The sequence below is a fragment of the Sarcophilus harrisii genome, chromosome 1, assembly GCF_902635505.1.
Source record: "Sarcophilus harrisii chromosome 1, mSarHar1.11, whole genome shotgun sequence".
In the NCBI taxonomy this organism is placed as follows: domain Eukaryota; kingdom Metazoa; phylum Chordata; class Mammalia; order Dasyuromorphia; family Dasyuridae; genus Sarcophilus; species Sarcophilus harrisii.
Window position 1 is genome coordinate 8,559,019 of NC_045426.1, and position 60,948 is coordinate 8,619,966.

General features: G+C 41.5%; 1 protein-coding gene across 1 annotated transcript; it reads right to left on the bottom strand.

Annotated features, from left to right (window-relative positions):
* Window positions 1–39,189: 39,189 nt before the first annotated feature.
* On the bottom strand, window positions 39,190–60,489 carry EPDR1 (ependymin related 1). The gene is made up of 3 exons (XM_031951966.1): window positions 59,840–60,489; window positions 47,954–48,162; window positions 39,190–47,101 (listed from the first exon to the last, which is right to left on the bottom strand). Exons 1-3 carry the CDS (start codon window positions 60,472–60,474, stop codon window positions 46,911–46,913), a joined length of 1,035 nt encoding a protein of 344 aa, XP_031807826.1. The 5' UTR covers window positions 60,475–60,489; the 3' UTR covers window positions 39,190–46,910.
* Between the last annotated feature and the right edge of the window lie 459 nt (window positions 60,490–60,948).

Genomic DNA, 60,948 nt, shown 5'->3' on the forward strand with positions numbered 1-60,948 from the left:
TCTGAGCTAGACAATGAGATTCATTTAGTCCAACCTTTTCCTTTGACAAAAGAGGGAGTTTTCCTTCCAGTGTCTGGCTGAGAAGTTTATTCAAGTATACTTCTTTCTGTAGGTTAGGCCAGATTTTACAAGTGGGAATTCCATGAAGTTGCACAGGGAGTGAACACACCCAAGAATTAAGGCTTTCCAGCATCCTCTTTCATTCCATCTTTCACCCCTCCCTACAGTACTTGCCAATGAAAGGAATATTTTATGGCCTGGACATCATCAGGTCCCCAGCTGTGGCTGAAGTAATAGACCAAAAAGATTCTCAAAGGGTAAGTAAGCCTACTCCCTTAGTTTACAAACCCAGAGGTGAAGTCGAGGCTGGAGGTGGGTTAGAGGAAAGCAGGTACATTAGCAATAATAACTCTAATTTCAGAATTTTAGAAATGTGGCCAGTTTTGATGAATATCAAATTTCCAAAATGCTGTAATGATTAGCTAAGTTCAATGAACAAGTTTTTCCTTAACTCAGTGTTGGACAAAAAGGTCATTAATGCATCAGAGGATGCTGTAATGGGACTAAGGGAGGTCACCATGCTCCCCTCAAAAGCTCCACAGCATCACCTCTTGATCCTGTGAGCCGCTGCCCACGGACTCCTAAGGTGGGGGAGTTAGAGACAGTGATTTACTTCTTTGCCTTTCATCCAGTTTGAAAGATCAAGGGGGTTGGATTCCTCAGCTGTCCTCAGATGACACATTTATCTTGGAAAACTGCTGCTTAACTTTGGTTGTGCAACACTAGCCATGGAGGTTCCTGGGAGCTTTCCTTCTAAGCTCGCCACTCCTACGAGGGCATCCTCAGCTCAGCTCCATCATCCATTTAAGGGAGATCCTCCTATTCTCACTGGAGACAAGGAAAATACAAGTATATCCTCATATCAAGCCCAGACTCCATGGTTTTTCAGGCCCTCATGAGCGCAGCAGCACAGACTAAAGGGGACAGCCTTCTGTTTGACAAGTAGCATCCAATAGCAGTCAAAGAAGTGACCTGGTAATTAGGAAATCCCTGGCTTAGAATCTTGTCTCTAGCTAGTGAGCCGCATTTTCCTGAAACTGGGCATCTTCTTGTTCAAAAAGTCAACTATAGCATCAACTATACATCATAAGAAAGGGGAAAAGTTGCTAGAAATATTGTAATAAATAATATATTAATAATAATAATAAACAAATCACATAGACATCAGCTATCACTAGATAAAATATCAGGAGGACACACAAACATGGTTTGAAGAGAGAGCTGGGCACACTGGCTTTTCTTCTCAGTACCTATGGCCTTGGACAGGTTGGAGCTTGTGCTCTGATCCCCCCCTTTCCTCGATAGTACATTGAGGATGTTTATCTGTGACCCATGGTTCAGTGGCTAGCTAGAAAATTAAGAGAGTTATAAATGTTTAGGACTGAGACATTACATTTCTGGGCTTTTGCATTTATTATTAATGATAATTATAGGTTAAATGTACTGTATAGTTATCATAATTGTCATTAAAAGTAGTAGCTATGGATGGGACAGAAGAACCAAAGATGATCCAGAAAGAGAGTTGACCATCTACCCAACCAGAGAGAGAGCTAGCAGTGGAGTCAGGAAGAGCTGAGTTCTAAACCCAGCTCTATCACAACCTTAAATATACAACCTTAGACAAATCACTGAATCCTTCCATTCTCAGACAAATTCAAGACTCTATATTAGCCCCTCTCCCCAAAAAAAAAGACTTTATCACCAAGCCAGTGCTGATGCACTGGTAGAACCAGCTTTTCACCCATAGTTCCCTGTAACAGTGAAGTCATAGGGCAGGTCCTAATAACAACAGCAAACAAAAATAAAGTAAAATAAAAATAATTTTAATATATATATTTAATGTTATTAATATAAATTTTTAATTAATTTATTAATATAAACATTTAATATTATTAATATAAATATTATTTTTAAAATATAATAAGAAAAAAGAAGCTTTTAAAGTACCTCATCGAGGTACTTTAAAAGTCATTGAGATTTTTAAAAATGCATTCTGTATAATGTTTTGTTTTATTGGGCCAAGGCTCTAAGAATCTCCCCAGCAAACGTTGTAGTCACCCTATTCAGCTTTATTTTCATGCTTTTTGTATGAAGGGGAGATTCAGGAAGATACAGAACCTTGCAAATTTATGTCTCTTGGTTCTCGTTCCTCAGGTGACTTTATTTTTAGAAGGATCATTTTTAATAATTTCAGGAAATTAGATCCCAGTGTCTCTCTAAAAGCCAGAGTCCAAGTAAGAAGTTCTACACCCATAGAAGGCTTTGCCTGCGTGCCCAAAGATTAGCAAAGTATAATCTGATCCTGTAAGCAGATCTGAACTCTTAGGCAAAAGGCTAAATGTTGCTAAGGTGAGACTCTCCCTTGTAAAATTCCATCCACCGACTAGAGTTCTTTAAAGATGAGCCAAGGATTAAGTAAAGATAGAGCAAAGTTGACACTTGAGACAAACAGTTCCAAATGTGCCCCATAAGCCAGTATGTTGATACTGAGCAAGAGTAAATGAGGTTCGTAAAATCAGGCTAAGAAATAGCTCATTAATGGGCTGGCAACTGGGGAAGAATTGGGCCACCAGGCAGCTTCCTATCTTGATTCCTTCTTCTGTTTAATCAATGTTCTTTATGTCTTTTCTTCTGCTGAAGGTCTGCCAGTGCTTTTGGAGCTCTCACTAAATTCAGGCATACTGAATCAAAGTCCCAGTCACCCCACCCTAGTTGAATTTCTGAGTGATGGCACTGTTCTCTCTCTTTTACCTTTCATCCACTCTGTATATATTGTATTTTTCTACTTATTTACATGTTGTCTCCCTCATTAGGATATGAAGAGGGCCATGTTATTGTTTGTATTATCTCCAACACTTAGCACAATACTTTGAGTAGGAAGCACTTAATGTTTGTTGATTGGCTGATTAGAAATACAAATGCAAAACCAGGGAAACTGAGGCTCAGAGAGTTTTTGTAACTTGTTTGAGATCACACCGGCAATAAGTGAAAGGTCAGGACTTGAATCCAAGCTTTGTGCCCCCAAGCCCAGTCTTCTTTTGGTTATATCACTGTAATCACTCTCATTGTGAAATCTGGAGTTAGGCTATAGATTTGCCTCTGAAAATTCTTACTGATCTCCAAGTACTGTTAGGGCTAAAAACTGGAGTAAAAAGTAGCTAATATAGACGTTCTTCCCTAAATCAAAACTTTGGGTGGGAAGCATCCTTGGGCTCAATTTTCTCCATTTCCTGGCCATTTTGGCCAGGTTTCCTTTTTCTATTTCACTAATGTCTATGTGTTGGGAAGAATCAAGGCCAGCAGTTCAGATCCCCTAATAAAGGAAAATCACATTCCCAAATTCTCCTCCATTGGGCTAAGTCTGGGCCCCTTTATTTTAAGGGGCACAAGGTACCAGAAAATTGAGGTGCCGTTCAGTATTTTGGCAGAGAGCAAAGAGCCTAGGATTGGAAGTCAAATCCTGGCTTTTCAACTTGTAGAAATGATGTTGGGAAAGTCATTTAACCTCTGCAGGCCTCATCTTTCCAAAGAGAGGTTGTTAGACCAGGGACCCATTAAGGGCCCTTCCAAAGCTCAGCATCAGACATTATCTCCTGTAGCTTTGTTCAGTATGATCGAGAGTAGAAGAAAAAGGAGAGCTTCTGAGACATAGGAAAGAAATGTTTAAAAGAGGAAAAGGGGGCTACTTGATAAGTCAGCTTTGGTTCTTCTGTCCCACCCACACCTTGAAGTTTCTTTCAATTCAACTTTAGAAAGGGAGGTAACTGAGAGATGTCATAGTTTGGAAAAAGAAACTCATCTAAAGACCCAGATTTAGCAAAAAGGACCCAAGGGAAAGCTTTCCTCCACATAGAAGGTTTTCTAAAGTTTCTAAAGATGGTTGTCAGGTGGACATACAAAGATTTCAGGGCTGGATGGGGCCTTGGCAGCCGCTAGAGCCCGAACCACACCCTAGGAAGGACTCTGCAAAGTAAATGGGAAGTCAGCCAGCCTTTGTTAGAGATCCCCTGGGAGGGGGAATCTCAGCATCTCTGAGCCATTTTTCACACGTGATGGTAGTTTCATATTCAGCTTTAATTGGCTTCTTTGCACCCTCTTCCCTCTGCCTCAATTCTACCTTCTGGGTCATTAGACATTTTTTCAAATAATGAACACAATGATTAACTTCCCCTCACCCCCTTTTTACCTCTCCCTTTCCCTCATCCCTTCTCTCACTCTCTTCCTTTCTCTCTTTTCCCTCCCTTCCTCCTCTTCTATCTTTCCCTCCTTCCCTTGTCTCTCTGCCCTCCACCATACCTCCTAATCTCCTCTAGAACACTCTAAGCTGCAGCCTCTCTTGTTCTAGATACAAGGCCTCTTTGTGTCCACTTCACAGAAGAGAGCTTGTTTCCCCTCAAATTCTTCAGTCACCCCACTTTCAATAGAGCTGTGAGCATGTCCTCAAGCTTCTCATAATCCCACTGAGGGCTGTGGACAAAGGGTGGGCTCAGCCAATCCAGAGCCACTTTGAAGAGGCTGCCCTTTCTCAAGAGAAAGAAAAGGGACTGAAAATAGCTACTAAGGGCCTCTGGCTGACTTAGAAAAATGTACTTGAATTTTCAAGTGGCCCTTGCTGTCTGGACACCAAGGTTTTTCCCTAGAGAACATGGAGTTAGAGTTTTTTTTTTAAATAGTTCAATATTGTGTATTATGTGTATTAAAATAGTTTGATCATTTTGTATATTTGAAAACTTTCTTCTATAATGGCAGCCATACAGAATTCACCAGATTGCCCAAGATCCAAGATATAAAAAAGTTGTAAACTCCAGTAGGAATATTTCAAAGGCACTACATGTATTTTTCATACATATATATATGTGCATATATATGTATATATATATATATACATATACATATATCTAAACCTAACTCTCACTCATTCTCTCTGTCTCTCTCTGTCTCTGTCTCTAAATCTCTGTTTTTCTGTTTCTGTGTGTTTCTGTCACTCTGTTCCTCTCTGTCTCTTTCCCTGTGTGTGTGTATCTCTATGTCTCTCTGTCTCTCTTTCTGACTCCTCCTCTATACGTAGATAGATAATAGACATATATATATATATATATATATATATATATATATATATCTCCTAACCTCTCTATAGATATAAGGATGGATAGTTTTATCTCTCTTTATCTCTATATCTATCATTCTACTTAGTCTAATTCCAAATCATATGTCATGATGCAAGGAAGAGAGGGCTGGCTTTGGAAGAACATGGCTTGGTTTCAAACCCTGGCTCTGCTATTCATGACCTGTGGAACCCTGGGCCAGTTACCAACTAGCTGAGCCCTAGTTTCCTCTCTTCACTTTTGAAATATATAGATCTGGGTGTATAAATATAGGTGGAAAGGGATTGCATATTGTGTGTGTGTGTGTGTGTGTGTGTGTGTGTGTGTGTAAGGGATGTGTTGCATAAAAAGGGGGATCAAGCCCCTCTTGTCATTTCTAGGACATCTCTAGGAAGAACAGTAGACCTTCATTAGAATGCTTGTTGCTGAGCTTGCCACTCTCTCCTGTTTCACAATCCAACCTTTCCCTTCCTCCCCCTGAGATAAAACTGCTAACTTGGCTCCTAGTCCTGCTTCTTGGCCTGGAAACCCGAACCCAAGAGTCACTGGCTTTCCAGCTGGGCCCACACACTCCCACCCCATGCAAAGTTACAGCCTGGGCTGAGCTCAGAGAGACTTGATATTTTCACAGCCATGGAGTGGAATTCCCGTCTCATTCTAAGGGTTGGATTTATGAGTCGATTAAAAGGCTCAAAAGCAAAGCTAGCCCTAGTACCCTAATGGCCATCCTGACAGAACCTCACCCTTAAAATCCATGGCACCCACCATACGTCAATACCTATGATTACAAGGCCAGGGGATCACTTTTCTAGAGTAAGAAGGAACAACAGAGGACTTATTCTTCTTGTCATCGATGGGGAGACTGAAACAGAGAGGAAGGTCACACAGCTAGGCAGTAGCAGAACTGGCTAGAGTAGGAAGCCTAGAAGACTTGTGTGAGAAATTGGGTTCTAGTAAACACAATTCCTCTGTACCTCAATATTCTTATTTGTAAAATAATCCCTATACTACAAGGTTGTGTGGCCCTAGGCAAGTCACTTACTGCTTAGTCTCTGTTTCCTCATTTGCAAAAGGAGTGTTGAACTCCATTGCCCCTTTGGTGTACTTCCACGTCTGAATCTGTGTCTGATCCTAAGTACCTGCATCAGCAAATCTGGCCACTTAAGTGCCCAATGTACTTAGCATCTCTGAGACTCAGTTTTTTTATCTTGTGATAATACCAGCCTTCCCTACCACCCAAGATTGTTGGAGGGGGGAATCTGCAATTCCATAAGTACTATACAAGCCATCAGTCTGATATTATTATCCCTAAACTGTGAAGAAATATAATATCTGGATACTATTCAGTTGTAGTAGCTAGATATAGCCACAAAGAATACAGATATTATTAAGCAATAATTGGGGAGAACTATTAGATATATTGAAGACATAACTCTTGTCATTGGGAGGGTGATAATCAAGCAGGTAAAATGTACAATGAGGTCATTTGGAGAAAAAAAAAACATTTAAGATGCTGGCACTCAAAAGGAAATGTCCATCAGGGTGTCTCAGGACTATCACTGAGCGCTGACTCACACAACTTCTGCCTCCTGGACTGTCTTGGGATTTGTTTGGATTCTAGGTGACCAAGAAGGAGAGGCTTTGGATGTGACGTTTCCATTTCCCACCATGATATTCATTGCCCCGATAATTAGAGCTGATTGTACCCCAGCCCAGATCAAAATCTTTCATAGAATGATCTCCTAAGGGAGAAGAAACCTAGTCTTGACAGCTCTTTACAATACACCCATCAGCCTTTACCTGAAGTCTCTCAATGAGGCAACCTCACTGGCTCCAAGGATACCCATTTCCCTTGGAATCATTTCATTTCCTAGGAATCTTTTTCTAACATCAAACCTTAAATCTGCCTCATTAGAACTTTCACCCATGAACTGAGTGTGGTTCACAACATAGTATTCTCACTTTTTTGTTGTTACTTCCTTGTATTTATTTTCTTCATCATTTTCTTTTCTGGTTTGATTTGATTTTTCTTGTACAGCAAGATAATTGTATAAGTATGTATGCATACATTGGCTTTAACATATATTTCTCCCATGTGCAACATATATTACACTACTTGCCATGTAGGGGAGGAGGGTGGAAGAAAGGGAGGTGGGAAATTGGAACACAAGGTTTTGCAAGGACTAATGTTGCAGAATTATCCATGCATATGTTTTATAAAAAATAATAAACTTCAATTAAAAAAAGAACTTTCACCCACTGTTCCTGGTTCTGCCTACAAAAGTCAAATTGAAGTATGATCCCTCTTCCACATAACAGCCTCCAAATACTTGAAGTCAGTTATCACACATCTGCCCTTTCCTTCCAAAATCTTTTTTCAGCCTAAAAATACATATAGTCTCCAGAGTCCTCACCACTTGGCTCCCTCTAATCTGGATGTTTCCAATCCATCACCTCCCTGATGACACGGTCCTCTTTGAAAACAAAAGACAAATATCAATGATGTCCTTCCAACAAAGCAGCATGGTGGGGACTACAGATGTGGTGGGACTAGGACTGCCCACACTGCAATTGATCATGTCCACATCTTTCTGCCAATAGTTTCTTTCCCTTCTAACCCACCCACCAAGTTTAATCTTGTATACATTAGAATGCATATACAAAAAAAAGAATATATATACATATATTCTAATTATATTAGGATTATATTATTAGAACATTATATGTTCTAATCATTCTAATTACATATTAGAATAGAATAGAATAAATGTAATTATATATTAGAACATTAGAATGTATATACATACAATAGAATATATATATATATCCATCAACAGCCAGCAAATTTATTGAGAGCCCAATTTATAACAGATATTATGCTCATTAGTGTACAGAAAAAGACAGAAATGAAACCGTCTCTGCCTTCAAGGATCTTACACTCTCCTGGAGGAGGCAACTTGAACCCATCTCGTTACAGGCTATGGAGAGAAGGTGATTTTGAAGGGAAAGCATAAACCATTGTAAGCATCAGGAAAAATCTTCTTGGGTAAGGAAGATTTGGGGCTTGAAATGGATCTTGAAGGAGACCCAGTTGGGAAGGGCTTTAAGCGATAACAGAGAAGTTAAAAATTGATCTTAAAATTAATAAAAAGCCACCAGAATTTCTTTAGTAGAAAAGTGAAATGATGAGACGTATGCCTTAGGAAAAGCATTCTGGCAGCTTTGTGGAGAACGGAATGGTAGGGAAAGAGACTTGAGGGGAAAAGCTGTCAATTTGGTCCTTCTGAATAGGTTACTCTCCCCCATCCCCCAAGAAGCTTCTGTGGCTTCCCATTATCTTTAAGATAAAACTCAAAATCCTTTGTTATTCACAATCTATCTCCAGTCTATTTTTCCAAGTTGATTACTCATTATTCACCCATACTGTACTCCAAGGTCCAGCCAAACTGGTCTTCATGCCACCTGGAGGTATACATCTTGCATATAGATTAGAGGCATGGGAGTGGGTTGGGACCCCCAGAGCTACAGACCTATACCTCTTTTTTTATTCTGTAACCCAGATGTCTGGGGCTCGTTTCTAGTCTTTCAGGATAGATCCGAGGAGCGGGAAGAGTGACCTGATTTCTCAACATGGAACGAGGTTTTCTATTCTTAGAAAATTGGCTCATTATCCCGGTCACAGCATGCTGGGGAAAGTTACTAATTATGTAACAGTGAGAGTTAGGACTCAAAGGCTAAGGGGTTTCCCAATAAAGGGGAAGAGAAGAGATACCCAAAGTATAAACATGAATCAAATAGGAAATAGCTGATTTATGCCAACTCAGAAAAGGATATTCAAAGCCTTAAAAAAATCATGGTGTCCATTACAGAATGATTAGACCCGAATTTAGCAGCCCACTTATAACTACTGCTGTAACCTGCTAGAACCTTGTTAGATAAGTCTCTTCAAAGCATCACACAGTTTAGCAATTCTGCCAGTTAGTCACGTCACATCTTACCTTTGCACTGGACATTGTCTACGTGTGTTCTGTATTCTGGTGGCCTCTTTCCCAGTGGGGAAACTGTTCAAAACTGTTCAGTACAGGCACCCCCCACTGCCGTCGGTCAATGCTCCTCTATGGCACACCATAGTTGCCCCCTTGCCAGTGAGTGATAACAATGCTGCGATTTTTCTAGACTTTTGATTCAAAAGGTTGATGCTAAAGAAAGGAAATATGAGGGGCAAAGACAGTCAAAGACCTCAATACAAACCCAGATAGTGAACCTCTGGCTCTGTGTGGGGAGTGACTTTCCTTATATCGGGATAGAGAAAAGCCTTCCTTCCCCACTCCTTCATGAGAGCACATGTGGCTGCCTGGAAGGCTACATCTAAGAGGGAGCAGACATCTAGAATCTGCCTTTTCTTCCAATGGGTGTGGCACGCCACATCAACACACAATTAGGAAACTCAGCAAATGAGTTCCGGCAGTCAGTAAGCACTTATTAAAAATCGGATCATTTCCCTTTCCCAACTCCCACCAAAGAATGAGCAAATGGATACTCCAAGCAAATAGTATTTATTGCATTAGAGAGCAGGAAGCTTAGAATATAATGGTGCCTAATAAATGCTTTTCCATTCCATGCCATTGCAATTCCTGATGTCTGTTTTATATATGAAGTAGCTTTTGTAGTCTGAGGACTACCTTAACGTAAAAGAGCCAAGGCCTCCCCCTGCCACCGGGGCCATCTCCAGGCATCCTGATCTAGATCCTGCCATTGACCCAGATGGCTCTGGGGGAGAAAGTGAGGCCGGTGACTTTGCACAGCCTCCCTAACTTAAATCCAATTAATTCACAAGTCATGCCATTAACTGCTGATGCCATGGACTTCTTTGAGAATGAAGGGCAAGCAATAACAACAGCTTTTCTAGAAGGGACCTTCCCTTTCAGAGGAGGGCCTAGAAATTAGTCACTTAGCTCTGTTTAAGAGATTTTCTCAAAATAACAAATATGGCATAATAAAAAAAATAAATGGCATAATAAGCCATAGAGCCTGTGGTGGGGAGGGGTGGTACTTGGAGTCTAACCCCCTCTTTGGGGGATTTCTCCAATATTTAATACAGATCCACTTGAACCAAGGGCCAAAGTTCCTTTTCTATAAATTATGCATATAAGTCATCTGCCTCAGCTATGTCTTCAGCTCCTTAAAATACTTCTTTATCCTTGAATCCCCAATGACTAGCACAGTGCCTGGCATACTGTAGGCACTTATTAAATGCCTAATAAACTGAATTATAATTCAAGTGTGTTCTTTCGTGTAAAGTACTTAAAGATCTCATTTCTATCTTCCCAGGGCACTGAACTGGAGTCTTGGGTTCCAATGAGATTCCAGAATAATGTTAAAGGCCTGAACCTGGGGCTGAATATCCACACAAGGACAGCAGCTTTGGGCACAATCTTAAAATTCTGTGGTTTCCATTTAGCACTGATTAAGAGTGGTTGAGACCCTAGAAGAACCCATCCCGAGGGATCAGGCCAGCCAAGATTTTCCTTTACATCTGACTCTCCCACACTCACGGAGGCCCAGCCGCATTGACCTTCAAGCTCATCAGAGCTAAATTGCTTGCTTCTGGATTTCTGGACTGGGGGTGATGCTCCACGGCCACATGGACGAAAGCTGACAGTGACACTTACCCTGAGTCAGTTTCCCTCGTAGAAGCCTGACAGAAACCCCAGGGGAGCCAAAGCATGTCTCATATATTCTCAGATCCCTCAGCCACAATTTGAGGGCAGAATCAATCAGTCTCAAATGTCTCCAGCCCATCGGGTCACTGTGCTCAGAGTCACCCCCCTCTACCACCATTGTTTATACCTTCCCCCAACATGACTCACCCCCTGTGGCCACAGAGCCCCGCTTTTATGGAGGACAATTGCGTGTTAATAGACAAATTGAAATGGATTTGGTAACATCCTCTGGAAGAAAATTACCAAGGGGAGATTAAGCAAACAATTTAGAGATTCACATAATCAAAACCAGGAATGATTGATTATTCTAAGAAGATGGGAAAAAGTAAATTCTGCTTGTTCCACAGAATTAGGCAAAAAAATGCAGCATCTCTAGTTTTTGTTAACCATACAGAATGAACTAAAATAGTGATCATCAACTTAGAGTGAAAAGTGATTCTGGAAGTCCCTGGTTTTATAAATGAAGAAACTGAGGCACAGAGAGAGAAGGGAAGAAGAAAGGTGGGAAGGAAAGAAGGAAGGCAAATGAGATATGAAAGGAGAGACAGACAGACAGACAGACAGAGACAGACAGAGAGAGAGAGAGAGAGACAAAGAGACAGAAAGACAGAGAGACAGAGACAGAGAGCATTCATTAAGTTCTATGTGATAGACCATTGTGGTAAAAGCTGATGATATAAATAAAAATAACCATAAAGAAAGATAATCCTTACCCTTCAGGAGCTTACATTCTAATAGAGGGATACAGACATGAAAGGCAAAAGTAGGAGATGAAGAAGACAAAGTACCCATAGGAGCAAGGTTCAGTAGGAGTGCATATCTTAAGTTGCAGCAGATACTGAAGTTAAATGACTCATCTAGGACCACACAGCTAGTGTCCAAAAAGGATTTGAACTCAACTTCATTGCCAAATTTACCATACTGCTAAGCACCATTGTTTAACCTTGACATCTCCAAGATTCTCATCCAAATTCAATAAGAATGGATTGTGTGCTTTGTAGGACAGACCCTTGGGATACAAAGATGCATTGGGGGTCACACTATAACAATCAAGTCTTTGTTTTGGTTCTCCCCATAAAGCCAATTGCAAAAGAGAGAGAGGAAAGGAACAGGTGGAACATGGATGCTGAAACCAAAGAGTTCAAGGACAGAGAAGCTAAGAGAGCCTCATCAGAGCTAAAAGGGCTTCATTCCATGTCTCTCCTGCCCTCAACTATTACAAACTCTTCATTATTGATAATCAAGCAAAAAGAAGGGGAAGGTATAATCCCCCCATGTGGCCCCATATGGCCAAGAGAAGAAAGGACTGAACTGGGGGGAGGGAAGCACCAGCATTCAGAGCAGCTGGCTGACTCTACCCATTCTCCATTACCAATCAGGATTGGGAAACTCCCTTGACTAGGTGATGGGAGCTAAGGACAACTGAGAGAGTAAAGTTCTATGTCCTTTTAAGAACTTCTGACTTCTGAGTGTCTATAGACTGGTTGATGACTGCCTAATTCTGGGGAAGTTATGGGTCTGTACACTTCATTATACAAATGTATTTCTATTTTTCCTTGATTCTATGCATAAATTTTTAAAATAAGAACACTCTAGCAAGCACATTTGTCTGTTTCCTTGGGTAGTAGATACCATCTATGAGGTGATAACAGTCTATTTTTACATAGCACAACCAGCTTCTCAAAGCTTTCCATTTCACTGGATCCTCATAACAATCCTGTTGACTAGATGCTATTATTATCTGTATTTGGCAGGTGAGCAATTTGAGCCATGTGCCAAAGGTCATTCAATTTGCACATGCCCGGAGCAGAATTTAAACTCCTTGTTCTGTGTGCCAGCTTAGGCACTCTACCCACTTTGCTCCTAGCTGCCCAGCTGGTCATGTGAAATACTGCTGACTCAGGGAGGAAATGAGAACCTGCTAAGGGCAACAAGGCACAGAGTTATGTAAATTTTGATAAATATATCCTGCTAATGAACCATGTATAACCCTAAAATGAGAGATGAAGCAGGTTTCTAAGAACCACAACCCATTCCTTCCAAAACATATGTGTGTGTGCATGGTCACACACACACACACACACACACACACACACACACATCGACTGAGCAAATTGTGCCGTTATTCCCAGAATTGGTGTGTCCATCTATGACCTATGCTTATGGTTCCAAATCTCCATCCATGTAATTTTCTGGACCAAAGTGCAGCCCATCCCCACAACTACTTACTTGTTTCCCCCATTAGAATGGGTGTGCACCTGGGTGGCACAGTGGATAGAGCACTGGCACTGGAGTCACCAACACTTGGATTCAAATACAACTTCAGACATTTACTGGCTGTATGATCCTGGGCAGGTCATGTAGTCCTGATGGACTCAATATCCTCATCTATAAAATGAATTGGAGAAGGAAATGACAAACCCCTCCTGTATCTTTGGTAAGAAAACCCCCTATGAGGTCATGAAATGACTGAACAACATTAGAATCTAAAATCCTTGAGGGCAAGGTCTGTATTTACTTTTTGTATTTGTGTTAGCCTCCATACAGTTCAGTGTTTGACAGGCAACAAGCATTTATTAAACACTTTAATTCATTCAAGCCTCATTTTTCTCTTCTATAAAATGAGAATAAAAATACCAATTTCCTCACAGAGTCAGTCAGTAAACATTTATTAAACACTGTGCCAGGCTTTATACTGAACACCTGGGATACAAATACAAATAAACAGATGGTCCCCGCCCTCAAGAAGCTTACAGTCTATGAGGGAAAACAATGCACAAAAAGAAGTTGAAAGGGGAAATCTAGAAGGGTAATTAATCATAATAATAACTAGCATTTATGTACTGCTTTAAGGTTTGTAAAGCACTTTACATGTTTACTCATTTATTATGCTAGAAATGGCTTTTTATTTATTTATTATGAGATATAAATCTATGTCGAGTGCTCTACAAACCCTTTTCTTATTGCTCAGTTATTTCAGTAATGTATGACTCTTTATGATCCCTGAAAATCCTATAACATTTTTAAAATGTGAGCTCATTACTTCTATGTGTAGAATTAGCTTTTTAAATCTCCTAACTCCCAGAAACACTATATTATTGTTGTGCTTCTTGAAGTTTAACATTTATGCAGAGTTACAGGCAGCTTAGACATTGCTCTCCTAAAGGACTGTGGGAAAACTTGATGCTTTAGGCAAAACGATGGAAGGTTTATATAACCTGCTTATATAACTTGATATAATTGAGATTAATAATTTTTATTTAAAATAGCTCTTTAAATATTGACAAAATCACAGAATTTGAAAAGTGGAAGGAACTTTGTGACCAATTGGTCCAACCCATACACAAAAAGAATCCCCACAGTATATCATATCTGACAAGTGGTCACCCAACCTCTGATTGAAGACTCCATAAGGAGAGTCCCAATTCCTCTTTCACTTAATGACAGGGCAAATTGTTTTTCTTTTTAATTTTTTTATTAATTTATTAAATTATTTCTTTTTTTAATTTTACCTTTGATATCAATCCTTCATTGGCCTTTTTAGCAACATCCATCAATCCTGACTCACAACCCTCTCAGGACAAACTGAACAAGACTAATCATCTTCCAGTGACAGTCCTTCAAATATTTGAAGAGAACTCCCATGTCCCTTATTAGTCTTCTCTTCTCCATCTCCATTTCTTATAACTTATCTTCCTATGACCTGTTCAAAAGTTCCTTCACCATCTTTGTTTAACTCCTCAGGATCTGGTCCAGCTTATCAATGACCATCTTAAATGATGTTGCTCAGAAGTGAACAAAATTACCAGTGATCCCAGATGAGAACTAAGAGCAGCGGACTGCTCGCTCCTTATTCATGGAAGTAACATCTCTTTTAATGCAGCCCAAATGTACATTAGCCTTTTGGGTTACCCAGCACTACCGTACTAACTAACATTGAGCATATAACCCATTAAAACCTCATATTTTTTTCCACAAAATATTCTATCTAACCTTGCCTCTCCCATCTTATGCTGATGCAGTTGTGATTTCTTGTGCCCAAATGCAACACTTGACATTTATCCTTATTGAATTTCATCTTATTAGATTAAATCCTATGTGGGAGCCTGTTAAGATTTTTGAGTCCTGACTCTAATATGATGTGTTAGATAACTCTCCAAACTTTGGATCATCTCTAAATTTGTTCATTATGTATTGAGCCAAGTCATCAATAAATGGAAAACTAAGCACAGATCCCTTGGGTACTCCACTGGAGACCTCCTTCCACAATAACATTAAATCATTACCAGTTACACTTAGGATCTGGCCATCCAACTAGGTCTGAATCCATATGACTGCCTTATGCCAAATTCATCTCTCTTAATATAAATCTTGTCTATAAATATAGCATCGGATAAGTTTATTAAAACTTTGTTAAGCAATAAGATGATTCAAGGCAATTCCAATAGACTTTGGATGGACGGTGTTAATTACATGCAGAGAGAGAATTATGAGACTGAATGTAAATTAAAGCATAGTATTTTCCTCTTTTCTTGTTATTTTTTTTGCTTGGTTTTTTTTTCCTTTCTTATGGTTTTTTCTCTTTTGACCTGATTTTTCTTGCACAATATGACAAACATGGATATATGTTCAGAAGAACTGCACATATTTAACCTATATTGAATTGCTTGCTGTCTTGAGGAGAATTGTAAGAGGGAAAGAGGGAGGAAAATTTGGAACATAGTGTTTCACAGAATGGATGTTAAAAATTTGAAGATGAATGTTAAAAATTATATGTGCATGTTTTTGGAAAAATAATACTGTTTAAGAAAAACTAAGAACTAGGTAAATGGTATCTTGATTTAATAGTTTAATAATCCTTTCACAAGAGGAAATAAAGTTAGTTTGGCAGTCTGTTCTGCTTGGAGTCATATCAGTTCTTTACAATCGCTGCTCCCCTTTCTAGAAGTTTATTAATCATCTCTTTGGTAATTTGATCTAGAATTTGTCCAAGAATCAAGGTCACGGTTACAGATCTCTAGTTTGTGAATGCTGTTTTTTTTTTTCCTTTTAAAAATGGTCATTTGTCCTTGTCCAGTTTTGTACTCTTTCTTCTGTTTTCTGTGATTTTTCAAATTAGCAAATATATTTACCAATCCTCCTAAAACCTAAAGATGTAGTTCACCTGGGTCAGAGACCTTAAATTCATCTTGAGCAGATACATGGCTCACTCATTCTTATTTTCACTTAACAATCAGCCTATCCATCCTTTGATCCTCCTTTTTCTCCCAACATAGGTAAAAATCAAGCAACCTCCCTTCATTGTTCTTAGCTTCCTTCACCAGGTTCAACTTATTCTTAGTTTTTTACACTATTTTTGCAGGATCATGTCATGCTTTTATGTTTTATTATTAATTATTATATTTTAACCTTATTCTCATCTTCTATACATTTCCTCTTTAAATTTAGATTAGTTGGTGAGTTTCCTGTCCATTCACATTTCATCTCTTCAAACAAATCTAAACTTTATTATGACTGAATTTTTTCCCTTTTACATCTTCAGAATTAAACTTTCCAATCTCTTCCGACTTTGCTTTTCCTAAAGAATTCTGGTCCATTGATCCCATCTGTCTTTCCTCTGGAAGTTTTTAAATTTGCGTTCCCCAAATCTAGGGCATATAAAAGACTGTGCCTCATTTTTTCTCTACTATCACAAATAAAATTCATCATCTATAATCTTATCTCTATGCTGCTAATTCAAGCCTTGACTGATACCACTTCCCACAGCCTCCTCTCCTCACCTCTGATTAGAGGGCTGGAAGATGCAAACTTCTCTCAATGCCTTTCTTTCTAGGGACAGAAACTGGACTCACTCAGCTCAATCCACTCTACATCTCTTGGGGAGCTTACAATGTAACAAAAGAGAGAAAACATAAAAGGATGCAAGAAAGATGGGACTGTCTTCCTGCTTTTTATTAATTGTACCCCCAATGTTTAGCGCTATATCTGGCACATAGTAGGTACTTAATCAATGTTTATTGGATTGGACTGGAAGAATCATTTCCCACCCCCATCTTCAACAAAGGGGCATTCCCTTTGGATCTGACTTTCATTAATGGGCATTATATAAATGGTAGTTATAATTATATTCATAACAAATGTAATGATATATTTTACTCCTATTTTATAGAAGAGAAATTCATGTCGGTGAAAATCAGAACCATAAGAAAATGTCCTCTTCTTGGTTCTTTCAACTTTTGAAAGATGAAATTATCACTAAGAAAAATTAAGTAGTTACTAGATTCTTTGCTTTTAACAAAAAGATAGCTGGATGATGGCAAAATCCCTTCACTACTATATGATTCTTCTGTACCAATCATGTGATCTACTTTCCAAATTCATTATCAGTTTCCTTTTTCTTTCCAGGTGGTCTGTTTTAATACTCCAGTGCTTCAATTTCTCATTTCATTGGCCTTCATCCAAATATTTTCCAACATGCTTCTTCTCCATTGTGATATCTGATTGTTTTCATGAGTCCATCCTTTTAATATATAATACTATTCCACCACCTCCCATCTGTTTCCTGCTCTGATTATTTTATATAAAATATAACAATTCAGAACTCTGGTCCCAGTCACAGATTTCATCTCAATGATATCTGGAAGGTCAGATTTCCCTCTCTATGTTAGAACTTCTAATTTGTTGCCTAAACTTTGGGATTTGTGTACAGATATTTGAGGCCATGGGTTTTATTACTCATTCCTTCCTTGGGTTTTTTTTCTTCTGTAAACTTTCAAGTGACTCAGCTGCCACCTTTGTCCTTTATCATAGTTCCTCTTCACAACACTTCATTTGGGAAATATACGCGGGCCATCTTTTCCTTCTCCCAACCTTTTTTGTTTAAAGCCCTTTTGCTTGAATCCATAACACATCTAGAAAATGCATTCTCCCCATCCTTTCTTAAGTGTCCTCCATCTATGGCCAAGAATGTCCCATCCTTAGAAATTCTTCAGATCCCTCGTACATTGCCAGACTTCTCTGATCCTACTTTGAATACATTTATTTGTCTTACATACTTTGTAAAACTCCAATAATCTCCCAATTTACTATAATCTGTCCTCTTTGAACAGTCTTCTTTTGATTTCATTTTTTCAGAGATTATTAAAAGGTTTATCCTATTTTGAATACATTTATTCATCTTACATATTTTGTATAACTCCAATAATCTCCCAATTTACTGTAATCTGTCCTCTTTGTACAGTCTTCTTTTGATTTTGTTTTTTCAGAGATTATTAAAAGGTTTTGGACTATGCAGTTTATGCAAAGAAATTTACTCAGCAATTCTACTAAGTCTCTCTTATGGCCAGAAAACAATAAAAGAATGTTGGGATTGGGCAGCCAGGATATTGGCTTATTTCTTCAACAAGGCTCTTAAGTAAAATATGAAAAGATGTGAGCCAGCTAATAACATAATTAGAGATATTTAGAACTAGTTGAAGGACAATCTAAAGATGAGACATCAGCTTGGAAGCTTTCCAAGACACACAATGGTAGACTGACCCGATTCTGGTTATTATTTTATCATCAAAATGAATAAAGGCACCAATAGGATGCCTATATTGTCCTATAATAATTCAAAGATGACTAAACCTGGGAGGAATAGCTGACACATTGGATTACATAATTAGGATTCAAAAATACCTAAGCAAGATGAAATGATGAGAGGAATTTAATCAGATGAAATTTAATAGAGGTAAAATGCCTGGGTTAAAAAATAAACTCAAAATCCCCAAAACAGGATGAGAAGACTTGCAGCAGTTTAATCTGAAAAAATATAGAAGCCTTGGTATATAGAAAGATTAAAAGGTGTCAACAATATGATATGGCTGCCATGAGACTTCACATTAAGAGGGACACATTTGGATTTTTGCTATTGAACTTGCTGTTCAGTCATTTTTCAGTTGCATCCATCTCTTCATGATGGTAAGAAAACCATTTAGGGTTTTCTTAAGATACTGGAGTGATCTGTCATTTCCTTCACCAGCTCATTTTAAAATAAGGAAACAGATAAACAGGGCTAAGTGGCTTGCCTGGGGTCACACAGCTAGTAAGTATTTAGAACTATATTTGAACTCACAAAAATGAGTCTTTTTGACTTCAAGATCAGCTTTATTCATTGTGCCGCTCACATAATAAGGAGATATTAACATGTCTGTATTCTGTCCTGTGCAAACAACACTGGGATTATATTCAAGCTGTAGAACTATATCACAGGAAAGATATTGAACATAGTAGACACTTAATAAGTGTTTGTTCTCTAATAACCTAGAGAATTTCCAGAAGAGGGTAATTAGATAGTGAAGGGCCTCATGTTCATTCCATGTAAGGATTAGTTGAAGGAACTGAAGATGTAGAGAGCTGGGACTCTGGAGAAGTATTCTTGAAACAAGGTGTTAACTCAGTGAAAATGATGAGATGATGATTCTCTAGTTCTCATATATACTTAGGACTTAGCATGGTGATGGGATGGTTCTCTAGTTCCCATATATACTAGTACTCAGCATGGTGATATCATGGTTCTCCAGTTTTCACATATATTTAGGACTTAGCATGGTGATGGAATGGTTCTCCAGTCCCCATATATACTTAAGACTTAGCATGGTGATAGAATGGTTCTCTAGTTCCCATATATACTTAGTGCTTAGCATGGTGATGTCATGGTTCTCTAATTCCCATATATACTAGTACTTAGCATGGTAATGTCATGGTTCTCCAGTTTTCATATATATTTAGTACTTAGCATGGTGATGTCATGGTTCTCTAGTTCCCATATGTACTTAGTACTTAGCATGATGATGTCATGGTTCTCTAGTTCACACATAATCAGTGTGCTGTAGTAATGTAATTGTAATAAGGTATATAAGGGCTAAGAAGGACTGGAAGGCAGACATTCTATCTTTGACCAGCCTCATGGTGGCTGTCCTGCTTCCTTCACTAAAACCAAGGACTCGGACTGGTCCTGAGATCCTCCAGAAAGCTAGTCCGAACATTACATGAAGGCATCTAATTTGGAGAAGAGAAGACTTAGTAGGTACAGTAAGCGAGATCAGAATTGTTCTCCTTACCTGAAGAACCAGGAGGTCCTGGTAGAGAACAACTTCACTTTGCAAAAGAGGCAAATTTATGTTGACTCCAGGAAGAGCTGCCTAACAATGAAAGCTGTGTCAAAATGAGAGGGACCATCTTGGGAATTAGTGAGTTCTCTGTCTTAAGAAGTCTTCAGGAAAAATCTAGACATTTATCAGGTATGTTATGCAGCAGTTTCTCATTCATATTTCTTGTTCATTCTTGATGCTTGCATCCCCAGTGCCTAGTACATAGTAGACACAATAATTTGTTGGTTGATTCATGTATAGATTGCACAAGATTGTCACTGATATCCCTTCTAACTCTGAAATCTGTTGATGTTAAATGTCTTAATTAGAAATTGACATTGGCAAATATAAGACTCAGGAATTAAAACATAGGGATTACATAACCCAGCCACAGGGAGCCAGACACATTGAATGCTTCAGTCCCATCTTCTTCAACTGTCCTCCTAGAGACACAGAAAATGGATATTTGGATGGAATATCTCTCAATCATTGACCTTTAATTCATGAGGTTGAAAGCATGCATTTGTAATTTTCTCATTTCTAGGCTGAGTATTTCTAAACAAACGTGAAGCCCTAATCCTGACCCTGACCCTAACTCTAACCCTAACCCAAAACTCTAATATTGATCTTTGGGTTCATTATACTCTTCCACGCATATCTGGAAGGATCCAAACAATCCCAAATTTCATCCCAAGAGCCATCATCTTTGGGCTGATAATATGAGAGGGGGAAGGAAATGAAGAGAAACCGAGGTCTCTAAACACTCCACCTCTATGGCTTATTCAAAGAAACCTTCCATGGGAACAAAAACCCTCAGATGGAGCCGTAAGGAATGTTGGTTTCCAATGACCGGATATGGCCTTTGCTTTCCAGTAAGAGTTCTTTCCTTTCTTCACTTCTTTGTTTTTCTTTCTGGTTTCCCCACAGTTTCATCAAGGACCTGGATGTCCTGACTAATACCATCTTTCTTCCATTATTATCATCAAGTATCATTATTATTGGCATCCTGGAGTTAGGCTGATCCAAGGGATTTACAGTCATTATACTATTCAACCTCTAAAGCGGAAAGATTGGGCTCCGTGGTAATCCTTCATTAGATGCAGTTCTAAAGCCCAAATGGTCAATCATTAGTGTCATGTGTCCTCAGAACTTTGTCTGGCTCCTTCCTCCCATACTATTCCATAGCTGCTATTCAATTCAAGTCAATCCCTTAACACATTAATTTGTCATCGGAATTATAATAACTGGCTCTTCTACGGTTTTTTAAGGTTTTCAGTCTTTAGTCCATATCTTCTCACCTGATCTCTTGAGTGTTTGATTTAATTTAAGGCACTACACAAGACCCATAAGGGGAGCCAGAAGCATGATACTATGTCTGCCCTCAATTTGAGTTGAGGGGACAAATAATGCACTTCCTTGAAGTAAAAGATGAAAATTCTTAATCCTCTCTTTTTAAGCTTTGAGGTTGAAAAAAAATGATGATCCAATTCAATTGAATTTGACCAACATTCATTAAGTCTCTACTATCTGCCTATGTATTCTGTGCTAAATCCTGGGAATACAAAGATAAAAACAAAAACAAAATCCATCCTGACCTCAAGGATTTTATATTCTACAAAACATCCATGTCCTCAACCAGGAGGAGAATGGGATCCCAGTTTGATGGCTCTCCCCCTAAGAGTCCCCAGATAAAATTGTCTTCACTTATTTCATCCATTGATCTGTCACTAAATTGCAAAACTCTTATTAAAGGTAGCCCTTAATGAATGCTCAAGCAGGGTCTCCAAAATCATGAGGCATCACTCTGCATGGGATAAGGATGCTCATTGCTCTGGTTCTTATAGGATATCTACTATCAGATTGATAAGATCTAAAGCCAAGTAAAAACTCAAAAACTAAGAAATTTCCAAATTGGAAAAGAATTCTGAAGTCATCCCATTCAGTCCCTACTTAGCCCTTTTTCTTCCTACAACAACCCAGACAAATGGTTCCAACTTCCACCTGAAACTCTTCAGGGTTGATAAACTCATTGTCATCTAGGAGCACCCATCACACTAGCAATATTCATTAGGGAGATTGGTCTATAATTTTCTTTCTCTGTTTTCAACCTACCTGGTTTAGGTATCAGTACCATGTCTGTGGAGCCCGTCATACTGTAAGTGAAATGAATTAGATGTCCTAAAACAAAGAGAAATTGGACTTCGCTGAGCCCCATAGAATCTGGTAGGTAAGGATTCATGCCTAAAAGATGTCTCTGGAAGACCATACCTTTTGGGAAAGAATATAGATGGGGGGTGTATTGTTGGAATGGACCACAGATCACCTGGACTAAAGAAGAGAATGGACAAGGAATAGGAAGTATAACCCAAACCTGGCATGGAGAAACAGAGGACAAAATTCTGCCAAGATCAGAGTTCTGGTACCACCTCCTTCCTAAGGCTTTCTCTGCTATCCCTATTCCCACAACCATATATGCACATGTGTATACACACATATATGTGCATAAAAAAAGAAACATAAAAAATGAAACTATATACCCTATTCTTACAAACTTCCAGAAAATGCCCTGGATCCCTCCCTAACCTTGTATTTTACTGTAGTAATAGGAATAGATCAGGAGACCCTTGATCACATATTTTTCCCCAAACCAGGTAAACAAATTACAGGATATCAAGGAAGAGCAGAGAGTAGCTGCATTTCATCACCATTTGGTGTAATTCTTCAGTCAAGCCTGATGGAATTGGAGAGTTAGACATTGATTGGTAGGACCTCTCAAGCCCCTAAGTAGTGATTTTAAAAAAATTTTTAAAAGTTCAAAGGCTATTATCTCCAAATTCAAGGCTGGAACCACTTGGGATGCTATGGTCTCACCCCTAGTGGTGTATGTGGTCAACTAATCAAAGAGTGGGAAAATGGGTCATATTACCCACTGTCCCTTAGCCAAAAATGGCCTTATCTCCATACCATCTATGCCTCCCATGATCCTTGAACACTCCTTCACTACATCCTCTTCTTCTACTGCACGTTCCCAATTTTCGCTTTCTGTACTAGTTGCAGTTCCTCAGGGAGATTATAACCTACCCAGCACTTACAGCAGCAACTGCCCAGGATGCCACTGAGAAAAATTTCCCCCAACCCCATCCTCTAATCACCATTTAGCTATGTCAGGCATTTTCTGGTTTCAGAAAAATGACTAGTAAAAAGAGCTGCCTTCTCTATGGGTAGTACAAAGTAAGCCACTTGGGATGAGTAGGTATAGGTGGGTTCAATATACACTGAAGATCTTATGTTATCTCTAAATAATATATTATAGAAATCTTTTGTTATCTTTATATAAAATAATTTTGTTGTTGTTGAATCATTTCAGTAATGTCCAACTCTCCATGACTCCCAGTTGGGTATTTCTTGAAAAGAAACTAGCGTAGTTTGCCATTTCCTTCTCTAGCTCATTTTACAGCTGAGGAAACTGAGGGAAAGAATGTTAAGTGATTTGCTCAGGGCCACAGAATTACAAGATAATATAATAAATAAATATACCCTTCTTCCAAACTTCCTTATTTTTTATCAAGACCACTCCCATCCTCCTTCCTATCACTCAGGTTTACAACCTGAGTCATCAACTCCTCAATCTTCCTTATCCCACATATCTAATTCATAGCCAAATTGTATCATTTCTAATTCTACAACATGTTTTGTAACTGTTCCTTTCTCCGTACTTACAAGGCTACCAACTCTACTTATACCTTTGTCTAGTGATACCAACGACCCCTTTGCCTGAGTCAATGTGTTGATATCCAAATTAGTTTTTCCATTCCAATATCCTTTTTAAAGTTGTTAATGTTGTTTTCCTTAATCATCATTCTGATGATGTCATTTCTCTATTCAATCAATTCTAATTTATCCTCAATGAGTCTAAAAAGGATGAATCATTATCTCAACCTTCTAAGATTTCTACTTGTATAAGTTTTGTGGTGATTATAATTATCGTTATTATTTTATATATTTATATATTTTTTATTTTTTTATTTATTTAATATTTTATTTATTTCATTTATTTATTTGATTAATTTTATATATTTATGTTATGTATATATTATTATTTATATATTTTATATGTAATTATTGTTATTAATATAATATTATTATTAGAATTATCAGTACAGAGGAGTATATACATATGTAATTTGTAAATATCTACCATTTTTTAGAGGCACACACTCAAAAAAAAAATTTATTGATGGCATATGTGATCAAAAGTGTGGAGACGACTGATCCAGGGAATAATTGAGACAGGAAACTCCTCTGAAAAGTTTTAGCTCAGTGACTTTTAAAAAGTCAATTTGAGAAAGAAATAGAAGTAAATGGATCCTTACCACTTATTGTTGGGAAAAGAGGGAATTCTCTTTCCTCTCCTCCAACTCATGGCATCCAGTGATAGAACTATGACAGGAAGCATTGTACCCAGAAGGGAGCAGGCCCAGTTAAACAATACAGGACAAGGAAAACTTTGAGAGTGAAGCTCCCCCTGGTCATAGGGAATGGAAGCAATGAAAGGAATGGAGATCCTAGCTGAGTAATGTACTCCCCAACCAAAAGCTTTACCCTGAGGAGGAGCATGAGGACACCTTGAAAAGAGAAAGGTGGTATGAATGACTTGCCTAAGAATGCACTCCTTCAACATGAGCCTTCTGCCTAGTGAATTCTATGTGTGCATCCTCTCTTTCCACTCATGCTTAGTGTATTTGTGGGGAAAGATGCCTCAGGTCTGTGGTGGGCAGGGGGAGAGCTTAGCTTAGTTACTATTGTTTTTACTATGTCATTATAATAAATGTCTTAATTATGTCAACTGACAATGAAAAGATAAATGTGCAAGTCAGAGTTCACGGACCATAAACCTGGAAGAGCCATCTGTTTGGGGCTCAATTTATGAATTTGAGGTGAGAATATATGAAGATATATAGAGAAAACGTCAAAACTTACTCAATAGAATGTAATCTGGAGGTCAAGGACTTATCTTCTACTTTTTTATACTTTCTTGTGTAGATATTTCCTTTTTTTAAAATCCATCTTAATATTTAAGCTACTTGGGAGAATGTTTTGTATTCTTCTAATTTTAAAAAAAATCGTCTTTGTGTCTCTAGTACAGATTACAGTCTTTGGCACAGGAGTAGCATGTTAGAGTGAAAAGGTCCTGTTTTGAACTAAGTTCAAATCTGGCCAATGATTTTTATTATCTGTGTAAACTTGGAAAAATTAATTAAATTCGTTAAGCCTAAGTTTCCTCATCTTTAAATATAGGAGTTGGATTAAATAGTCTCTAAAGTCCTTTGCATTTCTAGAGCTATAAAACCATGGAAGCTCAGAAGATTTCTAATAAACCAAATATACTAAAACAAGAGGCATTTTCCCCAAGGTGCCATAATGACCTCAAAGGATTTGGATGAAGAAGATGCCTTTTTAAGGGCACCCCTCATGTTCTACCAGGAAAATCCATACTAGGTAAATTCTTCTATATAATTTTAAGTAAAATCCTTAAAAGGAAAAGTTCAGGTCAAGAAAAGTGTATAGTCAAAGTTACTTGTTCCAAGTTAGATGGAGTATACTTATAATCCTTGGAATTGGGGAAGCAAAGGTTGGTAGAGATCTCTTGAGTTCTAAAGTTCAGAGCTTCAGGAGTAGTTCTAAAGTGAATGTCCCCACTAATTCTGGCAACAAATTTAAATCCCCCCAAATAAAATAAGGGACAAAAGGCTGCCTAAGAAGAGGCAAATTAGCCCAGTTTGGAAGTGGAGCAGATCAAACTTAATCCAGAGAATGTTTGCTTGCCCTCCCACCGAAGAAGAGTCAGTTTAAAAAAAATAAATAAAAAGTTATTCATGTGAATATCTCCTATTACAATAATGGAATGAAGGAGATTTTAGGTAATAATGTAGACAATATTTTTTTTTCTCTCCAATTATCTGTTTTCTTCTAGTTTTAGGCTATCTCTCTTCCTAATCCCCCTTCAAATAACCTCTGCTTTTTATTTTTGCATTGAAGATATCTTGTCTTAATGCTATGTTTCCTTCATTTGTGGAAGATCAGGCTATTGAATAAAGATCCTAAAAATATAACTTTTTCCTTGAGAGCAGGGTCATCAGAATAGGTCTGAGGCCAAAGGCCTAGTGAAACATCACAACCAATTGGAGGTACCTGGGAGGACCAGTCCAGGATTGTTTTTGGATCTTGTCATGCGACCAAGAATCGAGTCTAATGAATCCAGGAAAAATGTACCAATAAATCTGGCTTTAGATATGTAAATATTTTGTGGAAACCAATTTTCCTCCCTCTGGTGTGAAGACTGGATTATCCCTGAGTCCCCTTTTAAAAAGCATTGCTCTGGATGGTAGGGAAAAGGGACAGGTGCCAATATTCCCATGAAACCGCCCAATTCATCTCTGTAAAACTTAAAAATCTTTGTGCAAATATGAGTTGTCCATGAGTAGAGGTGCCATTTTCTCTTCTAGGAATGATCAAACATAGGAAGGCTCTGATATCCCAAGATAGTGAGAGCTAGCTCTGCACGTTGAGCCCAGAGCTATGTGGCCAATCCAATCACTTCATATACTTACATTCACATCTCTTTCCTTCTTGCTGAGATTTACTCATCTTCTCTAAAAAGCCAATTCCCAAGTCTTGGCAGCCTCCCCTTTCCTGGGGCCCCGTGACAGAACCTGGTCAGCTTTGGCAGAAAAGCTACCCGAGGGAAGCATTTTGGATTGAAAAAACTGTCTACAATAAGAGCAGATAAAACTCCTCGACTCGTTTTTATGTGTAGATCATTTTCTTTATTGGAATTACAGAACACAACCAAGAATTTGACGACAGCAGTCATATAGCAAGAGTACATCCTTTGCCATCTAAAATTACCCTGGTGCAGAATAACAGGCTTTAGCTTTGCGGATTTGGACAGACACATATTAAGAGAAGTCGCGCCTATGCTATTAGCAACAATTGGCCAAGCTTTGTATGCACACAAAATGCTCAGGTTACTGCAGCCCTGTGGATGTTATATCCACCACAGAGTGTTCCCACATGACAGGGGCTTGAGTTCCCAACTTGCTTGCCAAGTTCCTTATAGTTTCCAGCTTTCCATTTAAGACAGATATGTAAAATATATGCTAATTGTCACCCTAATGGAAACAATATGCGATTCACAACTAGGATATCCCAAAAGCCCACATCCCCCCCACTGAGCAAAGGCATCCTGAATGAACATCTCTAATCTCTTTTTCCATGCCTACAATTCAGCTAACCTGGATGCTTCCGAACAAAGAACGATAGTTGGGACTACAGCTGACTGCCAGCTGTCTCACACTTTGTCACCAGGGTTCTAAAAAAGACAATAGTGTTTGCTGGAGAATACTTATGAAAAAGCAGGGTTTTTGGTCAAAGAAGGGATTTAATCAAATCTCCCACTGAGAATCACTTAGAAAATTCAATCCACATTTAGTAAGTGTCTACAATATGCCAGCACTGTGTGAGATGCTAGAAACACGATGTCCTTAGGAGGGCTAGGACATATACACAGAAAAGTAAATACTTGGTCATTTCAGAAGAGAGAGCTCGAACATCTAGTCCAGGGTCACAAATGGTGTCATATAGAACATCTCATATAGGACTTAGCTTGAGGCTGAGTCTGGGAAGAAGCTAAGGAGTATAAGAGGTGGCGGGGAGGAGAGAGTGGACTGGAGGCATGGGGGATGGTCTTCAAAAAGTCACAGAGGCAGGAGGGAGATGCCAATTTTGGAAAAGGGCAAGTAGGGCAGTTGAGCTGGAGATAAGATTGGGAAGAGATTTTAATACCAAGCTTCGGGATTTCTATTTTTGAGCAACAGAATGTCATGGTCTCTCCTATTCTTTACAAAGAATACTTAACCAATGTTGTAAAGTACTGGAGAAAGGAGAGAGCAGAAACTAGAAACCAAATGAGGAAACAAGAGTCCAGGCCACAGGTAATGAGAGCCTGGACCGGGGCAGTGGCTATGGGAGCAGAGAGAAGGGGACACACAGAGGTAGAATCCACAAGATTTGGCAACTGATTCAAAATGGGGTTGGGGATGGGAGAAGGGAGAAGTTGTACATGACCCTAAGCTTATGAACCTGGGGACTGGGAATAGAGTGACACCCTTTGCTGAAAGAGACTGTTTAGAAGAAGTCTGGAGTTGTTGAGCTTGCGATGCTGATGAGTCAGAAGTTCTGAAGTCTTCCACTGAAGACAAGTTCATTCTAGGATTTGGCCGGAGTCACAGACGCACCAGATTTCAGAGTTGGCATGGGCCTTGGTGGCCAGCTCAGCCAACCCTTACTTATACAGGAGACCCCTCTCTACTTCATCCCCAACAAGTGTTCCTCCAGCCTTCAAAACCTACAGGGAAGAAGAACTTACTGTTCCTCGAACCAGCCCATTTAGGCAATGGATTGCCTCAAGTCAAGCTCCAACCTGTAAGCATTTACCAAGTTCCTCCTGTGTGCCCATTATTGTGCTGAGGGCTCAGGAGGTTACAGAAGCAGCAGAAGCAATGGCAGTTGCTTTTGAGAAGCTAGCAGTCTACAAAGGCAAACAAGACACCCACAAATACAAAACATGAAACACTTAGGATACATTCTAGAAGCACGCGATCATGTGAGATATCCTGTCCATGCTGGAGATAACCCAAAGGCAGAAAAGTTCACTGAGAGGCAGATTCAGGGGAAAAAAGCTTCGCGGAAGCAACGTCTTGAGTTAGGCCTTGAGGGCAACACAGACCTTAGCTTGACAAAGAGACAAATAAAGGGCAGAAAATTCCTTGTTCTTAAAAAAGTGTTTCTGCTCAACTGATAGCTCAAGTTAAAGATGATTCTTCAGCTTTTTTCACTTTGAAGTGAATTTCTTTTCAGTCTTTTTAGCCTTCATCAGTGCCAGGAAGAGAGTGAAAATGACAAAATCTTGAAGAAGAGAATTGAGAGATCCCCAAAATCCAGACTCTTAAATCCTCCACACTTGAATCTGAACAGTCCAGACAATTACTGCAATTTAGGCATTTTGTTTCTGTATTTTTTTTTCTTCCATCAAAAGACTAGAATGTGACCGCAAACCTCTGAGTTGCTTTTAGTCCTTAAAACAGGTAGGATCAAGCATCTCCATTCCATTTCCAAGAGGTGCTGATTCAAGGGACTGGTAGGAGTCCAAATTGGCGCAACATGCCGAGAGCATGTTGTCAGCTGGCATTTCGATGACATTTGAGGGTTCCCAAAGTACTTGACCTCCGTCCTCATTGGACCCTCACAACAACCCTGTGAGGTAGGTAGTGCAAGTATGGAGGGTTGATCAAAGGCATTCCCTGGTCAAGGTCATGGGAAAAGGGATCTTCCTAGGAAAGGGAGTCATGGGTCCAGCATTCAGCCATGATCCATGCTCCTTAAACAGGAGATGTCCTCAATTTTCTCAAAGTGAAGCCAGTAGACAACCTGATCAAATCCACAAGGGAAGTCCCCTGATCAACCCACCATACCAGTGTGAATATCCCTGTCTGGCAGCACAAACGAACACTCTTAAAGGTTTGTCCAAGCTCACTCAGTCGGCAAGAGTCGGAGACCAAACTCAGGCCATCGAAAGCAAAGGAGCAAGGAGACCGACCATTAAGAAAATGAGCAACTGGAGATATTGCCAAACACCGTCAAGGGATGGTGCTGGTAGCCATACAAGTTTGGGAGAAGCGTGCCTTAAATGCAGGGGAAATGGGGAAGGAATGATCATTTACCAATCAATCTACCAATCAATCTATTTAGTAATCAGAATTCTTGGTCACAAAAAGTAATAAGAATTGGCATTTCCAGAGCACTTTAAAATGTACAAAGTGCTTCACAAACATTATCTCGTTTCAAGCTCACAACCACCCTGGGAGGTAGATACCCATGACTATCCATTTTTGCAAGGGAGGATACTGAGGTTCCGAGTAGGTAACTGACCTTCCCAGGGTCCCTCAACCAGATTATGTCAGAGGTGGGATTTGAGTTCTGGCTCCAATTCCAGCATTCTGGCCACTACATCCTTTTCCCTCTACAATGAAAACCCCAAAGACATGAAAGCCAAAGGCAGAGATTGTTACTAGTCCCAGAATCACCATCTCCAGTCTTCTGGTTTGCCCAACCTTATCATGTGGATATTGTTGAATGAATGGATGGATGGATGGATGGATGGATGGATGAATGATTGAATGAATGAATGAGTAGCTTTTTGACATATTCAGAGTTTTTAAAAATGACTGCCATTAACAAGGTATCTTTGTGCACATTTCAAGGCAATTCTCTGGCTTAGACTCATTCAGGAGGGAAAGGTTTCTCCTGAGAAGCTAAGGGGCGATGTCTTTTCTAGCTCTAGAGTTCTGTAAGTTTAGGAAGGAATAGAGAAAAGCCCACCAAGGAATTGTGTGCACATATGGTGAAGTCTCAGCTAATATATTCTTTAGACATAAAGCAGGTTGGGTAAAGTCAGCAGGAGACTGGAAATTGGAGGAGTGGAGGAGGTGAAGGAGGAGACAAAGGCCCCTGAGGGAGACAAGCTCAACTCCTGTACTTCTTGAGAGTTGGAGGCTCATAGATCAAAGGTCGGCAGGGACCTCAGAGGCCATCCAGGCTAACCTCATTCATTGGACGGATGAGGAAACTGAGACCACAAAAGGTTAAGTCACTGGCCCAAAGTCACACATGGGATCTTGTTAGAGCTGGCATTTAAAGCCACACGTGCTCACTCATAGACTCTAACAAGAGTGTCTAGAGGTGAGAAGTAAGGGCTGAGGAGTCCATGTATTTTCTATTTCTAGGGGAGAAGTTTCTGAGGATAAGGCATGATGCTCATGGAATGCAACTTTCTTGTAGCTTGAGGAAACCCTTTCACTGAGAGCTCTTTCACCCCCACCTCTCGTTCCAGTTGGCAGTACAGGAAGGAGAGGTGTTCAAAGGACATTTTGTTTGCCACACAGAGTTTATCCCTCCATGTCTCCCCCAAGATCTTTTCCTCTGCTCTAGGAACCAGCTCACCAGATGAATGATGGATGAGGTCAGAGAGCAAGTCTGGATACAGACCTAGAGGAGGAGGCAAGAATGCAGGTTTCTGGAGGGGACACCACTTCCGGCCACAAAACACTTGGTCTTTCGGTGGGGGCAAGTTTGAGGGAGGAAGGGAGGTTCCTGTGGCCAAGGAATTAGACGCGCTCTACCTGGCACGGAAGGCCAGAGTAGGATCAACAGTTGGAAACTCCAGCAAAGCAGATCTTGGCTCAGGATAAAGAAAAACCTCAGAACAAATAGAGCCCTTTGGAGGCACAATTGGCTCTCTCGAGATGTAGTGAGCTTCCCATCCCTGGGGGGGCTTTAAACAGAGAGTAGATGACCGACCACTTTTCAAGTGTTACAGCTCAGACTTGGACTAAACAGCTTCTGAGGTCTCTATGCCCAGACACATCTACATCACTTCCAGACTCTCCAGGACAGAACTTGGGGAGAGCTGAGACTGTGAGACTCCCTTCGCTCCTATAACCCAGTTTCCCAAGGAATGTTCAGCTTCCTATGTGCTCTCTGAAGGAGATGACACCGTCACACCAATCTTAGGCACAATTTGTCTGTTCTTTCCATTCTGAATCTGTCCTACTGCCTAAAACTCTCAAATGGTCCCTTCCTGGATCATATGAAATAATCCAGCATCCAAGAACTTGTCTACAGATGGAAAATACCTCTGAGACCAACTACCCAAACAGCCTTCTTTTTGTGCCATAAATGATGGGAGAGGAAGAGTCCCCCTCCCCTTGCCAAACTGCCAGCACTCTACCAAAGAATTAGACAAACCCAATCTCCTGGGGCTCCATAGGTTACAAGGATCAAACAGTCTTCAGAGAGACAACCCAAGATTACCAAGTTACCCCCACTTAGTCCTTCTTCCCTTCTGGTTGCCAGAAACCATCTCCCCTCCCCAACTCCTAGAGTCCTTCCAATTTCAACATCAGCTCCCACTTTCTTTCTCTGTTCTCTTCAAGTCTGGACTGTGATTCGCCAGGTGACCTGAACCCTCGCTTACTGCTCGACACGGTTGGCCCTAGAACTCCAAGCTGAAAAGTCCATCTCCAATCCCAGTCCCACCCCGGGGGGAAGCCCACCTAAATGAGAGGTTTGCCTTTGCAGAAGAAGGCTGGAGTTTAGGAAACAATGCAATGAGCAAAGTTCACTTCTCCCACCTCATAAAACTCAGGTCCCAGAAACTCCTTCAAGGCTTGTTGCCTATGAATCAATCAGTCAATCATCAAACATTTATGAAGTTTCCACTAATTGGAATACAGAAACAAACAAAAACATGAAACCATTCTCTAGTTGCAAGGGAGCTTGCAGTCTGAGGGAGACAACACACACACACATACACACACACACACATATGTACATATATATATAAGTATATACAGAATAAATATGAATAAATACAAAGTGTTACATATAAGATAATCTGGGTAGGAGGGTTCTAGAATGGGGGGAAGATCATGGGGTGGGGTGCCTATGTTGCTATGGAGACAAGAGACTTAAACAGATTGTTGTCCCAGAATTCAACTGAACTTGGGCTTCTGCCTTTGTTAGGGGGGTATTTTTGGAAGGAAAATCAGCAGGGAGGGTTGATCCCATTTGTCCATCCACTCGGGCATCAGCTCTTGGAATGAGCTTCTAGCCCTGAGTCCTATTGGCAAGAAGCCAACCTCAAAACTCCCTTGTGGTTGACTCAAAGCAGGCAGGGAGTTTTTGCACATGCTCAGCACAATCCACATTACACTTATGTATAAAAAGGGAAAAAAGGGAAAGGAAAAAGCTCATTATTTTCTATATCCTATATGACTGCCCCAGCCAAACAGCAGCCTCAGTAGTCTGAGTTGCTTTTATTTTTCTTATATTATCATTATATACAATGGACCAAAGAGTAATATCTATTTTAAAGCGGCCACGGTCTGATTATTAAAACTCACTACATCACCATCTTTTACAAGGAGGTAGGAGCTGCCAGGAAGGAGATAGTGACAATGTTTGTTTTCTTCCTCATTTAATATTAATATCTAAGTAGTCAGGTTTAGACACATGTTGGCCATTTACTTAAAAATAAATACAATTTACTCTTTGGGGGGGGGGGATTCCTCTTCCCTTATGTTGAAAGTATTTTTTTTCATTTTTTTAAAAAATGTATTGACTTTTTACAATGCAGGATGTTACAAGATATGGTGGTGAGGGTTCGAGAGCTAGAATCCAAGGCCCTGCCTCTAGTCCTGGCTCTGCCAGTCATCATCTGTCTGACTTCAAGGCAGGTCACTTAATTTCTCCAGGGGCCAATTTTTCTCATTGATCAAATGAGGGGAATGAATGAGATGAGCTCTAAGGTCCCTACCAGCTCTAAATCTTTGATTTTCTCCTGTAATAAAATGTGTAAACACCCATTAGCCATGTGACCAAGGGCAAGTGATCCTTGCCACTCAAAGCACATAAATTCCGGGTAAGCTGCTAATTAATTGCAAACAAAATAGTGCTTAGAGTTTCCATGCTTGGGATTTCTCTATCTGAACTCACAGGTTAGAATCAAATAAAAGAATAACAGATGGAGCCCAAAAGGATGAAATATAATCAATGTATCTATGCAGTTTCCTTTCCTATACGACTCTCTTCCTCTGTACAAAGCTCTTTTCTGTATGAGAAGATGGTCCAATGAAAGAGATTATGTCAAGGACAAAAACCATAGCATTTTAGAGCTAAATGAGACCCAACTCATGTCATCTTCTAGATGGAAAACAAATGAAACCCCAGAGGTTAAATGACCTGCCATCACACTACCTGCTACCTAAGAGCAGGACCAGGATGAGGACTGGAGCTCCTACCTCTCACTCCATTCGTGTTATGACTAACCCACCCTGACTACAGGAGGCTTATTTGTAATGGACATGCACAATGGAGAAGGAAAGAACTAGAGAAGATTACCTTTCCCATAATGCCCTGGTCCCAAGGCATAGGCACTGATTGGAGAAAAGCAGAGATTACTAGGGACAAGAAAGAGGAGAGGATGAGCAGATGGAGGAAGAGGAGAAGGAGAAAGAGAAAGAGGAATGGGAATAGTAAAAGGAGTTAAGAAGCATCCACGATTATGGCAGCAAGCAGAAGCAGTGGCAGAAGCAGCAGCAAAAGCAGCAGCAGAAGCAGAAGCAGAAGCAATAGCAGAAGCAGAGGCAGAAGCAGAGGCAGAAGCAGAGGCAGAAGCAGAAGCAGAAGCAGAGGCAGAAGCAGAGGCAGAAGCAGAGGCAGAAGCAGAGGCAGAAGCAGTGGCAGAAGCAGCAGCAGCAGAAGCAAGCAGGGTGCAAGTTCAGACAGATGTGGGCACACAGAAGTCAATGCAAGGGATGGGGACTACAAGGGAAGCGAGGGGAGAGACAGGACTCTGATGCTAAGTTATTCATCGGGATTCTCTCACTCCACTCATGTGGTTGAGACTTTCCCAATTGTGCCCAGTGGTTGTTTCTGCAGATTTAAGAGGAAGGGAGACTATTAGCTCCATTAATTTCCTCCTGGATTTGGAGATAAGTTGTCTTTATCCCCTGATATGCTTATAACAAATCTGCTTTATGTTATAAATGGCTTGAGGCATAGTGGATAGATAGAGCACCAGCCTTGGAATCAAATCGGGATTCAATCCCCGCATCCATCACATAATCATGATGTGACCTTGAACAGATGTGTTAACCTTTCAGTGACCCCAAGCAAGTTTCTAAGACTGGAAGTTATAGGACAGGGACCAGTGGACATTGGTACAGGGAGTTTCCTCATCAGGAATTCTATATACCAATGAATTCATAGATCTGGTCCCAAAAGTTCAAAATGCCTAAGTTGCCTAGTGATAAGCTGACTTGAGTACTCCTATGGGGAGAGCAATATATAAGCTAAATTTAAACGTTTAGAGGAAAGCATCAAGAGAGCAGCAATCTGATTGCAAGAACGAGCAAGGACAAGATAGCAAAGGAAAATGAATATAAAGAAGAGTCCAAGAGAGTGAGAAAGAGAAAGTCTCTCTGGGTGGGGCAAAACAGGAATCATCTAACTGTTATGTTTCATTACCTTCTTTGCATCCCCAGGACTTAAGACAATGCTTGGCCCATAAAAAGTGCTCAGTAAATTCTAGTTGATTAGTTACTAAAGATCGGGTCCCCAATGTCAATGTGGTTACTCAAAGCTTTGATGTGGAATACTTGCCTTATAACATTTTGTGAGACTTTCAATTCTTAGGGAACTGGGGGCTAGAAAACTTCCTAGGAAATTTGGTTAGTACCAGGATCTGTTTAATATATCTGTGGTGGTTGCTTAGAGGCATAGATCACCTTCCCTATTATGTAAAACTGTGTTTGAAGCAGGTGCTTAAGGATCTAGACATGTTTGAGCCGAGAGAACATTACACAGTTCTAGACTGAGGGGAGTGACCACTATGACTGTTGAGTTATAAAAGGAATACACTGATTGATATCTGGGGATTAGAGCACCATTGAAGGTACTTTTTCCTAGTGGTCTGGCCTTCTCTTTGTGAATCTGTGTGGGTGTGGGTGTGTTTCATAAAGGGGAATCTATTCAGAAAAAAAATGTGTAAACTGTCTGAAACCATGAGACTTTCTCAGGTCAACAAAGAAATATACAGCAAGGAAAATCGCTGAACATTGCTACTAAGCCCTCCACTTTTGACCAGAAGTTGCTGAGCAAGCTAAGGTCCACACAGAAAAAGCAGAATGGACTAACCAGTGAACCAGCACCAACAGAGGCATGGGTTTAGCCTCTCAATCAAGCCCTACAACCATTGGAGTCCCATAAGGTTCAACTATGGGGACCTTTGGGAGGTGGGAAGAAAAGATACATTTTTATCAGGCAGGGTGGTCTTTGATACCTGGCTAGAATATACCACAGATAGAATGAAGGAATCCCAGGGGACTGCAAGCCAACTCATAAGCCCTTGTCATGAGGTAACAGTTTACATTTGTGTTCGTTGGATAGCCAATATGGCAGCACTGAGGGCATAGATGATAACAACATGGAATTCTTCTCTCTCTCCCAAGAGTAAGTAGAAGCTCTCTGGTTTTGTCCTAAGGAGAGATTATTACAGAGTGGTGATCAAATGATGGGTGGCTGCAGGGGGCTGAGATCATAGAAAACTGACCCTAGTGACCAAGAGGCTAGAGGTGAAGGTTGTATTTGTACCTATGGTTACACAGGTCTATACCTCTATGGCCTCTCCCAGGATTAGGACATTATAGATGAAATGAGGAGGATTATTTACATAGGAATCATGTCTGTCGCTTTGGAGCTAGCCAGGAGCTTCATGAATGTGAGGGAGAAAGTGAACATTATGAGTTCAATATTCTAGACTTAGAGAATATACCTGAAATTTCAGTGTTGATTTGGTGCAATCTCAAACTCTATTCAAAGTATTGATTGCACACTGTCGGGTTGGGACCAGAACGCTCTTTGTAGGCAGGTTATTCCTCTTGTGCTGAAGGTAACAAAAGAAAGGCCTGTGCTGATCAAAAGCATTGAGTGTGCCGTGACCCCACAGTCTGGGACAGATCTAAAGAAGCCCAAATCCTTAGGTTTAGGAGACACTGCGAAGAAACAAAAGGGATTTCTGGGAAAGAAATTCAGGGTAAGGGTACTAGGAGTTTTCTCCACCTGGAGAACAGGATGAGCCTAAGGAACAAAGTGAGCAATTCACCTCAACAACTGCCAACCTTTGCCAAACTAGTCTCAGGGAACTAAAGCTGTAGGACCTTGGGAACTCCATTAAGGAGCTATTAGTCCAAGGAATCATATTAAGTTTTAAACTACCCATGTCTTGCCCATAGTGTCCAAAGGGAGTGCAGAAGAGAACTGGAAAGATTCAGATGTACGCAAATTATTGAAACTTAGATAAGAGAACTAAGATCCATTTCCAGAACTTCATTCATCCATCCATCCATCCATCCATTCATTAAGAATCTATTATGTGCTAGAGACACCAAAACAAACCTAAATAGTTCCTGTCTTCAAGAAGTTCACATTCTACAGGGGAAGGACATACAACCAATGAGTGAACAAACATTTATGAAGTGCCTACGATATGCCGAGCCTAATGCTAGGCACTGGAGAGGCAAAATTGGAAGACTCTCTGATTTGTGCTGGTTGGATTCCCATGGAGAGGAAGATACGCAAAAGAAAGTTTGTGTCTTTGGGTAAACATAGCTCTCCAGGGACGTCTGGGGCTCCTGCTACTTTGAGTAGATCGGGGGAAAAGTCGCTGGTGGAATTCCAGCAAAATGGCCGTGTGAGAGAGTGTGTCTGATTCCAGCTCCCCCTAATCTTCTCAAAACAGTAAGAAGCACACCAAACAAAGTAACACCCCAAAGGGGCAAATCAAAATAATATGCATAAGACCATCACTACAGACTAACAAGAAAAGGATGTCTTCCCATACTGCCCTGTACTAAGGTTGACCACACATTGCCCTGGGCACTGCATACAATATGGTAGAACCCATCACGTCTGAAGAAACAGGAGGCGTCCGATTCTGTCAGAAAGGGAAAGCAGCTTACCATCTCCGGCTATCACCAATCTATCCACTATCAACCATTGCCTCCTGCATTCTTGCTTTCATTTATACTTCCATGTCAGAATGGAGATCCAGAGTTGATTCAGGCCCAGGGATGTAGGCAAGGACAGCAAGTCCCATGGGACGAAAGATGATGAACCATGGACCATTAAAACGGTTAATTTCCAACAAAAATGGCGGTGCACAAGGTCACAGTTAAGTCAAAATTCCCCTACAAAACTTACTGACAAAGATGAAAAAGAGTAGCTGTTGAAGCAATGATGGATAAAACCAAAAAGAAACACCAGAAAGCTCTTCTAGCCAATCCAAGATTGCACACAAAGCCGGCCAGAAGCCTGTTCAGGCTCTACATGAGGGGAGGCCTAGTGGGGCCTGGAGCCAGGGGGATTTGGAACCCAGCCTGTAGAAGGCACAGTAGGAGGCAAACTCATAAGAGCACTCCTGGTAAGGGACTGCCCCAGTAGGTGAAAAGGGGCAGAGGTGCCTAGGCATCTGGCATCTGGAGACCCTCCTGGAGGCCTGGCATTAGGGCAATCTCCAACATTCAGTAGCCATACCTTAGGATCAATTGTAAATAAAGATGATACCTAACAGGGAAAGAGAGCTTTTAAGGTTTGAAAAAGCATATTACATATATTCTCTTATTTGATTCTCACAAACTACCCTAGGAGATAGGTGACATTGCTATCCCCATTATACAGATGAGAAAACTAAGGTTGAAAAACTAGTGTCTGGGGGAAGATCTGAATCCAATCATTTTAATCTAAGTCCAGCATGCTATCTATTACACCACCAAACTGCCTCAAGGGGCCCTCTTGACTGTCTTGAAAGCAGTGCAAGCTCCAATATTTAGTGACCATAAAATGGAATCAAAAAAAAAAAAGAGGCAAAGCAGAGGGTCCAGGGGGTTATTTGAGTAGCATGAAGCCAGTGTGGTCTTTCCAGATCAGTCAGGGCCACAGCATGGGACAAAGCAAACTCTACACTGGTAACAGGGCTGAGGCCAGAATCCATGTTAGGGTACTTGGAGATAGATTAAGAGAAGCCCAAGATGCAGCCTCTCAAGATGGACTACCCAAAAAGGTAATTTGAGTCTCAGGAAAAAATTGACTTGGGTCCCATAGACTAAGAAGATTTGGAAAAAAAAAAATAAGAAAAGCAACCTGAGACTGCTGCAACTTCCAAAAATTTTGTAATATTAGATGCCAAAAGATTAAAGAAGTTTAACCATCAAAAAGGCTGAGTGAGAACTTTGATATGCACTCATCTCTCAGTCAATTCATCAAAACATCAAGAAATGGGCCAAATAATTATTTTGAAAAGACTAAAAGGGGAAAAAAAGTAAGAAATTATTACAAGGAAGCATCCTTGGTTCAAGGTTAGGGAGGGAAGATCAGCATGGAAATTAAGGAAACGAGCAAATAAAAGTAGCTAATACAATAAAGAAATAGCATAGGGGGGAAATAACTATAAAATGAAAGAAACTGCAAATGAAGGAAATAATTTTGTGGTAACTACAACCAGAATTCCCTCTGTACTCCCCTCTGCATCCCTTCCTCAAAAAGCATGGAATGACCATGAGAATCTAAGAGAGAGTTGAATGACTTAACAAAATAAAGGAAAAGAAAACTAAGGAGTGAAATTAAAGTTCTTGATGAAAAACCAAGGAGAATTGGATGGCTTGGGGCAGAGGCTAAAAATCCTTAACAACAAACTTGTGATTTTGAGGAGCTACAATTTTTTTTTACAAAGTGGGAAGTAGGGAGAAGGTCTTGAAGATGGAAATGTCATTATCATGAGCTTAATTTCTCCCAGAGATTAGAAGCAAAAGAATATTGCTTATAAGAAGAAATACCTACATTATATCTCCCAGAAAGCTGTGTGTGATCCTGCAGTGTGATGGTATCACTTAACTCAGACTTGGAGTGAATACAGAGGCTCTGTAGCCTGGGACATCACAATCTCTTCTGAGACTGACTGAGGCATCAGAAACACAGGCAAAAGAGGAAATGGAAATAAGGGCGAGGGTGGAGGGTCGGACTAAGGGTGCCTTAAACTCTTAAATTCAAATGATAACTGTGAGAATTGCAGCAAGAAGTGTTCACCCATCATCACCAAGGAGACAGAGCTCTATAGTTCTAAGGTGTTTGGGGGTTTTGTTCATTTGTTTTTATTTTCAGGCTATTGGGGTGAAATGATTTGCCCAGGTTCAAACAGTTAGTACAAGTCTGAGATCTGATTTGAACTCAGGTCCCCGAGACACCAGAGTCAATTCTCTGTCTCCACCTAGCTGCCCTTAATGTGTTTGTTTCATTTTTTTTCTTTGTACCTTCTTTGCCTAGCACAAAGTAGATAATAAACAGATGTTTAATGGATTTAATTTATATGCTGAAATTGAAGGGGAAATACCGTAGTTCCCTGGGATTTCCACAGACAAAAGCAGTTGAGGGAGGTGAGGAGGGAATAATCCTAAACCCTTAAACACTATTGGGATATCATTGGGACAGATGAAAAATACCAAAAGAATTTCAAGGACATTATCAGCTGCCTCATGAATGCACTGCCAGTGTTGGCTTTTGCAGATTCAAGCAAAATCTTTGTGATTCACGCTGATATCAGTTATTAATTATACACTAGCAGAGTGAAAGTCACTAGAATCCTATTGCATTTTCCAATCAGGGATTCCTAGATAGCAAGGCTTATATTACCATATCCAAAAATTGGAGCTCTTGGCTTTGAAGAGAGAAGCTACAAGAGTGTGTAGATTTCAGTGTTTGAACAGATGGATTCAAGTACTAAGTTAGATGCTGCCTATCAGAGCTACAGCAGAAGATACAAAACTTTATCCAGGTAGTGAACAGAATGGAGCAAACAAAACACAATGACTTCAGAAAACAACAAGAAATATCAAAATAAAGTGAAAAGATTTTAAAAGCAGAAGAAAATATAAAGCATCTACCTTAGAAGGCAACTAAAAATAAGTCCAGAATAAATTAAGAACCATTGGATTCACTGAAAACTATGTCCAAACAAAAATCCTAGGTATCATATTTCAAGAAATCACAAAACTGCCTAGATCTATTAGATCCTTCGGGGAAAGTAACAATTTAAAGATCCACCAGTCATGAAAGAAACCCTCAATTAAAAACAGGCAGAATGGCATAACCAAAATCCAGAACATACAGGTCAGTGAAAAAACTACTGCCTGAAACTAAAAGAAAGAGTTCAAGTATCAAAGAATCATAGTCAGGGTCATACAAGACTATGGCATAATTTTTTATAAAGGAGAGAAGATTTTGAAATATGATATTCTAAAGGCAAAAGATAAAGGCTTGCAACCAAGAATAATTTATTTTGCAAGGCAATATAATCCTAAAGGGGAAGGGAAATGGACCTTTTAATGGGGAAAAAAAAAGATAAGTAGAAGCCTGGAACATAAACACAACAGCCTAGAGGAGCCTAGAAAGATAAAAACATTCAAGTAATTGGAAGGTACTAAATGCTGCTGAAGTGCTTATATTCTAATAGGGGGGAGAAGAATCGTATCCTTTTAGAAACACAACATTTTTAAATGTTACAGGAGTTAAGAAAGACAGACAACGTTTGAAGTGGTTTCATTCTTTTGTTTGTTTTAAATCAAAAAATAAAAGAAGGGGGAAAGGAATAATTCAGGAAAAAATGAACAGAAATTTACCTTTTCTCATTAAAGAAGAAGGGTATATACATCCTTGCATACAAATAGAAAATTTAGAGCACAAAGCAATAAAAACAGTGGGAAAAAGGGATGTAGAAGGAACATGAAGAGGGCAGATAAAGATGGAAATGAAAAACATATTTCAGCTTTTTAATGTTATTCATAAATGGGGAATTGAAAGTAAATCATAAAAATCAGTAATAGTCTAGTTGAGGAGAAGAAAGGACAGGAAATAAGAGCTGACCACTAGTTCCTAATGTTAATCGATCATATTCCTTCTCTTTCTTCAACTTCTTTTTTTGTAAAGAAGTTCTAAAAATAAAAAATGAAGAGTTTGGACCCCAGGGACTCAAATTACAAACCCCAAAAGACAATCTAGTATTGAGAGAGTGGCATAAGTTGGAATTAAAAAATAGAGCACTGTAGTCAACAATTAGCGATCCATCACCACAAAGAAAGCAGTTGTTGCTAACTGTGGCTATGAAAACTCTCGATAATGGTTTTGGACACGTGGACCAAAAGAGAACTTTGGGGTTGGTACAAATTTGATTCTATTGGCCCAAGAATGGAGGGAGATGCGTGTAGGGTGTATTTTTTAAAATGTGCTCTATGTGTTCATGAATGAATCTTTCTTTTACTGCTTATCTGGAAAATCTAAGAACTAGCCAGTCTTTGGAGCTTGTGCGTATAGACATTTTATCTTTGAAAAGAGGTAGGTAGAACAAGAACAACATTCTGGTGGCAGATCATCTTAGTCCCTGTACACTGAAACCAGAAATCTTCTCCATTTCCCAACGTGGTGTAGGAAAGTATTCTCGGGGTATAGTTTCCCTGCCAGGATCCTTTCTGAAAAGTCAAGTCTTTGAAAATAAGTCCATTAAGGAGGTGGATCAGTTAACTGAGGCAAATGCATAGCAATGGCCTTAGCTGAGAAATTCTCAAAGGGGAACAAGTAAGAATCTGACACGAGTTCAATCTCAGTAAATCTGGGAAGAAGCTAGCATCCTGCTAAGGAATCTTGCTGTCCAGAGAAAATATAAGATAGTAAGAAGTAGACTGGCCAAGAGCCACCCTTTCCAAATGCTAGTAAATATACTCTCAACAAAATAGTTCCATAGCACAGAGAGAACCTTGTAATAATGATACACCACAATTACCATTGCTCACATGGGAGCCAGCCTGATTATCTGGAGGACAAGAACAATGCAGGGACTACCAAGGACCTTTGAGACAGGCCTATCCAGCAGTTGCAGATCAACACTCAAAGCCAGATGATAACACATAGGGAGAGAACCCTTGGGGCCAATTTAAAAAGAAACTGCATGGTAGTAACCTCTTGAGAGTTTGGGAAGCCTCCCAAAATCAAAGCTTACCAAGATCAAGGGGAAACTCTGCCTAGCCAAGGAGGAAGGCCTGAATCCTGGGGCTGCCCTTTTCCTGCCCAATTTTCCCCCGGAGGAGGCCTCAAGAAGTTATGTATTGGGCTCTACAGCCTAAATCATCCAGGAGGTCAAAACTGAGACAGTAGGACGTCTTAGAATAAGGGTGCTGATTAGATGGCAGCATGTGCTTGGACACACACACACACAAACACACACACACACACACACACACACACACACTCTCTTAAGAGGAAAAGTAAGCTTTTCTTAAGAGATTCACAGTTTCATGTACAATTCTCTTTCTCTGTTCTACTTGGTATGTATAAAGATTATAATAGAAAAGATTTTTTTAAAGGAAGCAGGTCCCCAGAGTAGAATCAAGACTCTAAGGTCGGGGTTTAGTATGACTTAGGATGCTACAGGAGAAAGAAGAAAGCTAACATCCAGCGATGAAGCGCGTGTAATAGTATAGCTACATATTTGGGTACGCCGTGACCCTTTGTAACACGTACAATAGCAATTTCTCTGTGTGCCTGGTGTATGGTAGGAGACTAATGTAGGTGCCATATATGGTAAGCCTATATACATTTCAGATGATCTCCAGAAAAACACTATATACTAACTGATGCACATCAATGAGGTGTGTAAGAAGTTTTGCACGTGACTGGCAGGCACTACAGATTTGTTTTTTTCTTTAACTGTACAGAATATATTTGTAGACTGCAGGTCCCACAATGCTTGGGAGCTTCAATCATTGGATTATATTTCCCAGAAGGCTGTGTGTGAGACTGCAGCATGGAGATATTGCCCAACACAAATTCTAACAATGAAAGGTTAAAAAAGCTTTATGACTTTTGCATGAAAGGCTTAAGCAGGCAGCGATAGAAACAGAAGCAGGAGAAAGAGCAGCTGCATAGAGAGAAAGGAAGCAAAGGGAGCAGGGCTGGGCTAGTCACAACCCAAGAATCCATCAGGGCCTTGAGGATGTTTTCAACAATTCTGACAAAAGACTTCAGTTGGCATCTGGCCAAGAGAAGTCAGTCAGTACTCTCTAGCCCTGATGGCTTTGAGACTGAAGGGGGAGCTAATTAAGCAAAGCATTCTGGGACCCAAAGTTTCAACACCAGTGTTGTGAGTTTATCTGTGTTCCTCTCCCATTACATTGGATATACAAAGGAATTAAACATGGCGATGACCAGAGTACTCCTGGAGACATGGGAAATGGCAGTCATTTATGTAAGCTATGCAGTTGCTTTGCAGCCTATATGATTGATCTATCGTATACAACTCTAAGAGACGATGTCATGTTGTATATACCTACCCTTGATCTCTGTATTTTGTTGAGAGTCTGAATCTTTACCATGGGATGTTGGTCCGCATGTATCCTCATGTAACCTGGGAATCTCTTTTACTATGTGTAATAAAACAGATTGTAGAATAACTGTCTGGAGCATATAAACGTTTTTATGCACCAGATAAAACGCGGGGATTGTAAAGTTTTTAACGGGGATACAATTTAACAGACACATGAAACAGAGGAGAGGACTGAGAAAACACTCACTTTCCCATGTTGCCATGGGCTCAAGGTGGAAGTGCTGATTAGAAAAGAGCAGATTGCCGAGTACCAGAAGAAAGGAGGTGCAGAGAGAAGCAGCAGCAGCATCCAAGCTTATGGTAGCTAGCAGAAGCTGTAGCGGCGGCAGAAGCTGTAGCGGCAGCAGAAGCAGTGGCGGAGGCAGAAGCAGTGGCGGAGGCAGAAGCTGTGGCGGAGGCAGAAGCTGTGGCGGTAGCAGAAGCAGTGGCGACGGCAGAAGCAGTAGCGGCGGCAGCAACGGCGGCAGGAGCGGCAGTAGCGGCGGCAGCAATAGTAGCAGTAGCTGCAGTAGTAGCGGCGGCAGAGGCGGCAGCAGAAGCGGCAGCAGTAGCGGCGGCGGCAGCACCGACTATAGCAGTAGCATCAGGAGCAGGACTAAAGCTGAGACAGATGCAGAATTAGCAGACAGAAGCCGGAGCAAGCAAACGGAAGCTGCGTGGGAATCCGGACAAGAGATGGGACGTCTTCATTGAAGTTCTACAGTTCCATTCACACGATTGAGACTTTCCCTAATTAGTGTTATGAGTTTACGTGTGGGTTCGGCTGACCCCTTTAGGAAGGAAGGAGAGTGGCCTTATTACCTGGCTACTAGATGCAGAGGGGACTTCCTTTTATGTCCTTTTCTGCTTGCCAGAAGGACATTTTCTATCCAAAATGCTTCTTAGTAGCTTTGGTTGCCCACATGTGAGCTTACTCAGTACCACTAGGGGAAAGCCAGGAATATACAAAATTCGGATATGCACAGGAAGAAAGAGACAGAAAGACAGACACCATTCGAGGAGTAAAGGCAAAACACAAGACATAGCAAAGTTATCAGAGAGAAGTTTCCCAAAAGCATACTTGTTTTGAAATATAAGCCCTCCTGAGCACTCAGGTTGCCACTGGTATCTAAAGGAACATGAGTTATACAGAACATGTACGGATATTCCTCACCTGCCACTGTCTAACCATGTAAGGAATGGCAGCAGGGTCACCATTACATTGAACCCTCAATAATCACGTCATAGTCACTCCTGCTGAGTCTCCACCAAAAAAGGAAGAGACAGAGAGGGGGATCCCTTTTGTATATCCACTGTGCCAGCAGTTCCTCCGTCTGAGCAACCCATTAGAGCCCTTTGTCATCTCAAATTTCAAGCCCTTTACACACACACCCCAAATCATATGGGGCAACACACCAGTCCCAAAATTCCCTCGCAGTCACTCTGAAACAGGTAGGGAATATTTGTACATGCTCTGTACAAGCTACATTACCTGGGCAATTAGGGCATCATTAGCTGTGGGCACTGGTTAATTCTCTTTTATAGGAAACACACAAAGCGATGCATTATTAGCTGTGGGCACTGGCTAATTCTCTTTTATGGGAAATATACAAAGCAATGAGTGATGTGTTTACTAGCTACAGAGTTTTCTAGTCTATGGATTGAAATGTCTCATTAAAGAATGCTAACACAAGAATCCTTTCGTCGGGACCTGAATCTTTGTTTCCTGCTAAAGACATAACACCAGTCTGTTCATCCTGGAAAACAATAACCTCAAAGTTGTATAGACTCGTGGGGGGTCATCTATTCTCTTTGCCCTCTTTGGGTAGGACCTCATATACACTCCAATAGGCAATCTCAGTCTATCTTAGTTTTATGGAACAGCTCTGTGTCCAGATTTTCCCCTTCCCTATCCCTCCAAGAGAATATCAGCCCTTTCAGAACAAAGACAATCTCGTTCTCATCTTTTTGTAGCCTTAGCACCTAGCACAGTGCATGGCACAGAGAAGGTGATTAATAAATGTTTGTCAAATGAATGAGTGAACTGTGAACAGGAAACAAGTGTGGGAAGAGGGGAGAGCAAAAGGAAACAATAGATCGGCGACTTCCTGAATGACAAGAAAATATAAAAGCACAATGAGCATGTAATGTATTTAATGGATTTGATGATTATGAAATGAGATGTTTGGGACATGCCATGTTCCATTTCCCATTTAGCTATTCAACAGAACTCTTGGGCAAACCCATTACCATCGATTTGTATACAAGACAGGCTAGCGATCTCTCGTGTGAGTCAAGATAACTGGCTTTTCTCTCTCTCTTTAGTCTGAAAAATCAAGCACATTTTAACAGAATAGTCATCACAAGATCAAACATGTTTTCTATTTTAGAAGATGTTATTTGGAAACTTCTAGGAACAGCCAGTAAGCACACCAACTAAACCAGGTCTGACCAGGAAAAAAAAAAATGAAAATTAGCTGAATGATCTAGGTAATTCCAGCCAAAACCAGATGGTTTGTAACTGAAATTAGCCAGAATGTTTTTTTTTTTTCTGATCATGCATACCTGCATAATTACTCCCCTTTTATTTCATTTTACCTGTGGAAACACAGTTGGAGTCTTAAATAGGAAAAACAAAGCAGCAGCGGGCACCATTTACCTGATGGCATTTATACAAGCAACAGTAAGGTTTGCTATCTCACGAAGCTCGGCTAGCCTAAAGAGCCACAATCAATTCAACGTATATGAGTAGTTTTCTCAATAGGTCAGTAGTTACTGTGATTTTTCAGCCTGTGAGCAGCAGTCAGCAGGCATCGCTCATCATCCTTGTCTGGGCTCTCTCGCAAGTGCTCGGTGGAGTGAAAACAGAGGGGTCGTGAATGCCAAGCTGGATATCAAAGAACCGAGTAGAGAACGTGACGCTGTAATTCCTGGTGTAGGTTTCCTGGACCGGGTAACAATCCTTGACAGTATAGATGCCAACCCATGTTTCAACTGTGAGAGGAAAGAATAGATAAATACAAACTCATGTTTTTGATATTTTTTAAGGAATAACAAGGAAAAGAATATAAGGCATCTCAAAAATCTTAGTGTAGTTTTAAGCTATCAAAGCTTACTAAGACTTTTGGGACACCCTATAAAGGCAATTTGGGAGAGAGTTGTTAATAGCAGGTGGACATGGGGCAGGGATGTGGAGAAGTCTCATGTTGGAGGTGGGAAAACTTGAATTCAGATCCATGATACTTCTCCCTTTGATTTCAGAAGAGATTTTATGCACAAATGAAAAAGTGCCCAGTGTTAGCCAGTGGGGAGGTAGCACTGCTCTACTCGATGCTCCATATACTAGCACTTCCTCCATTTTAATCCCAAAAAAGTGAGTTGCATAAGGGTGTGACTTCCAAAAGGCAATGAGGACTACTTTTCCATTTTAACTATTTCAATCCTAAGGGTCAAAAAATTCTCCCTTTACTTTCCCCAAACTCATAAGCATCTATTTTGCAATAAGTCCCATTTGTCCTAGTCAACTGGCACAATCCTTTGCATGGAGGAGGCTCTTGTTAAATGTTGGCTCAACCTAATTTCCTACCTGGCTTCAGTCAGTCCTTTTGGAATCTCTGCCAGAAATGGGCAGAGACAGGTAGCTACATCATGATACTTTGAGCTGAATGGCAGCCCCTTTGGGGTTTCTAAGTAGGAAACTTTTGAAGTACTTAAGTAAGCTTTTCAAATTTCCCTAAGAATCACCTTTCTTGGAAAAGTTCCAACCAGGGCTTTGCAAGGTTTCTTGGAACAGAGTCTAGTGCTACAACAACTGTTCTTTCTTTGGTCCAAAAGACATGCACTTACATTTCCGGGCTGGCTTCCTGTCTGACCATTCCTGTACCATGATCTGGTCCTGAGGGCCCCCGATGTAATACTGGTCTTCATAAGTTGAGTTTGGGGGGATATCCAGAGGATCCCATTGGTCAGTCAAAGCAATCTTAGAGCACAGCTTGGTGGCCTGGTCAATCTGAAACATCACTGCATCTTGATAGAGGAAAATATATTCAAAGAACCTGAAAAATAGGTCCAAAAAAAGATAATCAATATTTTTTGACTTGTTGTATGTTTTAAACCAAAAGACCTTTGACATAAATCAAAGGATTTCTAAAAGAAAAAAAATGGGTAATTTTGTCCTACTACAGCAGTTTCTGCTTCTGCCCCTGCCCCTAACCACTCACTCAATCAACAAGACATCATTCAATGTTTTCCAAGTGCCAGTCACTGTTTACCAAGGCAATGGGGATGCAAGCACAACAAAACCATCCCTGTTTCTGATGAGCTTCCATTCTCACTTTCCTCTGAGACTCATTTTTCCTATCTGTAAAATGAAGGGGTTGGAGAAATCATATAAATACGTAAGACAGTAGTACAGCTGTGTTTCTGGTTTTTATAAGCTATGAAGCTTTTATGAGTTTAAGCCCTACAGCAAAATACAGTGGAAATTTGGCTTCAGAAGACCTGAATTCAAACCCTGGTTCTGCCTTTCATTCCCTGGGATCTGGAATAAATCATCGGGTCTCTCTAGACTTCAGTGTCCTCAGCTCTAAAATGTAGATGTTGGACAGGATGACCTCAAAAGCCCTTTCAAGATCCCAATCTGTGATGCCATGATTTATCACATGATTCCTGTGGGGAAAGGGATCCCAAGTGCTGACCCATAATAAATGCTTGTTGAATGAGTGAATGATTGGTGGGTAAAGCAGAAACAACCAAGTCATCATCTGTGTTTGTCAATATATGCAATATTCCCTATCTACAATCCTATACCACTGCAAAGGAGGAAGGGAGTTGCATATTCTCACTGCTTTTCAGGGCCCCAGGCAACTCCCTAAATGATGATGTTGTAGAATTAATATCACCTTGCATTGGTTTAAAAAAAATTCTTGACTGGCAACTCCTTATATGAAAAAATATGACGAGACCCTTTCTCCCTCCCTTTTCTCCCCCATCCCTCCCCCTCCCTTTTTTCCTCCCACTCTCCTTCCCTCCCTCCCCCCACCCCACACACAAGATGAACAGAGAGCTCACATACACTTAAGAAATATTTTTGCTTAAACAGAAACGTACACTGAGGGGCAGGGGTAGAGAATTTGTCACACAATAAGGCATTATCTCCCATTAACAACTTATGATGAATGTTTTTCTCTAATTAGTCATTTTACTTATCACCACGTCCCCAAGAAAACTGTTCCCTTATCCAGGATGTCAGTTAACAGTCTGCTGTTCCCAAACTACTGATCTCCAAAGATAGGACTTTCAATAAAATAACCACCAAACTAAAAAAGTGTTTAATATTACCTGAAAGGATTAAAGGATATAATTTTAAAAGTGTATGGTTAAAAAAAAATCTATGAGTGGCTTATTTATTTTTCATTCAAAGACAGTAATAACAAGATGAGATCTATAAATAATGTTGCTCTAAAATGAGAGCCTGGCACTTTCATGCATGGGGAAAGGTCACTTTAGACTCCTCCAAGAAGGTCAAAGCTGCCTCACAGAGGCTCATGTGAACACTAATGCAAACATTACTGCCCAACAGTCAAGACAAGAATCAACTGGAGACTTTTAATGGTTATATGGACTTTCTATGCTGGCCATTCTCTAGCAGTTCCTTAATATGCACTACTGGACAAAACCCATTGGTAAGATCTGCTATTCTCAAAGCACAGCTCTTTTCTTATTCTTCATCCCAGAGGATACTCCATTTTTGACTCAGTATTCGATGCCTAGAATGCCCATCTAAGAGGCCCATCTGCCTCTTAGAATTCTTTATTTCCTCCAAATCTCTACTTAAATATAAAGCTATTTCTAATCACCGCCATATATATAACACATGAGTGTGGTGCTTTGTATGGGTTTTTTGGTGGCTTACATGTTGCTTCTTCCCCCAAAATGGAAATTCTTTAAATAAAGGAACTATTTCTTTCAATGAACAATTCCTGAGACATTGAGTACTTAATAAATCCTATTTTGCTGCCTGAATTAGGATGGTTTGTTGCCTCGTTATTAAAACAGTGTCAGCACCACAAGGTGGGGGACAAAGGAAAGGGAAAAAAAGAGGACCCCAGAAGAAAGAAGACTTTGCTTGGAGTGAATGACATGATAATAACTGACAAAAGTGAGGAGAAACTCTTGAATTCAAATTTGACTTCTGTTTTTCAAGGTTGATGGATTTTTACACTGGAAATAAAAGAACAAAAATCATTGCTAGGGACTGGAAATTGAAAATAAATGCAGAACAAATGGAGAATACTTTGCTGTCCTTGAGAGATGAACTGGATCCTCAGATTCTGAAAGAAATGATGTATGAATCAAAGAAAAATGAGAAAGGAGGAGACTGACAAAGGACAAATGGTGTCCCAGTTTTCAAAAAAGAAAAAAGAATAGAATGTGCAAACTATAGGCCACTCAGTTTGATTTCCATTGCTAGAAAAACACTAGAATAAATCATTAAAGAGATGATTAATTAATCATTAATAAAGAAGTGGTGATTCCAAAGAGCCAGCCTGGCTTCAACATGAAAAGGCCTTCCAAAACTAACTTCATTTCCTTTTTTTTCCTGGAGCATTTGGGGTGAAGTGACTTGCCCAGGGTCACACTGCTAGGAAATATTGTCCAAGGCCGGATTTAAACTCAGGTCCTGACTTCAGGGCCAGTCCTCTATCCACTGTACCATCTGGCTGCTCCTTCATTTCCATTTTTTGACAAGATGAGTAAACTAACAAGTGAAAATAATGTGGTGGATATAATTTGACAACTATTTTGATCAAGTATTTCTGTGAAGAAAATAAAGAAATACAGATCAGATAATGGGATTGGATGAATTGGAAACCTGTTGGATAGCTAAAGTCAAAGAATAGTCGTAAATATAACATTAGGAGGAGCAGCTAGGTGGTGGAGTTCTGAGTGCACTGGCAGTTAGGAGGATCCAAGTTCAAATTCAGATTCAGACATTTGACACTTACTAAGCTATGTGATCCTAGGCAAGTCAATTAAGCTTGATTGCTTCAACAACAACAAAAAAAGAGGGGTCAGCAGTCACTGTTGATATGGCAAGAGACCTACAATAGAGTACCCCAGGGGTCTGTGCATGGCCCTAAGCTCATAAGCATTTTTATCAATACTTAGTATGAAGCTGTAAATAACATGCCCATCATATTACCTGATGCACCAATTTCGAGGACTGCCCAATGCACTAAATGAGAGAGGCAAGATCAAAAAGATTGGCCTGAATCTAACAAGCTGATCTTCAAAAAGGAATAAAGATATTAGGTCTTAAGTATATTTTTAAAAATTAAAAATCAACTTTAAATTTTTTTAGGATTTTAAAAATAAACTTTTCAAGTATAAGATGGAAGAAACATGTTATAAAAAGTTGTTTTAGAGAAAATTTATCTGCACATTAAAGTGGACTCCAAACTTACTATGAGTTAACAATGAGGAAGCAGCCAAGAGGACTAAAACAAACATGGGATACATTAAAACAGAAACTATTTTCAAGAATCAGAAAATAAAGTTCCAACTGTATTCTGCCCATAGTCCCTAGAATAAGATATAAGCTTTTTTTTTTTTTTTTTTTTTTTTTGGCTTATAAAGTCCTTTATAACCTATTCCCAAGCTATTTCTCCAGTCTCATCAGACATGACTTCCTCCCTACCTTCTATGATTCCCAACCCAACTCCTGGGTTCTGGGCTTTTGCATAGACTTTTTTGCAGGCCTGGAATGACCACAGAAACTCCCTCTCTTTCTTCAAGAGAAGCCCAAGCAGCACCATGTATATCAAGACTTTTCTGATGCCCCCCCAACTACATTTCATTTCATCATGGTTTTGTGCTTTCTCTGGATTTACTTACATGTTTTCATGTTGTCTTCAGTATAATATATGAGTTTCTTAAGAGAGGAGACTATTTAATTTATTATATTGTTATCCCCAGAACCTAGCTCAGTGTCTGGCATAGAGCAGGCACTTAATATTTACTGAATGATTAAAGATGTCCATGGTTGTCCCCAAAATATAAGTAACTACAGAGATAATTTAGTTTGTGGGGGGTGTAGATCTCTTTACTCCACATAAAGCTAACCCAGTTTTTCAAAATAGAGCAACTTAGAAGAAAGGTGTCCAGAAGAAATATTAGTCTGATTGCAAAAGGACTTTGGCATTTGTGGGAGAATCTGGATGGCTTTACTTGTTTAAAATGCAAACCAATAGATTAGTAATGCCTGGCTCCAATGTCTAGTCAGCTCCTACTCTGTGACTCTCCAGAGGAAGCCTTGGGTTGGAGCCATTTGCCCCTTCTGATGCACTTGAAGCTGGGGTTACACCCTGGAATTAGAATGAAGCAGGAAGAAAAAGAAATCTTCAAAGTAATAATCTGAGACATATATTCTCTATGTCCATGTCAGATCTTACAACACAGATGGCTTCCTGCTGGACCTTATACCTAAGAACCCAAATCCAAATGATGATTTCAAGTTCGATTTTGAGATCTCTGAAATGACCGGCCTCCTCAACTGTTACCAGTTCAAAAGATAAAATAGTGGCCAAGAATTCTGAGAGCATTGTCCAAAAATATGTTTGGATATGCAGAACACTGGCAATGAGACTGGGGAGTGGACATTTCTTTCAGGGCAAAAACACCCTCCCAAACTCTATTCCTGGGGTCTTACCATAACACTGTACATTGCTTTATGCCCCCTCCAAATTAGATGACCTACACTTCCCAACCACAACCCCCATTCTCAGTTCTTAGCTTTGTTCATATGCTTCCTTAAATGTATAATGCCCTCCCCCAACGCCCTCTCCACTTGATCTCCACTTATTTTCCCAACTGGGAAGCCCAATGGAAGAGAATGTTAGCATCTACCTCAGAGATTTGTTATAAGAATTAAATTAGTCAATATACATAAAATAATTTGAAAATCCTAAAAGTGGGGGCAGCTAAGTGATGCAGTGGAGAGAGCACCAGTCCTGAAGTCAGGAGGACCTGAGTGTATATCTGGCCTCAGACACTTAACGCTTCCTAGCTGTGTGACCCTAGACAAATCACTTAACCCCAATTTGAAAGAAAGAAAGAGGAGAGAAGAGAGGGGGAGGAGAGGGGGGAGGAGAGAAGGAGAGGAGGGAGGAGAGGGAGAGAAAGGAAAGGAGAGAGAGGGGAAAGAGAGAGAGAGGGAGGGAGGGAGAGAGAAAGAGAAAGGGAGGGAGGGAGGGAGAGAGAGAGAAAGAAAGAAAGGGGGAGAGAGGGGGGAGAGAGGGAGAAAGAGGGAGAAAGAAAAAGAAAACCCTAAAAGTGCTCTATGAATGCTACCTGCTATAATGATGATGATGATGATGATGATATCAATGGTGGCTAATTGCATATTTAATCACTCAAATGGAGCCATAATCTTCTCCATTTGGAGGATCCCATTAATGATTCAGATCAGACCCTCCTGTGGGGTCCTCATCCATGTCCTCCCAAAAGTTCAACACACAAATCCATCCACTAGGCAACCTCATCATCTCAAAGTCATGAGTCAATAAGTTTCCTTTAAAAATTATTACAAAACCACTGAGCTACATTCTCTTGTAGTATGCCTACACTCAATAGTAAGGCAGAAGCTGAATGTTATTAACCATCAAGCCACGTGTTCTTGTCCTATACATACAACTAACTTCATTGGAGTCCTGCAAAAATTCATATGTGAGGAGTCCATAAGTGTCATACAGTTTGGATCACGTGCCTCATCCTGAGGGAGAAATAGGAGACAGCATGAATGAGGTCAAAAAAATCATCTCAACTATTATGTCCCTTTAGAGATAACATGGTACAAGAAGCATGGTGACTTCCTAGGCCCACATATCAACAACCGGCAAAGCCATGGGCAAAGCCCAGGACCCTGAGCCCAAGAGTCCTGGGAACAATAAACCATGCCCTCCCCCAACCCAGGCTGATATGTTTATCCCAGACTATTGTCATTGAGAGCAACAACATATGTCCAGAAATAGACCCACTCTCTCCATTACCACCAATGCTGTCCTGTGGTCAACTGCCAATGGGGAGGGTGAGAATAGTGGCAACCCCCAGACTCTCAGCCCTGCTTCCAACCAGACCCTACAGCCACGCATCTCGGCTTTTATGGAGATGCCTCCTGGAGACACTGCAGCCCCCACCTTCTTAGCACACAAGTGTGCCCCGGTTTCTTCAGATATAAAATAGGAATAATATTAGCATCTGCCTCAGAGATTTGTTATGAGGATTAATCAATATAGAAAATACTTGGAAAACCTGATGTTCCTGAAGAGCTGGAAAAGAAAGACCTGACTCCCCAAATCCTAGACACTATCAGATGACTCAATATCAGAAATGGCTATTGGAGATGACATTTAAAATGAAATGTTTACCTTAACATTTACCTGGACATTGCACCAAGGCCCAGAGGTCCTTTCCCTTTGCTTTGCAGTTGAAACCCTCCATGTGTCATCTCCTGATTACAACAAGAGCTCCTGAATTTTCTATTTCTAACCCCAGGGCTTAGTACACAGTAAGCGCTTAATACTTTTTTCATCCATTCAAGGTACTGAGACTTTTCCTCTCGACTCTTCTTGTTTCCCAGGTTTTGAGTTAAAATAAGAGGCCAGAAAAGGCAGAAAACCCCCAAACCAAAAAAGCGTCAGCTATAGCCCCTCCACTCCCACCACAGTGGGTGGCTTTATCTCAAAGGCTTATGAAGTGATTTAATATTTTCCATCTCAGGGAATACAGAGCCAGGAAAGGCTTGATCATTCCACAGCAACAATTGGTGGTATTTTTCCAAACCATTTACAAGCTAGACATGAAGTTAAAAAAAAAAACCAAAAAAAAAAAAAAAAAACTGGGGCTTTTAAGAAAAAGAAAGATCAGGAAATCCTAGAGCCCTGTTTTTCAATTTGTTTCTTGTTTTTTATTCATGCTGCCCCATCATCACATGTCAATCACCTACTGGCTTCCTGGAGGGTTTTATTTGTTTGTCTGTTTTGTTTTATTTTTCCCTTTCAGTCACTCCTAAATACCCTGATTGTTCGCCAGAGAGCCCAGGTCTTTTCTGGGAAAGACGGACTTAATCTGGGCAATCTCAGCCCCTCACCCATTCCCACAGTCAGCCTCAGTTCCCAGTGGAGACAATGCTGAGAACTCTGCTGAGACTTGGTTCACTCACATCTAAGTAATTGCTATAACCTTGTTAGAATGGAAATGTTTGATTGACCTTCCCCTTTGGACACAAACCAGCTTCATTGAGTCCTGAAAACGTCAAACAACAAAATTCAGATTGTTTTTGCTAACTATGCCTTCTTCTTCATGTGTCTGACACTCAGACTGAAACGTGCTGAGGTCTGATTTCACATCTATAATTGAGATCATATTGTTTGCCTTCTGAGCCAGTTGAGTGGGGGGAGGCTTGGGGAGGCAGAGAATTTAAAACTCAAAATTGAAAAAACAAAAAATGTTTTAATTTTTTTTCTAAATGAAAAAAATAATAATATACTGAGATCTCCCCAGTTTCTCTTTATGAATCTTTTGTTCTGTTCTGTTTTGTTTTGTTTGGGGGGGGGGTCAGGTTTACAATTTATTCAGGACATAGTTGGATCTGTTGATCATTTCTCTTCCCAGGAGATGGGAGGGAGAAAAGTGTTTTATTGTGCTGGACGACACAAGCTTGAGGTTGGAGAGGATATTTCTAGGGCCAGGAGCAAGAAGCAAATAGTGTCAACAAGACAGTTAGTTTTGCTGACCCCCTCCCCAATTCCACTTTCTTTGTTTCAAGGGAAGACTTCGGCCAAGATCTGTAAAGGGACATTGGGGAGATGTGGGCTATTAGTGGCATCCATTTTACATATAGGGGGCAGTATGTCAGAGGATTGTACACAGCCTGGACAGCTCCTTCATATATCTGTTAGTTTTGTGAAGCTGAGACAGTGACTTAACCTCTTTGAGGCTCAGTTTTCTCATCTGTAAAATGAGAAAAATAATCACATCTATTTCGTGGGGTCTTTGTGAGGACCAAATTGCATAATATAGTCTTGTAAAATTTTAGCTATTATTACAGATGAGAAAACTGAGGCTCAGAAAGATTATGTCAATTTCCCAAGGTCCCAAAGCTAGCTAATGTCAAAAGCAAGATTTGAATTCAGGTCTTCCTGCCTACAATCTAGCACACTATACACCACATCCTCTTGTCTCTCAGGATTCTGGGTTATCTCCTCAAAAATCCTTCAAAAACTCCTTTCTTCCTACCATTATCTAACCTCCTCTCCCTAAACTCCAATGCTTTCTGTAATCTAAGACCATTTCCCAGCTTCGTCTCTCCATTCTTGCTCTCATGCAACTCCTCAAGGCTAAAATATCTTTTGCCAAGATGCCCAAATATCCCAGCTTTGCTTTCGACTTTCAAGGCCCACTTCTTTCCTGGAGTCTTTCTTGCTTTTCTTAATTCTCAGGGATCTTTTTTTTTTTTTTTCTCAGAACCCCATAAACAATTGAAGTCAATTTGCATCCTACAGTAAAGGCCTCCTTACCAACCTGTATTGCCTCTGATTTTGTGTATTAAACATTTGCCTTCCCAATAGATTGTGAGGCTTTGAAAGCAAGGAAAGCCCCTCAGGAGCTGGGCAAGCAAAAGAGTTCAGTGATGTCTGCTGACAGAATGACTCAAATTTAAATAACAACCCAAAACTTATCATGGCTCTCTGTTTCCTGCTATATTGAACTCATTCTTCTCTCCTTATTGTCCTTCTCCCTCTTCTCCAAACTTCAGCTCTAGCTCAGGAAAGATGTTGAGAGGGTCAGACATGTGAAGGAATCAAATTAGATGAAATTCAATAGTGATAAATGTCAAGTCTTACATTTACTTCCCAAGGAAAGGATGGAAAGCCTGGTTAGACAATAGAAAAGCTGGAAAAGACTTGAGGAGTTAAGGGAACTGCAAACAATATGAGTCAGCAGGGTGATGGCTCAGTGTCCAAAAAGGTGATGCAATCTTGGGCTGCATCTCCTAGTTTTTAGAGCTAAATGGGGGGAGGGGGGAGCACCCTATTTTGATCAGACCCCCTCTGAGGAATATAGTCAAGAGGCAGTAAGATAGCCTTTCCAGAGAAAAGTGACTGGACGGTGAACGGTCTCAACAAACCAGTTAGGACCAGTCAAAGGAACTGGAAATGTAAACATTTCCAGATTAAATGGAAATAACTGGATTCAGGAGATAAAAGACTTTGAATGTATTTGTTTTCAAGTACTTAAAATGGAGGAAGAATTAGCTTTGTTCTGCCTTTCTCCTCCCCAGGGCAAACCCCAAAGCAATGGGAAAAAGTCGTTACAGGTCTAATTTACCAAAGGGAAAGTAAAGGTAACCAGTAGGAAAAGGAGTGGGCAGAATGGTGTCTCCTCACTCCTGGGAAGTCCAGAAGAGCTGGGGCTCGATGGCATTTGGTAGAGAAATGCTTCCTTTCAGGTGTGGATTAGCTGGCTGCCCGGGGCCCCTCCCAGCTCAAAGGATTCCTGATTCTGTAAACCAAGGCTCCCAAGACCACACCCTTTTTCTATGGTTCAGCGCTCGTTCTGTATTTCTCGTTCTAGAGATCTAGAATGAGCTAATTTTTCATCTCTTTGAGTCACTGACTTCAGGATCCATTCAGAGGAAGGGCTGGGTCCAAACCCAGACTAAGTCTAGTCTAAGAACCTGAGCTCAAGTGCCTGGAGCTTCCACTAGCCTATGGGAAAACCTGTGTTCAAACTCTGCCTCAGACACTAGTTGCAAGGTCCTGAGCAAGTATATTAACCTCAGTTTCTAGAACTGGACAATGTGGCTGGGCAGAGCATCCAGGTTTCAGGGTAGACAAGTGTCAGCTTGCTTGACCTCTGGGCTCCCCGTGATTTGGAATCCGGTTCTCCCTTTTCCTGACCGCCCCCCTGTCGTTCCCCTCCTCCCCCAGCGTTACCTTGTCAGCGATGCAGCCTTTGGTAAACGGTGCTTTGCGACATCTCAGCTTCCTTTGTCTCCCCTTGCAGATGGCTTCTGCTTCCTAACTGCTGCTGGGTCCCCTCCCTTCCTCCACCGCCCCCCTCCCCAGTGCATTTCCACTGACTGGCCTGTCACCTGGACGTTCCCTGCCCTGGGGACAATGCGCGTGACTTGTGGCACTGTGCCAGGCTGCGGCAGTCTGACTCCCGGCCCTCCCTTCGGGTACCTCCCTTCGGGTGCCTCAAAGCTGTGCCAGGAGAACTGCCAGGAGCCTCCCCCGGGGATATAAATAGCAGAGCCAGGGGCAGCTGCCAGGGAGCCCGGAAAGGGCACGGTGGGGGAGCGCTGCTGCCCCGAAGGAAGCAGCCCGGGGCGCAGTTTGACAAAGGCGAGGTGCCAGGCGGGGCCGTGGGGGAAGGGGGCCGCAGAGCCCAGAATTCTCGCCCTAGCAACCTCGGCAGACAATACAGCGCATCCTTTGCAGAGGGAGGGCGGCTGCCCCACCCAACTGGGCAGATGCGCAAGCTGGCAGAGAGGACAAAGCTTATCGCCAGAAAACACCTGAGTCACGGAGAGCTGCAGACGGGAGTTTGGGGGGCGGGGAAGGGATAGGACAGGTCCCACCCCAACCGAATAAAGTCCTGCGCACAGCTCCCTTTGATTCTCTTCTCTTGCCCCATCCCGCCTTTCCCCCACCCTCACCCCCAGTTTAATCATCTCGAGCCAGTCTAAGCAACCCTTAAATGTCAAACTGGGGGCGAGCCCCGTCCTTTCTCAGTGGGATCTGGAATGAAAAGGAGGCGGCGGACCCCACGCACCCTCTGCCCCATCCCCGAGAGGAGAACTACAGCCAGGCAGGGCAGCCAGACCAGGTGCAGGGGTGCCCCCGCCCAAGCTTTCAGCCTCCCTGCTCCCCCCTCCCGCCTCGCTCCTCCACAGTGTCCCCCGACCCTTCCATTCCCAACCTCTCCAACCCCGCCGTGCTTTCCCCGCACAGCCCCGCAGGGTGCCCCCTTTCAGTGTGCCCCCTTTCACTACAGAGCTCCACCCGCCTTTGTGCCCTGTGCACTACATTGTTCTGCCTTGCCGCAGTGCGCCCCACCTCCCCTCTTTGCCGCAGTGCGCCCCCCACCGCCCCTTCTTGCCGCAGTGCGCCCCCCCCTTCCCGCCTGGCATGGCTGAGCCCCTCCCCGCTCCTCTTTGCCGCATTGCGCCCTTCCCCCAGCTCCTCCAATTGTCGCATTGCGCTCCTACCCCGCCTCCTCTCCCCACCGCACCCTCACAGTGAGCCCCCGCCTCCCCGCCTTGCTGCAGTGCGCCCCCCCTCTCTCTTTTCTGAGCTCCTCAATGAGCCCCACCCCCACCTCGCCACCTTGCCGCAGTCCCCCCTCCTCTTTGCCACACCCTTCAGAGCCCCTTCTCCTACCGCAGTGCACCCCCCACCTCCCCATTTTGCCGCAGTGCTCCCCCTCCTCTCTTTGTCCACCCTTCAAAGAGCCCGTTCCCATCCGCAGTGCGCCCCCCGCCTTTCTCCTTGCCGCGCCCTTCAGTGAGCCCCCTTCCACACCCAATGCACCCCCCAGCCTCTTGCCTAGCCACAATGCACCCCAAGTCTCGCCGCAGTGAGCTCGCCTAATCCCAGCCCCCCCCCACCGCAGCCTTCTCCCACGGCCCCCACGCCCCCATTGTCCCGCCAGAGACCCCGCACTTACCTCTTGCAGGGGATGAGAGCCTTCTTCTCCTCCAGGAGGCGGACGCGCTTCTGGAGGCCATCGTAGGAGAGCAGGGCCCGGGTGTTGCGGCCGCTGCTGTGCTCGTAGCGCACCTGCCGTCCTTCCCACTGCTGCGGAGCTTGGCATGGCGGCCCGGGGACCCCCACAGCCGGCTCGGGGCTGCAGAGACCACCCAGGAGCCAAGCCACCAGGAACGCACCAAGCATCCTTCTCCGTGCCGCCGGGACGGCGCAGGGGGCGAGGCGCGGCCGGGAGCCGAGCGGCGGGGACGGGGCAGGGCACAGGGCAGCGCGGGGCAGCAAAGGGCAGGGGGAGGAAGCGCAGCGAAGGGCAGTGGCTCCGACCCCGCCGTCCCCTCCCTCCCCTAGCCCGTCGGTGCACTTGCCGGGGGAGGGAGGGACGGAGGTCCGGGCGCGTGGGGAGAGGGCCGCGCCCCCGGTCCGGCTTCCCCGTGCGCGGGGAGCTGGCTGGAGGAAGCGGCGGGCAGGGAGCTCGCAGCTGGCTCCCTCCCGCTCCGACTCCGGCTGCGACTGCGGCTTCCTTCCCCCCCGCCGACTCTCTGCTGCCAACAGGAAATGCAGAGGCAAACGTGCCCGGCGCAGCCCAATGGGCATCCGCAGAGTGGACGTGCGGGCGGGGGAGGAGGGAGAAGTCGGGCAAATGCGGGAGGACTGCAGGCGCGGCGGGCGGGGCTGCAGCAGAAATGCTGGAGGGAGAAGCAGCTGCCCCGAGCTTCCCCTCGTTCCCCTGCCCCCCCCCAAAAAAAACCCCAAAATACCCCAAGGGGCATCTTGGCACTCCCCTGGACACCAGGTGGGGAGGCAGCCCAAGCACGGGCGGGGGGGGGGGGGGGAATTCGCCCTCAGCTTCATTTTAGACAAGGTGCTGGTGATCTCGGGGTCCCTCGTTTTTCAGACAAAGAATCGGAGGGTTTTAGGGAAGGGCAAGTAACGTACAGCGAGGTTGCGGGCAGGAAGGAGAGCATGGATTTGACCCAGGAGCCTTTGTCTTCAGGGGGGAAATTCCTGAATTTGAATCCTGGCTCTGTGTCTTACTAGCTGTTATTTAATTGATCTGAGCCTCAGTTT

What these genes read in the sequence shown, in the direction of transcription:
- EPDR1 (XM_031951966.1), bottom strand. Translation starts at nt 60,474, where the DNA reads ATGCCCATTGGGCTGCGCCGGGCACGTTTGCCTCTGCATTTCCTGTTG. An exon ending in GCTCTCATCCCCTGCAAGAG is followed by an intron (nt 48,163 to 59,839) that starts GTAAGTGCGGGG and finishes CCTATTTTTCAG; the next exon opens with GTTCTTTGAATATATTTTCC. An exon ending in CAGGAAGCCAGCCCGGAAAT is followed by an intron (nt 47,102 to 47,953) that starts GTAAGTGCATGT and finishes TTCCTCTCACAG; the next exon opens with TTGAAACATGGGTTGGCATC.